Raw genomic sequence first — 72089 nt, 5'->3', positions numbered from 1 at the left:
ATCTAATTTTTGTGGTATGCACGTCTGAAAATAAATAAACAAAAGCTGTCTCAAGAGTACCTCTCTGATACAAGTCAGACTAGAACCTGATACAGCTGTGAAACAAAGAGACTGTGAATGGCTTGATTTTGGTACCACAGGTCTAGCTAAAATTCCCAGCTCTTTTTGGCCATACTACCCAAAGGAGTATGAAGGATTGAGGGTTGTTAGGTTTAGGCTGACTTTGGATGTGGTAAGTGACCTGGGCTGTTTCTTGGTGTTTTGTATCAGATAGCTATTAGACATCAATAGTTCCATCAACCTTCACACACGCTTCAAAGGAGCCAAGGAACCACTATGAGACTTTGAAGTGTGAGAAGACAGAATGCAAGGACCTAGTGGAGAATTGTATGGGGGAAGGGAAAATAGAGAACTGGGAATGGTAACACTACACTAAGGAAACAACACAGCATCAGCAAAAGTTAGCCGCCTGCAGGTTCCTGGGAGACCCATATGTATGGAACCCCTTTGAGCTCCTGTGTCTGGGCACATGCACCAGCCACATCCTGCCTCCAGAAAGGGTAAAACAGGAGTGCACATGGGCTGCTGACTCCTCTAACAGCCCCAGCAGCACCCCAGCACAGGTCACTGTAAGAGGCCACAGTCCGGGACTGTAACTGCCCTGAAACAAAATGTTGAGGATCAGACCCCAGTGACCTTACTGAATGAACAGCTACTGATCCTGAGGGCTCTGCCCTGCAGCTGTCCCTTAAAGGCCATGACCAGGTGAGATCAATGTTTAAAGAACTCTTTTAAATAGAACCTAGTGATATGGGAAGCTGAGTGCTTCTCAGGAGCATCCTGTCCCACAGAGTGATCCTATACTGAGAAACAAAGAATTTGTGTCCTAGGTTCATGAAAATACACAGTAACAGACAGTTGTGCCTTTGAGTGCAACCTGAACTGTGCTAGTAATAGTATAGGCAATGATGACTCTTGGGTTAATAGCAGCCATGGTGTGGCCACAAATCTAGTGGGCAGCTCAGAAATAAGTCTAGTGGTGAGGGCACATAGGGCACCTTATGCAGCTTCTTCCAGGTGAACACAGTGTAAGGTTGGTGAGTAAAGATGGCTGAAGTTTGGATCTGTCCCTGCAGCAGCAAAAGATCAGAGAGCAGAATGATACAAGACCCACAAAGCAGCTCCCTTTTGGAAATCTCTGGGCATTGCTTTATCTACTCTGTTCTTTGCCTTCTGTCTTCTCCCACACATTTAGAGGCCTTAAGAGTACAAACATAGGCATTTCCCAACTGAGGTAGGATTGCTCATAATGTAACAAAATGTAATGACAGGGCCTGGAATTTCACAGGTGTCTATCTCCTGCATGGTTTTCTTTCTATTCTCCTGCTATTTCTCCAATTATTTTTGAGAAATTGGCATGTAAAGCAATTCTTGAACTTTTCTGTTAAACAGCCCTGTGCTCTCATGTTTTGTAGTCCTCAGATATCCAACAAGGATGGCAAGCCTGTTCCTGTTTCCTGCCCTGTCCCTCTGAAGATACACTCAAATTCAGGAAACTGAAAAATTTGGGAATTTGAGGCCTGCACCTGCTCAGAGATTTATCTGACCAGGAGTTTTAGCCTGCTCAGGCTAAAGTCCTGCAGCATCACTGAATGTGCTTGAGTTTCTCACAATTTCCTACATGTCAATTGTTCAGTACAAACATGGTACTAGACACAGCATGCAACCCTGGGCAGGTACCTGCTTCTAAATCACATGCACAGGGCTCTAGTCTCACTATGTATGCAAAACCACTTTGCTCATACTTTGGTCATCACCATGTCCAAGGCATTTGGCATCAGACCTTTGGTGACCAGGCTATAGGGCCTTTTTGAGACCAGAGGTGGAAGCACAGCCTCTGTCAATCCAAGCAGTGTGTCCCCACAAAGCAACTGAGCTAAAGGAAAGCAGACTTTCTTTGTGACTTGGTGGCTGGTAGAAACCATTAGAAAATTATGCACAAGAACCATGAGGAAGAAAATTGTATTTCCTGCATCCTCTGTGCTATCATGGCTGGAACCAAGGCAGTGGGAAAAGGAAACAGAGATGTGGTTTGCAGAGTGAGATGACAAATGTTGGGTTAGAGGGTCAGAATGGTATCTACTGGGAGAAGTAGTTTTTTGAGATGGTCCCAAAGCAGTGAACAGAAACCTAGACTGACTGGGTGTGGAGACTAAGAGCAATGACTGAGTATGGAAAATTGGACTGGGACCTGAGACTACAGAGCCAGCTACCTGAGAGACAATGGCTGTATCTGTACTTACTTGCTTTGCAACATATCTTAGGGCTCTCATTTCCTGGTCATCTGAATTGTTAGACATGTTTGGACTTGCTGCAGCTCCAATCCATCTCACATGCCCATGTTTCCATCCCATCATGGAGCTGGGGATATGACTAAGCACACATCCAGACCTGGGAGCTGCGAAGCACTCTTGGGTTCAATGGTATAAACACAGACAGCAAGGAGCTTGAGAAAGAGGAATAAAATGACTACATGACCATTTTTTGCTAATGGATATGAACAGTTTAAGCATGAGGGAACACCAGGCAGAATATAAAAAGACAGTGAGATGAAGATTTGGAGCTAAAACCTTGTAAACGGGAAGCAGGCTGGGGTGGAGGAGACATGACATAGTGGCATGCAAAAACCATGGGCTGGGCACTAAGGCAGACCACCTGAGAAAGCCAAGAGGCTAGAGTACTGTGACCAGGTTGGGTTGTGCCAAGTCTTGGCATGGACTCAGACAGCAGGCAAGAGGCTGGATGCAACTGGTGCCTACTTCTGACGTTATACACTGCCCATTTAATCTGGTTGTTTAATTGTTGCTGGACTTGTGACACATAGTCAAACAGTGCAATATACCCTGTCCAGTAAAAAGATATTTGGCATGTGTGAAGACCTGCTTGGTTGTGATGCTTACATGTAGAACTTTATTGATAAATTAATGTATGCCTTTGCTTCCATCTTAATCATGATTGTTTGGGTCAGGGAGCCTGTTTTATATCTAGTTGTAACCTGAATACCAAATACAAATTCTATCACTTCTTTCTTATGTATCAAAAACACAGGTCAAACCTCTACAAGACTTCTCTGTTTGTCTAAAGCCAGTCTCTTGCACCTTTCTTAGTTTGCTTTCTTGTGGCTCACATTATTCTTTAAAACACTTACCTTTATTATTTGGGATCATTCTCCTGACCACTTAAACCAAAATCCTATTAGGCCTAAGAGCTTCTTTTAACACTGATAATAGAAATGGGAAACAGACTTTCCCAGAACCATTATGCTGAAAGCTTCAACTCCTTTTTGTGGGATCTCATTCTTACATCCAGCAGTCCCGCTGCATATTTTCTCTCAGACAGGCTTTTCAATAAAATTGTAATGTAAATAGCCTACCACTAGACTTTATTTCACTGGGATTTTTCCCAGGTGCTCCAGAGAGTCTATCTGCTTCACAAGCCTCTCTCAGGCCAGCATCCATTTTGAAATTCTTGTATTTGTAACTGAAAGAAAAATAATAAAATTGTTTCCTGTCAAGATGTTTGCCAGGCCCTTTTTAGAAATGGCAATAAGTAGTTTATGATCAGTTTCAACTAGCAAAGATTCCAATAAAGCTTTTTTACACCTCGTGGCCTGAGACCAAGTCTTCCTTCTCTATTTGAGTGCTGTGACATTTCATTTCTATAAGTACCCATGACACATGATCCACTGTATTGCTACTTGGCTGGTCTCCAAACAGCCAGGCCAGTTTTGCTGTGGCTTGTTAGCTGCTGGTGGAACAATTTAATCCTGGCTTTTCCTTATTTGAGGGAATTGGGGCACCAATGTGGCAGGAGAGAGAAGAGGGAATGCAATAGGCCTGGTTAGACAAGGAAGAAAAAGCTGAGTCTCTCTCTTGCTGTCTTGGTACCTGGTAGTAGACTGGTCATTTGCCCTTGATTAGGGTGGACATCCCTCCATGCCACCAGCTAGACTGTGCCTATGGCTGTTGTGACCACAGCTCTGACAGGCAGGAAAAAGAAAGGAGGAAAAAGCAGGCCATGAATGATCAGGATAATCTGGTGCTAGGACTGGGAAATAAGGAGGGGGAGCAGGGAGGGATGAGGGAAAGAGGGTGATTCAGAGGAAGGGACATGAGGTGATGGGCTTTTAGGTTTCTGCAGAGGTGAAGAGACTAGATAAAGTCATGAGGACTAGATAAAGACATCTTGGTCAAAGGCCCAGGAGATCTGTAGTTCTCGGTCACTTCAGCTCTGAAGGTTGGCTGGCTCTGAGACAGCTTTGTTTTGTCTGGGTTGGTTTTGGTTTTGTTATTTTATTTCAGAGATTGGAGTCCTCTCTGCAAGTTTAATCATGGTGTTGGAAGAGGTTTGAACTAGTCTTGTCACAGAGATGTATGTAGACAATTTAATAATATCTTGATTTTGGATGGCTACTTCACTTCTATGCACTGTAACAGTCATTAGGTTCTTGGTTAACTGACACAAATCCAGTTTGCCCTTTGTACAGTCTTCCCTTCGAAGAAGTGCCTGTGCCTTTCAAGTTGCTTAGGCAAGGGTGCTAGGGATGGCATGCTGGTGGCCACCTCAACAGCAGGCTAATGTAAAATGTATTGTGCACCTCTGAGTCTTTGGGAAAGTAGTCCTCGGGAAAGTAGTCCTCCCTTAAGCCTTTTATGCAAAAGTTGACTACCATCATCATTATAAGCAAAAGAACCACTACTTTTAGGCTGCTCATAAAGATACCTCTAGAAGTAAGGTGCTATTAACAAGATGGGCATCTTGACCCACTGTCCATGACTAGGTATCAAAAGTGCATTTTTACAAGGGTTAATATTTACCTTTTCTCTCAGATTTGCCACAGTCATGCCATTATCTTCAATCAAGGTAGCTCTTACTCCTTGTATTTCTTCAGCTAGGATATTGTAGAAGTTACTTCAGTAACTTTGGAATGTGCAGATTAACATTTTTATGGAGGATCTGACTTGAGTACTGTTAAAATGCTTTTTCTATGTTCTCTTAAAACAATAGGCATCTCGGTCTAAGGCAAATATTAGTAAAATGATTCTGATCATTTACAAGTACAGCTGCAGGCAATCATATTCACACAGATGTCTGCTAATATGCAATGCAAGTAGCCTAGGATGCCAAAGGTCTGTGTGGTAATTGCTCATTTAAAAGGCTGTTAAAAGCGCTTCTTGGGGGTGGGCAGACAGGCAGTGGAATAGCAGAAAGGACTGGAAGGGAAGGCAGGAAGCCACAGGCAGACCTGTCTTTTGGTGAAGAGTTTCAAAGGAGGAAAAAGAAAAGGCTGAAAATGAGAAGGAACCAAGGCAGGAGAAGAAGTAACCGCTTTGGCAGCCTCATCAAGAAAGAAGGGAAGGGGCTGACTGCCCATGAGATAACAAGGTGTTGAACTGCTCTGGCTCGAGCAGAGTCAACTAGCCGATACAGAAGGAAGGACAAAGGTTGGGAAAACATATGGATCTTGCTAGGAAGAGATCCCTTTATCATAGTGTCTTTCTCTACCATTTTGACTAGTGAGCCTGCCACTGCTTTGGGGTACTCTTATTTCAAGGTTTGCCAGTAAATGGACAACAGTGCTGCTTGATAGGGGTCCTAAAGGACTGCAATCCCCAGCATTCTCTGAGGGATGCATCCTGTCAAAGTCAGTCTGGTTGGGTGCTAAACATTGGATGGTATCACTAAGGCCACATTCAGATACCAGAAATATGCTCTCATTCCTAAAGGAGCCAGGTTGATTTTTTCCTCAGCTCTCACCTGTCCAATGGATTCCCAAGGTCACAAGTAATAAAATATTAACATCTAATCTGTCATACCACCAATGAAAACCATAATCTGGCCCATGACCTCACATGAGCACCAGGTTAACTAAAGAAAGGAATCAAATCTTCCTCTAATAAATACTCTAGACTGTGACAGGTAAAATTCAGGTCATACATCTCCTTTGAAGTTTTAATGGCCACTCCAATTTTATGATAAAGCCACTCACCGTGTGTTTGTAGTAATTTTGCAAAGCCCAAAGCGGCTCTAGTCATCTTCGGTGCACAGCTCCCAAGGACAAAGCTCTCATAAAACTGCAAGCTTCAAAGGGATTAGACCTCTTCTTGTCTCTCCTGCTCTCTTTTTTTTTTTTATTAAAAAAAAAAAAAAAGGTAACATTTCTAAGTATTTCTTCTCATTTTCTACATGGCTTCCTAAGAAGCCTCCAAGATGAGACCCTGAGCTCCCCCAACTAGACTTTTTTCCTCCAGCTCTATCCCTCACTAAGATAAATAAAATAAATAAAATAAAGTTTAAAAACATTTTTTCCTTTTCTTAATAGCAAGTCAATTTTCTGGGACATTTCTGCTCTTTGTCTTTATTCCATTGTCAATGTGGAGTAATTTGAAGTAAATCAATAAGGCCTGTGTATTTGCACATTTCTCAGGCTCTAAGAAGGACCACATGCAGCAGAACAGCTCCCCTGAATGCCAGTTTGTTTGTTTGTTCTCCTCCTTTTAAAGTCAGGGGGAAGCCAAGCCAAATCTGGCAAAGCTTGAACTCCAAAGCTAATGTCCATCTTGGTAGATGAAACGGTTCTGAGGAACATTCCCAGGCACTGGAAGGCAACTGTCTGTGCTGTTTAATTGTTAGCATAGTGCCTGGCACAGCAGGGCTGGGGCCAACTTTCCCAAACAATCCCCAAGTGCAGGCCAGCAGTTGGCATGGGCTGGGGCCACGTTAAATGGGTGGTTTGTGTACTGGGCAGAGAGGGGAGGCCAGTAGTATGCATGTGGTGTTTTCCGTCTCCAATGGCCTCAGAACCAGGGAATGGTCCTGACCATGCTCAATTTACTAGTACAGAAACAGCCATGCTGCTCAAACTTAGTGCTTGTACAACTACAACATTGTGAGGAGAATGCTAGTTGTTTAAATTCCCAGCATAAATATATGCATTTGTTATACAAAAAAAGAAAAAGAAGTGTATTTGATGAGTTGACTTGGCTGCAAGATTTGTATCTGTTTATTGCTGAGCGTGGTTTTTTCAGATGTTTATGCTTAAATGCCAAGGATGAGACACTTGTGGTGGGGGGAAACACATTTGTCCACTTTGCTAATTCTTCAATGACACTAAGAAGCAGAAGGCTGAGAGGGAGCAGATGGGAAATTTCTGCCCTTACACTGAGCACTAGAGAATGATTCAAATCAGGTGTCTGTGCAGGCATAGGCCAAACCACTCTAAACCACAGTTGTTCAAATAGCACACAGTTCAAGTTTATTCAGCTCTATCAGTAAATGTGCCAGCTCCAGATGTTTATCCAGACATGGTAAGGTGCAGCAATCCAAGAACCTTGTGGCAGTAGTGGTTACTGGTGGCATTTGCATTAAAAGAATACTTGATTGGAAACAAGCTGAAGACTGAATGACCACCTGGTCATCCTCTTTTCAGCCATCAGTCCTCAGCTAACACCCTGTTCCCTATTGTGGGGACAAATTGAGTAACACTGAGAAGAAACAGCTGGAGGTGCCTCTAAGTGACCATCACAAAACAGAAATGCCAGCCACAAGCAAATGAAGGACTATCTACCAGTCACTTTATACAAGATAAATAAGGTAAATGTACAGAATAATCCACAAAGATGATAAAAGAGGAACATGTGAGTCCCCTGAGCCTAATTTTTCTGCAGATGGTACATGTCAGAAATAGCTGGTATTCAGAACTGTCTTTTCAGGGCATGCTTCTTTAAGGTTACTGAAAAGTTCCTTTATTCAAGAAATTAGCTTAAATGTCCTAAGGCACAGTATGTACTCTGAAAATACTCACATTTCATTTGATTGCTGTTGTTAATGTTTCAGAAATGAAGTAAGTTTTCCCCTGGGGACATTTAGCCTGGCTTACCCATTTGTCTGAGCTTCTTCAAAGAAGGAATGATTCTTAGTTCTAGCCTGATAACAGCACAGGAGCAAAACCAAATGCAGTATTAGGAAAACAGCAATTTATTAATTCTGGGGGTGGAGGGGAAGCCACAGGTAAATTTAGTAATAGCATACAAATATTTGTGTAATAAAGCTGCTGCTATTTCATTATTTATCTGAGAAGAGAAAAAACACCAAGCCAAACAAATTTCAGTTTCAAGAGTACCTGAATGCATTACTCTTGCTTTTTCTTAAAAGCTGGAGAGGGACTATTCATAACGGCATGTGGTGATAGGACAAGGGACAATGGTTTTGAACTAGAGCAGGGTAGATTTAGATTGGACATTAGGAAGAAGTTGTTTGCTATGAGGGTGGTGAGACACTGGAACGGGTTGCCCACAGAAGTTGTGGATGCCTCATCCCTGGAAGTCTTTAAGACCAGGCTGGATAAGCTTTTGAGCAGCCTGGTCTAGTAAGAGGTGTCCTTGCTCATGGCACGGGGGTGGAACTAGATGATCTTTAAAGTCCCTTCCAAGTGAAGCCGTTCAATGAATTTAAGGGATTCATCAGAGATGGGCTGAAGGGAAAGGTTTGGACCGTGTCAGGTACTTACTGATAAAGGGCAACAGAGGATGTGGTGTAAATTTTGCAAGAATTATGCCAATTTCTATAGTAGAAATCTTAAAAATCTTGAGAGATGACTTTATTTGAACAAAATGGACCAGAATGGACTTGGCCCCAGGAGACAATGCAGATTAAAAGACCAGAATCCAGAAATCTGTTGTGAAAACTCCCTGAGAGCAATACACTCAGATTTGAGGTCTTCTGTCGTGTTATACATGAATACAGTGCTTTTTCAAATTAAACCCTATTTCATTGTATCATTTCAATCAGCTATGGAAGTTCCCTGCCCGGCCTGAAGTGTACAAGGTGCCCAGAGTCACGTAAAAGGTGGTGGCAATGCTCAGCTAGAGCCAGCTCTGCACAGTGATTACCAAGAGAGAAGACTGCTTCTACAGACCCAGACCTCAAGTATGGCTCTGGTGCCAATGCAGCCCACAGCAACAGATTTCTCAAGCATTCTCCAGTCATGTGAGTTATTGAATCTTCACATTGCCTCTTCTCACTGAAGCAAAAGATTTTGTCTGACCCTCCTTAAAGGGATTTATCAGCTAAGGTAGGGCGTAATGTAAGCACATAATCCCCCAAACCTTTGTGCTGCTAATGTTTAACCCTACAGGTTAGACTCTGCATGCTGATAAATTTGTAAGTTTAAAATTCCTTGTGGTGCTAGAATTGTGCTTGCGCAGATATGCAGCAGAGCCTTAGGTTTCACGCTGTTAGGGATGCAGGTCAGGATCCAGAAATGAGTTATTGCCCTGCCTAAATCTTCTGGGGATCTCAGTGTCAAAGGTACTCTTCAGGCTTACTTTCTGCATGTATACAGGATGAACCTTTTCACAAACTACTCCCACTTTTCTTTTGTAAAGCTGCCAGTTTGATAGATTTACCTATGAAGCAGGACAATCTTCTGGTGGCCAGGAGATGCAGTACCCACTCCTCCCAGGCCACAGACAGATGAAAGTCATGTCCCAGACTTCCCCGGAGACCCACCAGGCCCTGGGCTATTTAGAGGCACAGAGATGTCTCACTGTGTTCACTTTTGTCCTCCTCAAGGCCATACCAGTGAGCATCCAAGAGTGTCAGATTCATGGGATTGAAGAAAGGAGAGCCATGAGTCCACAACCTTGCAACATGGGTACTGACCTGGAGGACTGGGACTCTGGTCCCTCTGAGGGTGGCTATGTCCTTTTTTCGGTCTGGCGATCCACCCCAATGGGTTGGAAATAATGACAAACCACAATAACAATAGCCAGCTAAACAAAACAAGCATAAACTGAAACAACAACTGAGGCTGGGAAGAGAAATTGCCTTTGGGGATATTATTTAGAAGAGACTTCAGACTTTGACTTCCCAGACAGAAGAGATGGCAAATCATCCAGTGTGACTCCTTGATTCTTGGGAAAGAGGCAAACCACATTTTCCTAAAGCTTCCTGTAGCCAAAGCCATTGAACTGACTCTTCTACAGTAAAAGAGTGAGGCAGGAAAACAAAGAGGTCAGCACAAAAAGCAAGGCTGGAAACCCTACGACTCCATGCTAAACAGTTAAATGTTTCTTGAGTTGCTGCCTTGAACTGTGAAAATCCCTCTTGGCATCACATGCCTTTGCTTGGTTCCATGGGAGGGAGCAGGCTCTAATCATCTTCCTGAGGCCCATGCAGAAAAAAACCCCACACTAGGTGCAAAAGTCATTATGCATGCAGTAATAGTGTGTCCTATATATTGACACAAGCACTGTACATAAAGGTAAGAAAGAGGACATTTACCCTGGTTATGTGAGGAGGAGGTTCTTCACCATGAGAGTGGCGAAACCCTGGAATGGGTTGTCCAGGGAGGTGGTCGAGGCCCCGTCCCTGGAGGTGTTTAAGACCAGGCTGGACGAGGCTGTGGCCAGCCTGATCTAGTGTGGGATGTCCCTGCCCATGGCAGGGGGGTTGGAACTAGATGATCCTTGTGGTCCCTTCCAACCCTGAATGATACTATGATACTATGATACAACACAGGGAGACTGGCAGAAAGTAAACAAGCCATACTGTTATTCTTCATGCCATAAATTAAAACCTAAGTCAGGTAAGATGTGTGCGCCCATCAGGAGCAGCACAGCAGAGGGTCATCTGCAGGTAGAAGGACAGCATTGGCCCAAGCCCATCACTGGCATCTGGCTGGTGGAATGGGGAGGAACAATAGCAGTAGCTGGAGCTGTGGGAGCAATGGGAAATACAAATTAACCTTGCAACCAATGGGCAGCAGAAATGGTTGTATGCAGAAAGCAGGAAGGAAAAGCGGATCCATGGGAGGAGGAGGTCTGCTTTGATGAAGTACATCTGACACGTCATTTCAGGATGCTGCTTGCTGTCACCTGCACAAGTTCTCCAGGAGAAATAACTCACATTTTAAACTTGCCCAGATGAAGAGAGAGTTTTATCTTTTTCACTGTAAATTCACTTTGTTTCTGCAACATGCCCTTCATTCACCCCAGAGCTCTCTTTGTCTAATTTAGAAGACTTCAAAATAAAGAAATAATCTGCTCCTTGGAAACAGAAATCATTTTTTTGTCATTTATTTCTCAGTACAGCACACACAGCAGGGAAAAAAGACCTTTATATTTCCCTGATTGTTTGGAAATCCGGTGTGGAAACACAGGAGCACCCATTTTCTTCTCCCTCATCCACTCCTGAGCTACCCTGTGGAGCTCACTGCTGTGAGATGATGTCAAAAACAAGTATTTGCCAGGATTCAGAACGGAGCTGAATACGCAAATGAACATGTGCACACACGTGTGCCAATATATATTTGCATACATATTTATATATAAACAGTAGCTATTTTTAAAAAGTACAATAACAACATCAAAGGAATCTCAGGAACCACAGCACTCTTCTTCATTTGCCACAGATGGGCCTTTGTTCACCATAGACTGGATGATGCCTCATCTGCCATAGGCTGCTTCAGTGGCCTGTGTCAGCTCAAATCCCAAATCCCAAACAAGCAGCATTATTGAGGGTGCTAGAAACACAGTAGATGACAGCAACAACCTAATGGTTAGTACTGGAGGAGAAGAGGAATTAAGTAAACACAACAAAAGTGTGTCAGTCACTTTATTAAAAGCATACCCATCAGGCTATTTCTGCTACTTACAGTGGCCAGTAAATTCACTCTGTCCTAATATGCTTGAAGTGCCAGGATGCATTATTCAGCACATGAGTAGCTCACCACATTCTTTCAGCTAATAGTCAGTCATTGAGCTGGACTCTCTTTCATGCAGGTCAACAGCCACACCACCACTGTAGCTGTAGAGCACGACAGTCTCATGGCACAGTACCAATCAGATTAAAACAAGGATCTGTGCAAGGATTCCATGTACTGAAGGCCAGAAGGTTCCCATGTGGGCATAGAGGCACTTCTATGGAGTATCAGGCCCTACATTCACATGGAAAACCACAGGAAGGAACTCAGTATTCAGTCAAGAGGAGGACTGGGTATTCATGTGGCCACTAGAAAAGCCAGTTGGCCCACTGGAGTTTCCCTCTTCGCGTGGAATGATAATTTGGGTGCTGAAGGATAATTGGACATTTGAATTTGAAGATGGCCTCAGTACCTTGAGGGATTCTGCTCCAACTGCTTTAAATGAACTGAACAGGGGCCATGGTGACACAACATTTTCTTGCAGATCTTTTGCTCAGTCATGCTGTTGAACTCCTGTATTAATACCAGGCATTGCAGATGTAGCCCTTGCCAATGAATAAAGCTCCTCTACCTTTGTTTTTGTAATGTATTCTTGGTGCATGGGTTTGCTGTGCCTGTCTCTGTTTGCATTAGGTTAAAGGCTGCTGAAATAGATGGGCCTAATTATGGCCTTTCATTCAAGATTAATATGAAGCCATTAAGCTGGTTTATGCAACCAGGTAGCTGAGCAATAGAAACATCTAAAACAAGTATGAGGCAATGTTGGAGGCTGAAACCATACAATCAGCAGGCTTCTGTTGTGAAAAGGCATGAGAAATGCTGAAGTGAGTGCTGCTTTAATCTACAGACTTGAGACAAAACACAGGATGAGAGGTTTACTGTGGAAGACTAGAAAGAGTTACTAAAACCCACCACTGGCCCAAAACCTTTATCAGCAGGCTGAGCTCAACAGGGAGGCTTGTTGGCTCTGAATGCCCCTTGCTGGCTGTTATTTCCTTTAACCTGTGCTCAGCAAAATAAGCTCTGATAGCTCTTTTTCAACAGGACAGCACACAAATTATTGTCAAGTTCATTGCCAGCTTCCCCTCCAAGCAGAAATTCTCCAAAGAAACTTGGATGTTTTTCTAATAGCTGTATCAGAATAATGCCACAGCAATGCTTCTGGGAGCTCCCTCCCTGTTCTCCAAAACATTGCTTTTATGTTTGTGGTTGTGCAGAGTTAGGTGAGAGGCAAACATATTTTTTGGTGATTACCCAGGTCTTCACAAACAGCAATTTGTTAATATTATCCCATGTGTTTTTTAAAAGGAGGGGTTAACTGACATGTGGGAGAGACTGAGGAAAACCAATTGAAAAAACAGGAGTCAAAGGTAGCTTGTAAGGAAAGAACATTCCAGAAAGGATTTAGAAGCCAGAGTTTATGAGACAACAGAATTCTGAATAAATTGCTAGCTGATTTAATTGCTTATAATTCAGTAGTAAATTAGATTTAAACTCTTTTATGGGTTTCCAGATAAATTTCTTTCACAGAGCTCAGCATGCTAGATAATCTGCAGAAGTCCCTTCCAAGCCCTATCATTCTGTGATTCTGTGAAAGGGCAAGAAGACAAGTGTTAACCCCCAGATCTGAATTTACACATCCACTCAAATGTGTTCAAAGGAACAACACTTCCATCTCCCAGGAGAAAAAAATACTGAAAATGAGCCACTGTGTGTGGAGCACTGCATAGCACTGCCATGGGACTTTCCTGTCTGGGGCACAAAAGGATTTTTGGGGGATGAAATGTTTTTCTGGGCGACACTGTAGATGAGTATGACTAGGTTTTACCCATCTCAGAAGTGGGAAAGAATTTGTATACTTCTACACATCCAACAGCTCCCTTCAATTTACAATCATACTGCTGCGGAAGGACAACCACAACCACTTTCAGGCTGCTTGGAAGTTTGGGTGTCAGAAAAGAACCATCTCCTATCCTTTCACCTTTATTACATAGAATTACATAGAATAAACCAGGTTGGAAGAGACCTTCAAGATCATCGCGTCTAACCCATCAACCAATCCAACCCACCTAAACAACTAACCCATGGCACCAAGCACCCCATCAAGTCTCCTCCTGAACACCTCCACTGATGGCGACTCCACCACCTCCCCAGGCAGCCCATTCCAATGGGCAATCACTCTCTCTGTATAGAACTTCTTCCTAACATCCAACCTAAACCTCCCCTGGTGCAGCTTGAGACTGTGTCCTCTTGTTCTGGTACTGGCTGCCTGGGAAAAGAGACCAACCTCCGCCTGTCTACAACCTCCCTTCAGGTAGTTGTAGAGAGTAAGGTCACCTCTGAGTCTCCTCTTCTCCAGGCTAAGATTATTTTCCTCACAGAAGGATGCAGGACTGCCAGGTACTTTCCAAAGAGACAATCCCTGCTCTGAAGCAGAGACATTCTTAGCTTAATATCGCTATGATTTGCAGCCCCCACAACACAGAAGACCCATTGTCAGGAGCTACAGAGAGCACACGCGCACGCACACACGCACATTAGGCACTTTGTTTTATTTTTGCAAAAGAAAAAAAAAAAAGAGAGAGTCTTTATATATAAACCATTTCATTCTTTCTCAAAACATTCTACAACTATACAGCTGTTTGCTCCATCATTTGCATAGGAAATACCACAATACAAAAATAAGGTGAGGGGAAGGCAAAAAGAAGCAAAACAGCAACCATTTTATGCGTGTGTCTTCACGTATAAACATTTGAAGCCTTACAAAATTATTTACATCGTTTGTCAACTATTTACATTAAGAGCAACGTTTCTAACTATAACAAACAAAACTATAATTTATCAAGTATATGTAAAATTGTCTTAAAAAAAAAAAAACAAAAACAAAAGGAGTCTATCATATACCACAAATAAATAAAGACAAACAACAGTTTTAACAAAGCTAGGTTTTCCTGCAAGACCCTTTTTTGGTATTTTGATTGTCTATTCTAGCCTTTGGTTGACAGCTTAATGTTACGGCTTGTGAAGTCCAGACACTTATTAGGCTTGTTTGGTTTTCTCCTGTTGTCTGGCCAAATCCTACACGGTCTAACCTCATCTTTGGCCCTTCGTCTACTATTTCAAGGCTGAACACGGTGGATCAAAGTCAATGTTAGCATGAAAGGGCACCACTTCATCGACTACAGTGGAGTTTCAGCTACTTTTGTCAGCAGTAAATTTTCCCCTGCGTGTGTCAATCTGAACAGTGGATTAACTAGACTGCACTGTAATTCTAAACAAAATTACTCTATCCTTTACCTTCCAGTTAATTACATGCCACATCCCCACATGAAACTAGATCATACTGGAGCAGAACCAGCTAAACATGTCTGTATATAAACCCTGCATCCTAAATCCTTCTTTTTAAAGGGATACCAAGTTTAGCTTATAGTAAAAGGTTTAATATTCTGTGTTCACTCTAACTATCCCTCTTACTGAGGCTTCCAACGTTGACTTTACATTTTTTGCCCTTTTAAGCAATTTGAAAACGAAATCCTGCTTTGAATATTCAGTGCACACCGCTTGAGCTAACAGGTATAAAATATCTGAATGCTTAGTTCATTTCTCTTAGGAAAAACGAAGCTAAGTTGGTACCATTTTGAGAGGTATTTAAATAACTTTTTCCTGTAAATGTGCCGTGTTATCAAATGTAAAACAACTGCTTTTTTTCAGACAATTCTTAGAAAACTTCTGTATTAAACCTAAAAAGCTGATTTGCATATTTACAAAATCTTTGTCATAGCAAACATGCAACATACAGAACAAAATGTTTTGTTCTATGGCTGTTCATGAGTTTTTCTATGTACTTTATCTCCACAGAATGACTTAACATTAAAAAAAAAAACAAACCAAACCCACGAGTACTAAGTATGTCCAGTAAAAACCTGACAGGTTACAATTCATGGCTATTCCACTGAGTTCATTCATCTGCAGCCTCTCATTAATTAATTTACTAAACAATGTCACGATAATGACAGTGCTTTGGTCAAAACACCGCAAGAGAAAAAAATAATGTATAAAGCTGCAACATGTCAAGACGTAACACTCGTAAAGAGATGAAACCTGCTGACTAAAGCCATATACATCATGAGAGCAAACAAATGACTGAACACTCTGGTATCGTTATACAGTGTCTTCCCTTTTTCTGCATAAATATACAAAATATACATTTCCAGTTTCCTTTGAGATTTCCTTTAAACGGATAACCCATACTCAAAAATTAAACTCATTTTAGTTGTATGTCGAGAGTCAATAGGAAATTGCATAGATACAAAACAGCCTCCAAGACCAGTCCAGCTTTTAGTTCTGGTGCCTCTTCATGTGGAGAGCCAGGTGATCGGAACGGGAGAAGCTGCGGTTGCAGACAGCGCACTGGAAGGGCTTTGCCCCTGTGTGCTTCCTGTAGTGGCGCGTTAGTTCGTCCGAGCGAGCAAACCTCCAGTCACAACCTTCCCACGTGCACTTGTACGGCTTCTCACCTGAAAAACAGCACAGACAAATGAAACGGTCAGCTGCCACTCTTTGGGAGAAATCTGAGGCAAGATCACATTGAATGGCAATGCTTTTCAGTTTGAAGGAGAAATGAATGACAAAACAGGAGCCAACATTTCCTAATTAATCACTGCTCTGTTCAACAGGCCCCAATCTAACAGCCCCTTTGGGTTTTTTCAATGAATTTTACTCTGGAATCTATGATTTAGTATCTCAATAAAATGTAAGGAACTTTCAAATGTACAAATTGGAGGAAGCTACAATACAGAAATACAGAGGTAGAAAAACCACATGAGATTGAAATATGCTCCCTTACACTCATCTCAGCATGAAAGGGAGTAGGAGAAAAGGCCACCTCACAGGGCAGTCTGGCCTAGTTTGTCACTTAGCTTGCACCTTTTTAAAACGGGAAAATTAAAGTTATACAGAGCTTTTTTTGAGAGGTCTGAAACAGGAAGGAAGGTTTCCATAAAGGTTCTTTGTAGTGTGCAGATCTGTTTGAGAGCTTCTGATGTATGAAGAAAGCAGCATTATGTGTTACAAACACAACGGGGATAGCATTTTCTAATATCAGGAGCAACCAAAACTTGCAGTATCCTTGTTTGTACCAACTACATACAGGAGAAAGCACCTAGAATATCAAAGCACTTATTTCCAGAAGTAAATTTCTACAATCAGGTGCTCAAATAGCCATATTTAAGAAGTGGCAAGTGCTTGCTGCCTATTGACATTGGGGGACACAGTGTCTCTGAAAACTTGCTGTGCTACAGCAGATCTGAATACAACTTTGAAGTACCCAGCTGGTCTTAAACACACCAGACCAGGCAGATAAAATAATTCCATTCATCCACTGTGGAACTGCAAGCAGAGTATTTTAAGCATGCCTGTAATTTGTAGGTGTTTGTTGAAATGCGAGAAATAATGAAGCCATGAAGTGAAGATGACTTCTGTGTGAAACCAGAACATTACACATGTACATACACCTGTTCAGGAACTGGAATGGACATGATGTCACCACACAACCAAGCTTCATATAAATAAAGAGGCTAAGATTGCCTATTCATAGGCTATTGCTTGATATTGGTTGACAAAAATACCTTTCAGTTGGGAGTGGATTGCTATCTGTATCCTCTATATTAATTTGACCCATTTGGCAGGAAAAGAAAGAAAACTGAAATTATCAAAGCATTCAGCAGTAGCTTCATAGTGAGAAGAATCAGATCAAAGCTGTGCTCTCCAGCAAGTCCTCTCCAACACATTTTACAGATCTTCTCTGTCTCCATTGGTCTCAGAACTTTATCCACATAGACTCATTCCTACAGGACTGTGGAGTGACTCCTGCTTTTCCGTTTTACCATCACATGAGCACACAGAAGTAAGACAGAAGCTGGTATCCTGCAACCAAACTGTTCTGCAGCAGTCATGCAGAGAATGCCATTTCAGAAAATCCAAAACATTACTTCAGAGATGCTAATTTATCAGTCAGATAAAATTAAGAAACTGATTTTGTCTGGGAGTTTCTACTGTTAGATCAACAAACTAGTAACTGCCTGTCTATTGCTATGAGCAGAATCAGTTCTTTGCTCACAATGGGTACATGACTTCACATTGGCAGCACAGCCATGACCAGAACTGGATCTCTACAAGAAAAATCAACCACCCCACCAAACAACCACCTCTTTGCATAAACAGTGACTGGGAGTCATTTAAATTGCAGTGGAAACATACAATCTCTTAAGGAAAACAAACATAGCTTGGCATCATCTCTCAGAGAGCACAAAATTATTTGGTGGATGGCAAATCAGAACACAAATCATTACAAATTTCTGTCTTAGCTGAAATTACTCTGTCTGAAGACCATAAATCACACAGGACTCTTTTTGCTCCATGCAATGTATACTGTAGATTAAAATACAGATTTAATTTAAACCCAGTAGGTTAAAGTTTTTCTTGCATCAGAGAAGCCAGTTGGGACAACACATTTCATCTTCATGGTAGAACTACGGTAAAGGTCTCAATTTAGCAAGGGACCTTTTGCACTATCCACATCATCCTTAATGTATTCAGACTGGGTTATTTATGAAGGCTGTACAAGGCTGTGTTGCTTATCCATAGCTATGGCATCAGGGAGATCTTCTATGATCACTGTGTTAAAACACATGAGCATACACAGAGCCTGCACCAAAGCATTAATAACACATCCAAAGCACTTACAGCTAGTGGATTTCTCTCTTTCCACCCCCCCACCCCCCTTTCTTTCTCTTTCTCCCACATTGGCTTCAAACTCTTCTTCAAAAGCCTTCACTTAAAACTGCCATATTATACTAGATGCTAAACTCCGTTTTGTCATCCCCTCACTGTAACTTCCCAGAGAGAGCATATACAGAGTCAGGCCTCTATGCTTGCTTAGCCACTTTTCAGAATTATATGAGAAACGGTAAAGCGGGGGAAAAAAATAGCACTAGTGAAACAAAAGCCTAAGAATACTCAGACTGGAGCAGAATGGAGACCAGGAGATTAAAACCCCAGTTTCCAAGCTTGGAATCAAAGAGGCATTATGCACAACCTCACCACATGTTGGACTACACTGTACCAAAGAAGCAGTCTCAAAAGTTGCCCCGTGTAGGTGATACCTGACACTGCCTGAGCCCAAACAAAACTGCTGTCCCTGTTAAAAACTTTTTTAAGTTGCAAGTAGCATCAGCAGGTGACAGGAATATTCATATGAAGTCAGGGCAGGCCTGAATTCTGTTCCCTTGCTGGGTGCCACAGCTTCCAGGTCAGTGCTAAGTCCAATGACCAGATCTCCATTAAATTCCATAGTGTCCCAAAGACACTATGTAGAAGCACCCCACTGTCACACTCACTTCACCATCTGCCATGGCCACAAATCCTCCTGGGCAACAGTGCTGCTCAGGGGAAAAGCCAGGCAGTGCCATGCAGAGCAGTACTGCTCCTCCTTGTCAGCCGACTTCCGCAGACCTGAGCTAAACCAAGCAGCGCTCGGAGGATTCACAGAGGGGAATGAGCTGGTGCCTTACACAGATTGTATTAACAGTGTTACTTTAATGTGCTGGAAATTAAAGCCAGAATGCTGCTTTTAACCCCTGCACTGGCCAACAGCGAGAACTGGAAAATGTATTTTTAGTGCTAGTGCAGAGGCCTGGATTATTTTGAATAAATCCTAGGGGTAAAATACTGAATATCTATGTTTGTGATGCTAGTTTCCGTTGGAAAGTTCTATTTAAGAACTGAATCAATTTCAAATGTTTTCCTTTTGGGCAAGGAGGAAGGGGGGCAAGAAAAGAAGGTGGAGATTCTTTTCGCTGCTTTAAAGAAAGCAGATAGACAACTAGCTGGTAGTATTTTCCCTCTCTCAACCTATGTACATGCTTTTTGTCATTTAGCAGAAGTAAGAATTTGGTTTAAGATCCTGGGGCAAGGGAAAAAGAGCCTCAATGTTACATATTTTCTGAAGTGATCCTATCCCTTTCCTACACAGACTTAAAAGCACTGAGAAATCTGGGGCTGAAGATTTATTTTTTCAAAAAAGCAGGTATACACGACAAGGGACACTGAACCCTTTATCCACTGTTTTCATTGGCTACACAGTAATGTAAGATTTGTTTACTTTAATGATTGTGAGAAATACAGTAGCTGTAAAGTTTCAGAAATACTTGGTTGTCCTCCAGCAATTTAGGGCTTCTATAGGGTGTTAAACCAAGAATGCCACTGGTCATCAAATATGAAGGCGGCACGGCTCGGTTACTGGAACGCAATCGCAGTATCAAACAGATATTTCACTGTAAAAGTAAGAAAACAGCTAACTCCTCCACTTCAGGGGAGCTTCCACGGGATTTGTTAGAATGTCAACACTGTTCAACTAAAACACCATGGAGGAAGCTGGTACCGATTTCCAGCCAAATAGCACACTCCAACCCTTTCTTCCCAAGCCAGAAATACTATACACAGCACTTCTGGGAAACAGAACTGCTTTCCTTTAAATTATACTTCAACAGGATAGGGATTTCGTAAGTTTAATTGGATTTCTGCATAACCTCCTTCCAGTATCACCGATTTAAAATATTTTGCTAGGCTTATACATCACAAAATATATTTTTAAGTTCTTGAGCTGTTAAGATGTATCCATTCTCCATTTGTGGGGCATGAGAAACAGGCTTGTACTTGAGCACAGGACTTTTAAGCCCTAATGTTTAGTTTGGAAGCTCTTTTACAGAAAGTACCCAGGAAGAGATAAGGGAGTTTGGCCTGAAAGGAGACTTAGTTTGCTTGCAGTGTGTCTTATCTGTTAAAATAAAATAAAATTACAGTGCTGGGAAATTGCAAGAATGTCAAAAAGGTATCTGGATATCCACATGTAATGTGCTAACCTAACCAGCCACTTGAACAGATAAATAGTCCTAAGGTAGATCTCCAGGTTCAGGATCCTTGTGATACCACAACAGAATGGCCTGGACCAGTGAGGCACACTGTGTTGACTCTTCTCCTTTTAATGTCTTTTCTTGGGATTTAGTCATGTCAAAATGCACCCATTTTTTCCCTAACATTAATCATAGTCACCGGCAGCAACCCTCGTGACCATATTCATTTGGGTAAGGTACAGTGTGAGGGGGCCAGGGTCGTTTTGAAGACACTCTATATTGAAAACACAGCCTCTGTTCAAGAAAATAAAAAAACCAAGTCCCTGAAAACCTCCATTAGTGATGAATATCCCCATTAACAAGAAAATAAGCTTCCTTAGCTCACCAAGGGTTGTGTGGCTTTATTTCTGCAATTCACTTCCAGGATGGCTTTCTTTAAATATAAAGCTGCAAACAGCAAGCACTGGATTTTCAAAACTAAAGTTAGGTAACTCTATTGGTATGCAGAAATCCAAATACAGGTATTACACCAGCCAACGCCTGCAGCTTCTCTGATTTCCTATCAGAGATTTCTGTCCGAGCGGCAAGTTTGGAGTTTCCTTGAGGAAGAAAAAGCAGCACGCATAACAAAGACTCCCGAAAGACAACATCTAATTACAGTTCATAAAGGCATAAAAAAAGCATAAAGACACCCTCACTCCCCTTCTTTCCATCATTTTAACATTACTTTTGTTTATGATGGGAGTCACTTCCAGTAGAATTGTTTGTCCTTAGAAAAATAATTCAGCCAGGAGAGGTAAAAAGGTGGTAGGCAAACCAGAACTTTCTGCACCGAGACTGCACGTTATGTACACAATGTACATTATGTCCAGTTTTGAAACAGGTAATTATAAAGAACTGTGAGTCTCCAAGTTTTCTGGTGCACCAATTTTAAAACTTTTTACATCTTACTATGGGTTCTCTTAGTTTCATGACATACTATAGTCTCAAATACTTTGAAGAAGCAAGAAAAAATGAAATGTGAAATGTTTTTTCCTCAGTTTTAGTTTGCTTCAAATAGCTTTCCTCTAGCTCCCAGCATCACAGTTTTAAACTCTCTCCAGGCTGACTGGAACTGAAAGTAGTTGCTTGGGTGTATGTCTGCACTCATTCAGAAGTTTTTAGTTCCCAACGTTTACCTAAAATTAGACCTTCCTTCTCCATTGACTAAGTGCTGTAGTCATCATTAAAAGCAGCTTGTTGGTTGGGTTTTTGCCCTTTTTTAATATAGGTTTGTGGTTTTCTTAGAGAAAGAGCAGAAACCTGAAATGTCAAAAACTTCCTCAGGTGTTTAAAAGCTCTTTAGTGCACTGAAATTCCTGGTTTTCCCAAACGGAGATGGATCAGAGAGCTGACAGCACACACAGTATGTCCAGTTTATTTTGTGAGTGACAAAATAAAATTAGTCCATGACATCTAGTCCAGCAGCAATATCGAAGCATAACATAAGCTGCACATTATAAAATGGGATTTAGTCTATGGTCTATACTCTCTGCCCAGTGTAGTAACAGAGTGTGACCATTAAATACTACTTCAGAATGAAACAGCATTTTAAGGAATCCTCTAACAGAGAGCTGTTGCATGTCCTGTCTCATCACTGATCAGTCAAATGGTATTTGATCTCTCTAATAAAAGTGTGAAGAGGAAAAACCAGAACTGACTGGTAAGCAAGGAGGATGGTCAGAAGAGTTGAGCAGCACTGGCTTTCTGACTAGAGAGGTGCAAAAGGCATTAGCTTCTCGGAGCTCTCACCAGTGCGTGAAGCACTCTTGTTTTGCCAAGTGTTGTCTTACGCAGTTCAAGGATTACAGGGGAATCTTGACTGGCCTGTGCAATGGTTTATTTTCTTTTTGGTATAACATTCTGTCTTAACAGAGGTGGTCTCTCTTCAAGGAGATATGCAAACAAAGAGAAAAGGAATTTTTTTAAGTAGGTTTATAAAAAGTCCATGCCATCTGGGGTGCAAGGCTGTGTCTACATGTCCTGTGCTGAAGAACACATTTCCTCATCTATGCCTGTGGTGCAAGAACAGCTCTTTAGCTCCCACATCAATAACACTGGCTCTTGTACAGTGAGATAAGAGCTGCTCTTAAAATGGAATTTATTAAACACGTACTGTAGACTTCCAGATTCCATCTACCGTATGCACACACACACAAAGAAAAAAAAAGAAGAATGCAGTACATTAAAGCTATTTTAACTCAAAGCGAAGCACTGTACACTTGCCAAAATCAAAGGTTTTAATATGTCCTTAATCAGAGTTGTTAGAGATCACCGAATATAAATAATGCAGCCTGACAGGACAGGAATGTTGCTACCAAGATACTCAGACTAAACTAGGACATTGCTTAAATGTTTCTAATCTTTCACCAATGGGAGGTGCAGGTCATCTAACAAACAACAAACAACACACTATCCTGGAACCAAGAGTCAATCGTTCCAGTCAATCTCAGAAATTAATTACATAAAGGAATGTCTAATCAAATAATGGAAAGTTTTAATCGCTGGCAACTGCTGTGAATCTTGGGCCTATATTAGCCTATGTAGGGCAGTCTCAAAATGAACTATATTTAAAGCCAGTCTCTCAGGTCAACAGTTTCCTTATCGGGAATCAAATATCCTGGAACTGAAGTTTAATCCTCTCAGGGAGCAATTGACAGAAACAACAGTTTTTTAAGCTTTCATGCTTAGAGGGACTTTCTAGGCTTTTAATCAAAAAGAAAATACTAGGCTTTTCTTGTCAGTATCTAAAATCTTAACAGGAGTACCCCTCACCTGACACCTTGGAATTTGAGTCCTGTTTCATAAAAACTGTGTTCAGAACACTGATATGAATGACCAGTAATATTTAATTAAAATGTAAGTTTATGTTGCAGAGATTTCACCCGCTTTTAAGCAACACATTCATATGTATCTCCTTTAGGTTATGACTACAGATAAAGAATTAGGTTATGACTACAGATCAATTAATCCCAAGGCCTGTGATCACTCACAAAGTGTTTGGGGAAAAAAAAAACAACCCACATTATTTTCCCTCAAATTGTGGTTTGCACAGGAAAATAATGTACTTCCATTTCTCACACAGGCAACTAATGGATTTAGCAGAATTCATAAATAAAAGATACCAATATATTCTCCAGCAGAGTCTAGCAACACTGCACTTTAATGCACTTTGTCAACAGTTTTATTTAACTCTCCTCCATTTTTGCTTATTGTCTCTATCGATGCCATTTACTGACACCTCCATAAAGTATAATCTCTCTGACTCATCTAACAGGTTAAAGAAGCAGAATCTGAACAGAATTACTTAATAGCTATTTTCATGATGCAAAGATTTTTCTAGGGTGAGGTTTTGCTACATACACAGAAGGCTGCAACCATGAGCAAGGCAGAGCCTTTTAGGGTATCCATTCCCCACTTGGACAGCATGAGTTAAATCCCTCACCCAAGTCTCACGGTGATTTAAGCCAATAAACAATTTTGCAAAATAGTATTTTCAAGCAGGAGACCAAGTACCACATCTATTCCTTTCTGAACAATGGGTGTCCTCAATTTCCTGGCAATTGTATTTGGTACCAGCTTTGACAAGCATCTATACACAGCTATGGTAAACTCATCAAGTGCCAAGTCCTATGGACTGCTGAAATCTATTGCACACAACTGGTTCTAATGCTGATGACCACCAGCGCCTAATTCTGGATCTACTGAGGCAAAGATTGAAAATAAAATAAAACATTTTAACACCTTGAGGAACAGCACAAGTCAGCAGCTGCCCCATGCCTACATAAACATTTGAAATAACTAGGGACGGTGGAAGTATTTTGAGTGCATCTCATTTAGATAAATGCCATTTCTCTTGAGTTATCTCGGCTTCCACTTCCCATCACCAAATACAAGCTAGATCTATAGATAGAGATGAAATAGTTCTGCACTTAATGCTAGAAACTATTAATGGCAAGCCCACCATGTGACCAGAGAACATGCCTGTACAAAGACTCTGTATACTGAAAACCAACATGCAGCTGGAAAATGTCCTCAATGTGTGTGCGCCTCGATATGTTTAAAACCCCACCCCACCCTGGAGCCAGAAGCTCTTCTGCAGCATGCGAGGTAGGGTACAGGTAGGGTATTTCAAATGCCTGCATATCAAAGGCTCAACTTCCACAGTCCAAATCTTCAATGCACAAAGAAATCTAACAGGAGAAGGTATAGGGCTGCTGTTTCTAAAGGATTACTTGATAAATGTGTATATACTAGATGCCAGAAAAGGAAGCAGATGAGGTTTATCCACAACACACACGTAACCGCTTTTCACTAACATTTGGCATGTTTTTCAAATGAGATACATAGGTGTAAGACCAGAGTCTTAAGGTGGTTTTACTGCTGGACAGCCCGTAATAAACACATAACCCCATCCTCCATTATGTATCGCAGTTGCACAACGCCGGTTATGAAACAAAACTTGTTCCAAGACTAACAGGTAAATTATTTTAAAAGAAGATCTCAGCTTCAAAAGGTAAAACAGTCCAATGTGTTTTGAGAGATATTCTAACAGGTATTTTAGCATGCCATTTTACCTGTTTTGGGACCAACTAGTACTGAGAGAACACACCATACTGAAGTGTTTTAAGGTATTACCAAACATCTGCTCCAGAACTGCATGGATATGGATTCAAAAGGCCCTGTATCTTCGCAGCATTTGAATCTTTGTTCATGTTCAATTTAGGAGTTACCAGTTAAACAACAACTAACATTTACTTCATAATTTGCAAACACTAACATGTTACCTAGAGAAAGGAAAACAAGGCCTGCTTCAGTGACTGGTAGAAATACTTAAACTTGCTTAGCTCTTCGCATGAAGACCAGATTCCTCATCAACAGCAAGAGAGCAGTGTAATTGCATTAAACCCGAATAACCGTATCAGCTTATAACGCCTGACTTGATGTAAGGTAAACACCTTGGGAACACCTAAGAAGAAAAATGCAAGGGGTGTTCCCCTTGCCCGTTTCCTACAGTTTTACTGAAATGCAGTTTATAAAATCTAGCAGTGTGTTCATCTCTGAATTGGGAAAAAAAAAAAATACTACAGCCTACATTCCACCTATCAAAAAAACCACCATTTCCCTTAGGTTTGTTCTCAAAGAACATTTACTAAACCCAGTAAAAGCCTTTCAGAAAAGAAAGGCTGCTAAATAAATACTGTGAAAAGGCTGAGATTTTCCAATACAAAAGGAGAACCATAAGGTCTGTCTTGACTTCTAATGGCAGACAAACTTTGCTGCAGGCTCTTTTATTTTAAGATGACAGATTTCTGAGAAGGGCGGGTACTGCTTGGGATGAGAGAGAGACTGCAGCCAATTTTAAAAGGTATTGTTAAGAAACTAAGAATAAGGAGAAAACAACTTCAGTGGTCCATGATTACTAAAGAACAGGTTTAGCCAGATAAACAGGTCTGCTATCCCTAAAGGGATTTGAAAGAATATCACACACAACTTTATTAAAATGGATTACGTGACACTTGCTTTAGACTTTGAAGGTAAAGCTTCACTAAAGTCCTTTAAAAAAAAATAAATTTAAAAATCAAAGCTTAATAGTGGTGTATGAATTCATAGTTCTGGGGGATGGGACGCACAGAGGCACAAGCCCAAATTTTGCCCTCAGCATCAAGATCTTTTCTTTGGAGATCAATAGCGAGAGTCCCCTGGACTCCTGGGGAAGCTGTGCAATTTCACAGGTTTCCTTGAGTTTGTGCCCATTTACTTTAGCATTTAATCCATTTACGGCACCGAGTTAAGTCAGAAATCTCACTCCTAATACACATTTCAACCGTATGTTTAAGGTAGAGATCAGAATCGGTGCTGGAAATCTTCAAGTGTTAAGTGAACAATCAAGAGAGTTGAACTAATGTAAACTCTGAAATAATGCAGGTAACAGGATAGGGACTCACATTCTTGCATGTAATGCACACTTTAGACAGTTTATCCCTTCATTCACCTCCCCAGAAGACCCTTTGTATTACAGACCTGCTTAAGTTCACTAGATTTTTATCTAAAACAACATTCTTGCTTCCATGAATACATCAGCTCCTCTGACCTTTGCACATTTATCCACATTTCTAAGGTCAAATATCTATAGGTAAAAAAGTGAAGGCAGCAGTAAATATCAATGGCCCTAAGCAATACATATTTACAATGTGGTATTTATTTCTATGCACAGAAGTATTAACTTTATAAACCCTGGCCATTACTACTCAAGGTACAAAAAAAATACAAACTGATTTTAAAAAGGGAAGGTGTTCTTTTCAACAAATGGTATGTAAGGTTCATTTTTTACACTAAAGATTTCTTTTATCTCTCTTCCTAGTTACTGTATAATAGCGAGCAAGATATTTAAAACCGATATTCAAAACCGATATTCAGTTGCCGGCTAAAGTGCGTAAGTGGAAATTGCACACTCTTAAATTTACAGATTATTTATTAAAGAGCAATGGGATTATACTCTGTGACATTCAGATTTACAGCCTCATTAAAATATTCCTTTCTTACTAAGCTTACTGCTAATGAGTGATTATGTATATCAAAAATGCTCATGTTTAGTCTGTTACTAATGCAAAGCAATGATCTTTGTACGGTTGCTTTTCATTTTTTCACTGTGACTCCAGAACAGATAACTCATTTATCAAAACAAAATTTCCATAACAACATTTAGCCTGGAGATACTCAAGTTTCTTTACAATAATCCAATGATCCATTCAAAATAGCTGCTGAATAGAAGGCCTTGTTTCCATAGAGATAGTGAAACATTTTGGTATATCATAGCTCACGCTAAGTGTTGTTTTTACTCTTGGTTTAAACTTAGGTGAAACTCCAGTAATTGAACAGCACAGTTGTAGCACCAACAGCTTGCTTCAATAAGTGAGTTGCTTGAACTGTGACTCATGTTTTGCTCTGACTAGAGTTCTGCACATAAAGGAGCTGGGGTTCATACTCGGTTTTGAAAACAAGAGTCACAGCCCTTTCATTTGATTTCTTTACAAAATCAGTCATGTGATTTTCACCAATTTATCATGAGTAGTTCGGTGCTAAGATTCCAGCACAGAACTGTCCTAAGTGGTTTCAGGCACGCTGTTGGTGGAGCTACATTTTTTTCTCTGTCTTCCTCTTTCCTCCTTCTCCCTGCTTCAGCAGGTGAATGCTTAGGAAGAGCACCTAGGACGGTGCCACCTCCCAGGCACTGCCCTCTGCATGCATTGCCTCTGCACCCATGCACAAACAACACTGTCCCCACGTCCGCTCCACACGGACTTCTGAATGGGGATTTTCTTTGTAGCTGCAGGCAGAATTTGATCAAGATACAAAAAACTGTGATGCACTGTTCCCACTGTTTTAATGTCTTTCACTGACAAAAAATGTAAATTATGTCTTTAAAACACCAAAAAAAAACATAAACCCACTTGTCTTAAACACACCGACACACACCTAATTCTGAGGATGAGGAAAACGGCTGTATCTTGGGAGTTTTCCTGATGTTTCTAAAAAATTCTAAGATGAAATCATTCTAGCAGGTCAAAGAGAAAGCCCAAACCAGAAAATTCTATTTAGATAAATCTTGGAAATTATAATGCTTACTATGCTTAATTCATTATTCAAGGGGGGAAAAAATCCCTCATTTTTAACACTTTATAGCATTTTAGATTGAAAGGAAAGTTTTCATGTTTTACCCTTAGCTCTTTTGAGGTCTCTATTATAATAAAGTCTTAACAAAACTGCATTAAAAGGCAATTTTCCTTTCATTGACCAAATCTTAAATTTTTCCTATCTGCCATACTGAACCCATACCACTCTACAGAAAACAGAGAGAAGATGGCAGATCAAGCATACTTGCTTTCTCAGAAAACATGTAAGCCATCAGTGAACAAGAGACAGTGAGAGGGTGAGAGTACATACCTGTGTGAGTTCTCAGGTGTGCTTTTAAGTGAGAAGACTTTGTATAAACTTTTGTGCAGCCTACAATGAAACAAAACAGAAAAGGCGAAATGTATTTCAGCAGGGAGAACAGGGAAGACTCCACATTACTTTACATTTCCTCACTCAGTGCTGGGATACTATGCGGAAACAAGTTTACTACCTTCTGGTACCGTCACCTTTTAGGAGTAAAATTTGAAATAGAATGCTCCTAGGAGCATAGAAAGCATAGAAAAGGGAAAAACTCCTATCTGCCTCGAAGACTTACCACCTTCTACTGTGGTATAGGCTCACAGTTACTAAAATGCTACATGCAGCAACACCTGCTAAATGAGGTGTAACTCAGAGGAAGGCTTAACTTTTAAATTTCCTAGAGGATTTGCTGAAACCAGAATCTGTGTCAATGTTACCCAGCAAACAGAATAATTCTTCCACTATGATACAGCAACCAAATGGGTGATATACCACTGAGAGTTCTGTGGTAACAGGCGGAAACCAACACAAGCAGCAATTTCTCTCTGCGTTTGGACGGGTGTAAGCGTCTTGTATCTGGGATCACGTCCTACATGGAGGCACAGTTTATAGTAAGGTCCCTCTTCCCCTTCTGCATGTAAGAAGGAGAGGTTGGAAGGGAATCCATCTGGACGATTCTCAGAGTTAGCTTTAATGGATTTATGAAGGCAGATGACTCCCCTGTTCATAACAGGGAAGATATGACTGTGGCCTCGGCTACCAGGAGTTGAAATGACGCTTTCAGCACCAGCAGATTCAATTTGAGCTGCACTACATTGGACAAATCGAGCCTCCGCTTCATCACAGGCACTGGGAAAATTAGAGCAGGAGCTGCACAGTCACTCTGGCTTACTCACTTAGACAAGGCCACAGGTTTTTGGTTGGTTTTTTCCCTATGGAGGACAGGGTTTGGAAGATGGTAAATTGAGCTCAGGTGTTTAAGAGAGTTGCCAATGACATGAAGAAAAGGGTATGTAATACTTAAGGAAGGTGAATGTGTGCTACACAAAATAGAACAGTGAAGAAGGGAAATCCTGTTCCAACAAAGAGTTACTTGGCTCTCCCTAGATTTAGACTACAGCTAAAGAAAACCACTTATGCCTCCATCCATGATTATTCACACTTTAAAAATTTTATTGCAAGAGCTGGGATTATCTGGCACAGATCGCTTACCAGGATAGTCACAGTAGTGGATACGTCTTTTCTCCAAATCTGGGTTACTTCTCCTGTTGTATCTGACTGGTTGCATGTTCTGGGGGGTTATGGGCAGAGTGGCCGGTAAATTTGGATTGTGAATTGCCATCTTGGAAGCTATAGTTGCAGCGTATGACGGAGGAGGGGTTAAATTCTGTAGCATCTCTGCTTGTCTGTCTGGACTTCCAGGCTCAGAACTTGGAGGGGAAGGAGGGAAGTAAGTTGCCTGCTGTGGCAGAAATTGGTTCGGCATGGTGTAGGTGCAGGAGGGGATGCCCTGGAACTGTTTCATTGCAGTCTGTGGAACAGCCGAAGAGAGCGTGTTAAGGCCCGCCATGGCTGATGGCATGGATACATTGTTAAGGGGGTCCATTACAGCTGCCTGAGTAGTAGTGTTGGGCATATCTAAATCCGGTGAGCTCAAGAGCTGATATAACTGGCCTTGCTGGGACGTGACGGAAAGATGAACATCTGGTGTAGGAAGCTCCTGCTTGATGAAAATGTTGTTCACATCAGCAGTTTGGTGGGAGCTGAAGATGCTGGTAAATTCAGGGAGGGCCTGAGTTGGGGCAGGGGCAGTAGTTTCACTCTGGTGACTGAAGATGGTGACCGGCTCTGTTTTGATGTGGGTTACACAGGGTCGCTGGGATTTGTACAGGCCAGTTCTCAGGTGGCTAATATCAGGGAGGAAGACGTTCATGTTGATGCTGTAAGGCAACCCTTCGCTGTCAGTGAAAAACTGGTCTACAACCGAGGCACTGTCTCTTCTGTACTTCTTGTGTTCAGGGATGACGGGAACGGGTGGGAGCTGAGGTGTCAGGTATTTCTCCATTTCACATCTTGTCTACAAAAACAAAACACACCATAATCCACATGATTTGTTACCAACTAAGAAAGATGACGGCATGCACGTCGCATGAGGCTTGGCAAATAAAAGGCAATACTGTTCAACCAGCCACAAGCTACCTACTGAGGAAGTTATAAACATTCACGCTAATGAAAACCTGTCTTTTATAATCAGTGTGCTAATCAACATCATCAAGGACAAGGAGATAAAGTCACGGCACAAGCTGTTCACACAGAGCAGGCATTAAGATCTATCTGATGTTTCAGCATACGACAAACTTTTCGTCTTTTATGCCTACAAGACAGTGCAAGGCGTAGAAATGACAGGCTCTGCGCCTAATCTGCTGATCTCCTGCTCTGGAATTCACTGCTCGAGCAGGGTCACTGCCTATCTGTTTCACCCGCTTCTCTTTGAAATGCTAACTCCAGAAGCCACATCCTCAGCTGGCTATTTGAATGTTAATACTTCAAATAATGTTTATATATAAAAAATATATTTCTAGGATTTTTAATGCTTAAAAAAAAAGAAGTATCTGATTGGAAATACAATACCAAAGTGCAGTTATAAATAATACCGAATAAAAGGAAGACAGGTTGACTGCATCAGACTACCCTTGGTGTAAAGTGTCCCCGAGACTACGCTCAGAAAAATAATCTATGCAGTGTATCATTGGCTAATAGTGTGATAAACATGTCCCTATCCATGCCTCGATCCTAGGAGAGCTCTTCAATTACTGGAAAAGCATTCTCTTAGAGTAGTGGTGCGAGGGAATCCGTGGGTGGCTGGAGCCCGATACGTTACTGGTACAGTCATCGGCAAAACATTTATCACGCACTCTCCAGTGGGCAAATGCTACATTCCCCTTTGCCCTGTCAAGAGAACGCTCATACCAGACCCGTTTAGCACCCCGCAAGGGAAAGCAGCTGACAAACAGCAACTCTGCCGGAAAGTGGATTTTAGTATCTTTCTTCAAAGACCCCCGGTAAACACCACAAACACAGCCGCCTTCCCGTCCCTTTGATGTGGATCTGCCCCGACATGCCAAGCTACTTTTTCTGGCTCTTGTTTACGAGCCGAGGGCAGCTCGCTTTGAAGACGACAGTGAATTATTCCTTAGAGAAGACGCCACCGAAACGCAGCAGCACCGGACAGACCGCCGCGCTGCACCGGAGGCTCCCCGGGACTCCCGGTCCCATCGACCCCTGGGGGACTGGGAGCGCGGGTGGCCCCTCCGCTCAGAGGGAGGGCCAGTGCCTCGCCAAGACGCCCGCCGCGGCCCAGCGTGCGCGGGAAGCCGCCTCGCCAAAGAGCACCGTCCGCGCGTTGAAGTCCGGCTGCGGTCGGCGCTTTCCCGGTTTTAGCTCCTCCAGCTGTTTCCCTGAGAATCCGCTCCCAAACAGCCTCCTGGGACAGGCAGAAAGCCCCGGGAAGTCCCCCTTGCCCAGTGCGTCGTGTCTCCCCCCCACCCCGAACATGACTCCCTGCGTGGGCGAGGAGGACAGGCGGCCGCTCTAATTCTGCCGCCGGGCAAGTGCACAGGCAGCAGCTGTAGCTTTCAACACACCCACAGGGGCAGCCCTGCGCGCCCCCCCTGCCGCTCCGGGACGGCCCGTCAGCCGCCGCGGGAGCCCGCGCTCCGCCTCAGCCCCGGCAGCCTCAGCCGCGCCCCGGGCCGCCTCACCGCGCTCCGCCAGCGGGAAGGCGGGAGCTCTCCCCGCTCACAGCCCTCCGCACAGGCGGGATGGACGGCGAGGGCCGCTCCCCCTCACACGTACACATCCCGCCGCCGCCTCAGCCCCGCACCTCGGGATCCGCTGCCCCGGCCACGCAGCCCGGCCCCACCCATTCCCGCCCGCCCGCTCCTCAGCTGCCGCTCTCTGCCCGGGCGGTCCCGCCACCGGACAGGGGCGATGCCCGGCGGGCTGAGAGGAGGGTGGCAGCCGCCTACCTGTACCATCTCCTCTGCCGGCAGGGTCGCGCCGCCGCCTCCGCCTCCGCCGGCCGGGTGCTGCTGCTGCTGCTGAGGCGGCGGCGGCTGCTGCTGCTGCTTCAGATCGTCCCCGGGGAAGATCGCTGCCTCCCTGGCCCCCAGTACGGGTTTGAGTTGCGCGAACACCGGCTCCTCGGGCTGCGGCACGGGACCCAGGCGGGCGCTCATGGTCAGCACCCTGGTAGCCATGAGGCAGGCTGGCGGCGGCGGGTGCGGCGGGTGCGGCGCGGACGGGTTGCCCGCCCCGGCGTAGGGGGACTGGCCCGCGGGCGGCTCCGGCCGGGCGGTGGCTACTCGGACGCTCACTCCCCAGGAACCCCAGCCCCTGACCGCATCCACTCTGGTGTCGTCAGTGCCTCCGCCTGTACCTGGCCACGAGTATCTACCCGGTGACACACGCCCGCCTCTATTTCACCCTACTCCACCCCCAGCCCCCCCTATACCCCACCCAGCCCGGCGAAGGGGGCTGGCTCTGCGGGACTGCCCTGCCTACGGGGAGCCCGGACGGCTCCTCCCCGCGGCGCGCATGCCGTGCCCTGCCTTGCTCCGCCGCGGCGTGCCCGGCCGCTGGGAGCGCGTCGGACGTGGTGTGGGGTGGTGGGGTCCGGGCCCCGGTCCTCGTGCTGGAGGGGCTGTGGCGACCGGGCGAGCGACGGACGGACTGCCCGCTGCCCGCTGCCGGCCCAGCGTCCCGAGTAAAGGTCCAGTAGCTGCAGGCGTGCCGCCCTGTGCCGGCAGGGCTCCGTGCCGGCTGGGCTGTGGTGTGCAGGCAGTGCTCCGTGCAGGCAGGGCTGTGGTGTGCACGCACGGGCGCGCGGTGTGGTGCTCGCAGTAAAGTGGAAGCGGATTTTCAACAAGTGCGGCGGCCTGCCGAAGCCCCTCTCATGCTTTAGTATTATTTATAGACTTTTAAAGAAGCGCTGATAATGTAGGCATTTTAAAATAACCGTCTCTCCTACCTTTCATCTTCAAAAGGGTTTTAAAGGCAGTCATTCAAATTTATTATTTTTTGTCCTGAAGGCAATTCGTACTCAAAACCTGCTGGTAATAAATTTCGGAGCTGCAATGTACATCACCATACGCTGTGAAAATGCTGTTACAGAAATAGTTCAGGGTAGAAGGAAGAAGAGGAGAGGAAAAGAGGGAGAGCGACAATTGTCTCTTCTTCCCCCTTTTCGGATGAGGCAAGTTTCTATTTACTTGCTTCGAGATGTGGTTTCAACACAGCATATTTCCCTGTAGACATGGGATGGTGAGCTAAGCTCCTGCATGTTTCACTGAAGGAGGAGAAGAAGGAGGGACGCTGTCCTTTTGTGCAACACCAAAGTGCTCGTGTTGTATGGGAAAAGTACAGTGTATAGTGGAGCCTTGGAAAAAACTCTCAACTTTCCACCATTCCCCTGGCCCTGCCAGCCCTGTGCTCCGGATTTGTGGAAGTGTTGACAACTTTCCCCTCCCCACATTTATCTTCCATCATATGCAGACGACGCCTTTTTATTCAATGTAGTAAAGCATTTTTCTGGTCAACCTGGAACTCCTGTCCTTCACCTTTCGGTACGCAGCGAGGACAATGTCTCAGAGCCTGCACGCAGAAAGCTAATTACAGAACCAGGAAAGAGTTCAGCGTAACGTTTCTTTACACAAACTCTCTGTTTAGCAATATATAGCTGCTTGATGCTTGCTATTACTAATGCAGATCCAGCTACTCTCATCAGCGTAGCATTTAAAGTCAGGCAGGCTAATTTCCATTCAGCACTAACATGTATTCACATTTATACAGTATGCAAATACAGTGTCCTTTTCCAAAGCCTCGTCACTACCATTTCTTTCCCCGTTCTAGTTCTAGAAACAGGTGTTTTAGCCAACAGATTTTAAAATCATGTTTTGGTTTTGCATGAACGTCCTTCACATAACCATATATTAGGGTTATGGTTCTGACTACTTTTGGAATGCCCTCCACGTACCCTATTTCAACCCTGTTGGGCTTTGAACTATATTTTAGACCCTCTGAAACAACAGATTTAGTGTAAACTGCTCTGCAACGGCATTAAAAATGCAAAAGTAGTTGTGCTGCACTATGCTGTCTGAAAATTAATTTGGCTGCAAGTCTTTGAGATCAGGCACAATATAGGGCTAGGCAGCATAGACTAGTAAGACATTTCAGACATTTATGTAAATTGTATAGCTGTAGTAACTGAAATGTTTCTAAGACTTGCATGCTTTAATTGCATGTTTTACCTCCATCTGATTAAATGAATGATAAACAGATAATTTCAAAATTGGTTTTTTGTTTTGCCTTGTTTTATGTATGTACATTTATAAATATGCACATTTGCTCTGGCAGATGCTTTGGCAGGTTAATTGCAACGGTATTGTTGAGTAAAGTCCTGTGTGTACTAAAACATTTTTCAGAAGCAGCTCTGGATGTGTTTTAATCTTTTTCAAAGGGATATAATTAGGTCTAAACTGCAGGTAAATAAATCCACTCTCATCGCCATGTTTCTGTGCTAATGATGGGCCAGGTCCTACGGTCTTTTTTCAAGCAACAGTCAGTGGAAGATTAATAATGACTATATAATTTTTAAAGGGTGAATTTTTTTTTTCCTTTTAATTTTAGCATTTCTACTGTGACTAACAATTAAACAGGCAAGTCAGATCAGCTCTTGCTCTTGCTCAGGTTCGCTTCTTATCTGACTTACGAAGCGCTGCATTAGTTAGTTTACAGATAACCTACAAGCATGCTCAGATCCAGGAAGAAAAAAATAATTAAGAATTCCCATTGTTGACTAGATTTTCTTTTTCTCTGGGGAAAGAACAATGAAGTTTGAACAAAACTTTTTATTTCTGAAGCCCGTAATAAACTGCCAATTGATATCTACTAAATGAAATTGAAATGAGAGTTTGTTCAGAATTAATCATCAGAAAAAAAAGATATGAGTTTACAGGTGTAATCATTTTTAAACATTTTTGTTTCTCCACTGATTTTGCAGACCAAGTTGGCACCTTAACAGACAAATTTACTGCAGAAAATTGAAAGTAAATTCTTTTAAACCCAGTACAGTTCTGTTTGTGTAAATAAGGCTTTCAGCAGATGTGTTCAGGAGTTTCGGTAAGTGATCAGTCCTCTGCAGCACAGTTCCCTAAGCATCTTATGAAAAGGACAACTCAGGGTCTTTAGTTACTGCCCCACAGAGCAATACAGGAGAAATTAAAAAGTGAGTGGTAAGCAGCTAAAGCTGGATATGTGTAAGACACCTTTCAGTGCGTTTGGTCACTGATAAGGAAAGCACAACACTCTGTGCTTGAAAGAGCTTTACCAGGTTCAATAAAAAAGGGTTAAACTTTGTGAAACTATGTAAATGCTGCAGGTTCTGAGCGGGCAAGGATCCAGGCTTTCTGAATGAATGTAGACTCAATTACTTTGAACTCCCTTGTTCTGTGCATTCCTCTTCGCTTAGTAGTGCTACAACCATTAGGGGAGACAGGAGAAAACAAGAACAAATGTCAAGTCCCAGGCGGTTCAAGCTTGGCAATGGTGGAGCACAGCATTGCCTTGTGGGAGAGGGGTTGGGAGCAAAGGAGTTCAGGATGGGTGGGTGGAGAGATGGGATGGAGACAGGCTCCCTGCTTTCCTAACCTATCATCTCTGCTAGACATGCCTCTTAGGAAGGTACTTAGGTACTTAGATTGCACTGTCCTGGTAGGGAGGATGACCAGAGTTGATGAGGACCTTGCACATGCATTGTTTGGAGGAGTAGGGAAAGAGTGGAAAGATGTGGACAAGTTGTTTCAAAATAATGAGGTAAGGGAAACCAGACCTCAGCTGAACTGAGCCAAAGTTGAAGCCATAGGATGATGCATGGTAATAATCTCAGGAATTTTCAGGACATTCTGAGGCCTGTTCTGAGTTAGCAAATACCCACTTCATTTTCTCATGTAAACTTACTAGTGAAGTGGACATAAACTTCCTTCCTGCAAAATCAGTAGCCATCTGTACTTTTGTCAACTCACAGGACTCCATCTCCCCAAGGGAAGAAATTATTCTCCTCCTTATATTTTGACTTTCAAGAGCCTGCATGATCTCGTTCTACCTTCCCACTGAAAACAGAATCGTGCTAGCCATGAGGTACCCTTTTAATTCATGACAGGCTTTGTGAATGCCACTCATGCTATATAATATAGCACCACCACAGCAAGGAATGTAGCAGGGTGACTTTCTGTTAAAGTGAACTTGGAAAAATCATGAAATGATAGCCTGTTGCTGTTGCCATAGACTTAGCTGTTGCTGTTTCATGGTCAGCTTTCAGAGATGTTCCCTTTGCTTATGCAAAAGCAAGCCTGGTTCCCATTTTTCATTTAACTTTACCAAAAATACCATGATGGACCCTAAGGACAAAACTATATTCTTCTTGAAATAACAAATATCACTCCTTAATTAGTTCAGCCTGGCATTTTGAGTAAAAATACACTTCATCTTGACTTATTTCCCCTCTTAACATTTCACTAGTCATTCAGTTCCACCTTTCTGCCCTGGTGTGCAAAGTCTTACTATCAGGAGAATATCTCTAGTATCTCTTGGATGAGGCTGTGTTGTGAAGCATGTACAGAAGATGAGTTATTATTTTGCCATCTCCCCACTGTGCCCTAGGACAGCTGTGTAAAACCTTCCTGTTCCCAGTGGAGTCTCTCAGGATTTCTATGCCATGTTGCCTGGAGTGAAGAGTATACCGTCCTGAACCAGCCTGGCATTTCTTGTTTCTGGAATTGAACTGGCATATCATGGCAGGCTGAAGCCTCCTCAACAGAGTGATTCCAGCACCAGAGAACTGGATTTGACAGCCTTTTAGAATATAAAGTTATAAAAACTGCAAATCAATTGATTCCTGTATTCTGCAGGCCAAGGGAGAGTCACCGCTGCCACGTTTGGTAAGGACTTTATAAAATGAGTGGTGTACACAAGCTTCCCTATTGCACAGCTGAAAATGAGGCGAAGCTTTTCAAGTTATGTTTGAAGTTTGCTAACATTGCTAAAAGCACTCAGATGCAGTTGTACTTGTGCTTTGTTTTTATCCTTTAGCTAAACATACTTTTCTTTCACTGTAAGTTGAGTAAATTAAAATAGCAGTGAAGGTTTGTGACAACTAAATGGAGGTATGTAAACTTACCAACTTACCCACAACTAACTTGCCCGTTTATTATTTTTTTGCAGCAACAGGTAAAGATCCTACCATGTCTGCACTTTCTGTGTTTTGACCTGACTGAGTCAGTCTGCAGTCTATAGAGCATAATTACAGAGGAATTATATAAATTGGTCTATGCAGAGATCTGTTCAAGTATTTTCCCTCAAGTTTAACTTAAGCATGTGTGTATGCACTTGCATGCATCAGTCTGATTTGCTATTTATCAAGGCCAGTGCTGACTTGGCGGAACAGATGCTTCAAGATGGAAACTTCAACTGCTCATTACTTGAATTCTTGGATTAAGAATCATCAACCTGTCTGGAGGAAACAAGACATCTTACTCAGTAGCTGAACCCAGTCTTCACACAGATTTGAAGGAGTCTGAATAACTTAGGTAACAGTCTAACATTTCTCGGTTTCAGGTACATTTCAAACATTTTCAGCCCATGTGAGAAGAGGAAGTACAGAAAATCTTTTATTGTTTCCAGTCCTTTTTTTTTTACCTCTATAGGTCTAACATCTATCTGAACTAGAGGCTGTTCATTAACAGCCTTTTTGAGAACAACAGGTCACTGACTCAGCTTTAGGAGATGAGTGTTTCCTGTATTTTCATCCGTTGTCATACAGCTGCTCAGCTCTGACTTGTACAGTAGGGCCAGAAACTACAACATCATGCTCCTTAAGCATGTCATTTAATTATTTATGTACTATTAGTGCAGATGGAAATCTGTGCATGGGAGTAATTACACAAGATTAATTAAAATGTGTACTTAGAAAATAAGATTCATGGGTTTTGGAAAGGTGGTTTGCCTGTCACTTGGAAGTTTGGTGGGAGATATCACCACTCTTTCCTTCTGCCTCCCCCATGCAACACAGAGACTGCCTACTTTATAAAAACAAATGCTGTTGGCAGCATTTGCTAGCAATGGGTGGTCCTATGCTGAACTGCTTGAATATATGAGGCAAAACCACATTCTTTACTACTGAAGAAAGTATTTTTTGCTCCAGAGTGTTTATGCTGAAAATTTGTTAACAAATGCTAACTGTAAAAGTGACATACTTGCATGTTTGGTCTGAAATCTCCTGATTAGAGAAATAGTGTAGAGTGGTTTAAGGTTTGTAAAATACTGGCCCACCAGTTGGGAGATGGAGCCTTTGCAGGCTTGGTCATGGCAGACAGAATGGTCTGGCTGGACAAGCTAGGAGAGCATCAAAGCAATGACATGCTACTTGTTTAACAATCCCTGGGAGCATAATGAGGTAGGACAGCAAATACTCATTTGGAACTAAATCCTGATGTTGAGAGCAAAAATAATTAAGGGATGTGGTCAGAAAAAATTCCTTCACCTCTTATGCTGCGTTCTTTCAAGCAAGGGAAGAAAAGATCAGCGTCTTAATCAACTGTCTGTAAGGTGCAGAAGGAAGATCCTGGGGACTTAAGAGCATAATATCTGCAGGACACAATGTGCTGCTTATTGCAATACTAGGAGCACTTCAAAACCAGACAGGCCACTTTGCCCACCCAGAGAAGCTGAAGACCCTGTGTGGCTATATTCTGTGGTACTTGAACTATTCAGAGTAAGGGTAGGAATCTACATTTCAGTGTGTCATGTCACTATACTCTTAGTGTTGAGGCAGTAGAGCTCAGGCTATTGGCACTAATGTCTTCACAGTTTCAAAAATTAAGCAGTAGTCTTTCTACTCCAACAATCTTGCATCTAGCATAGGGGAATTCTGCACTAGACAAGTTTATAATAATCAGATCTGATAACTGTTCAAAGAAAGGGAAGGTTTTGGTGGGCATCCCAAAATGATTATTTAATCATACTGCCTGTAATCAGCAGAAAGAACTGAAATAAAAAGATTCAATGATTTAAATGGGCTAATTTGACAAAGCTGAAATAAATAGTAGGCTTAAGAAGCAAGCAGTGAATAATGAGGCAGAGGCTGAGTGAGGTGAGTACAACCCCCAGAAGCTCGTCAAAACAAAACACGCTTTCCTCCAAAGAACAGCCTCTTTCCTTCTGCCTCTTTGGAGGGCATTCTGTAAAGCAGTTATAATTATAGATACCCAACAGCTGGGAAAAGTAACAGCAAATATAACTTTGATGGCAGTGATTGTGGAAAAATAATATGGAGGAAGAAAGATGCCTAAGAAGTCAATGACCTGCATTGAAAAGAACAGCTAAAAAAAGTCCATGAAATGTATTAAGAACTCTAACAATTAGCTCTTTTTAGATAAAATATGTGGAAGTGTTGATAAGCAAGGAGAAAAAAACACGCCAAGTGTTCCCGTGCTGTATTTGGGAAAAGAGTGGAAAAAGTATTTGTGTCATATAATGACAAAATATTTTCCATTTCAACAGTAATTCAAGAGCATATTAAACCAGCTACTATTAATGGTGTTAGATGAGTATGTCTGGATAACTTCACACCAAGAATTTTAAAAGACCTGCTCAGTGAGCTTTCAGGATTAATGCTCAGTAATTGTTAGAATATTAGACATGTTCCAGAAGGCTGTTAAGAACGCCAGAGTTAAAAACTGTGCTTAAAAGAAAATGCAAATTAAATTATACAGGTAATTATAAATTTGTATTGTGACATTAATTTGAGCACCTTAACGTGAATAGTCAATGGGCAGATTTGTTAAAAGAGGAAGATAACAAAGTAATTGCCACTCAGTATATGCTTGTGAAAAAAGCAAGACTTTTGGTCACAACAACTTTTGGCCATTGCACTCTACAACTACCTGAAGGGTGGTTGTAGCCAGGAAGGGGTTGGTCTCTTCTCTCAGGCAACCAGCACCAGAACAAGGGGACACAGTCTCAAGCTGCGCCAGGGGAAGTTTAGGCTCGAGGTGAGGAGAAAGTTCTTCACTGAGAGAGTCATTTGCCATTGGAATGGGCTGCCGAAGGAGGTGGTGGAGTCGCCATCCCTGGAGGTGTTCAAGAGGGGATTGGATGTGGCACTTGGTGCCATGGTCTATTCATGAGGTCTGTGGTGACAGGTTGGACTCAATGATCTTTGAGGTCTCTTCCAACCTTAGTGATACTGTGATACTGTGATACTGTAAAAGATCACAGAGTATACAAAATGCATTTTTGTAAAGTACATCACTTGATTCAACTCAACATTAGAAATTAAATTCCTGATTCAGCTCTGTCAGAGGGGTTGGATTAGATGATCTTTTGAGGCCCCTTCCAGCCCCTAACATTATGTGATTGTCCATTTTAAATTAAATTCCTAATTGATAAGTTTTAACATTTTTTCAAATGTTTTTCAAATGTTTTTCAAACAATTTTTCAAATCTTGCTGGGTTGGTGTATGAGGCTGTCATGAGGTTTTGTTTTTTTTAACAACAAGCTATTTACCTTTTTTTAAAGAAAACAATTGATCAATTTATTGAGGAGATAAAGTATGGGGGAAGAAATAAATATGAAGGCAGGAAATCTGTCTGCTGAAGCAGCAAATTCCTAGATCTCTTGCTACATTGGATATTCCTAAACTACAGATCTTCCAGTCTAAATATATATGAGGACACAAAAAGGTTCTTGGCTTAAAAAATGGCTAATTAGCTCAAGATAATTCCTCACAGAAGGATGTAAATCTTAGGTGCCAAACCAAGTGAACCTCATGTAGAACTCTCACACTGCAACTAGGATTGGGGAGGGCGTTTTACTGAAATGCTCTACGCTTTTCGGCATCCACAGTTCAAGTGGGGTTGAAACCTACTTTCTCACACCTGGCTGAGCCTGCACTGCCTTGAAGTGTCTCCTGAAGCAGTTGGTGCATAGACAGTGGAGAGAGCTAGGCCTCCAAGTGCAGTCAGACACTGTTTCCCTTTGAAGGCCTTAATTCTGTCTTGCCCATGAGTGAACTGAGGTGTTTGTCAGTCATTGTTTCTGATGGCCTTTTTTTCTTTAATTCTTTTTTCCTCATTAGAAATGACAAGCTTGTATAACAAATTAAAACTGATTACCAACAGGCTTGCTTTTCTTAATTACCTCTTGAGGAGCCCTACTAGTGCACGAACACAAGCTCACATACTGACAGCTGTTTTGAAGGACCTTTTCAGTACATGCTTAAAACATTTGTGCAATATAGATGCCTAAAAACTCTTGTGAATGGATTCTTTGAGCTACCAGATAAAGATCTACCGTGGTTGAATGTCGAATAGCTGGAGTTAAATCTGGACAATTTCAATCTTGATCGGTCTCACAAACTGAGATTGCTTGAGGGTCATCAATGATGGATCATTTTTGTTAGTATTTGAGAATCACTCTGAGCAGCTTGCAGAGCACTAATGCCATGTGTACCACAGCTCAGGAGTTCTCAATTTAAGTGAACTGTGTTTTTATTGCTACGTTTTTGCTGTTGCACACCCCAATTCCATGACCTTTCCAAAGAACCTCCCAAAGGAGCACAAAGAATTAGGTACTATCTCCTATCTTTCTAAACTGTATGCCTCTGGGGATGGAAAAGAAAATTCCTATAGGAAAGAACCAGCCCTTCTGCTACTGGAAATGACTGCTGTGGCAGCAAAAGGAATTTCAGTCAGTTGGAGGATATTGAAATTAGAAGAGGATTCTCTCTTAATGATAAGGGTAGTAACTCAGATGACTGTTATCTTTTTCAACATATCCTGGAAGCTTAATTATTACTTTTTTATTTTTCAATATCATTTTTTTAAAGAGGAAGCTTGGGAATGAGCAAGCAATTTAAAAAAAGTCAACAGCAAATACTGATTTTCTATGCATCTGCCTCAAGACTAAGTGAGGTTTGACCTCCCCTGACGCCACATTAAACATCTTTCAGTAAGTCATGAAATAACTGGATGTCACTTGTCAGGAGGAATAACAACAAAGTAGAGATTACAAAAGCCAACCTCAGGCTGCACTTAGAAGGGTGAGTCAGGAGTTTGAAAGGTGCTTCCCGTAAAAGTTTCTGAAGGTGTACTTGATTTTTCATCCCAGTTACACCATAGAAGAGGAATGTAATTGTGTGAAGAGAATGTTTAAAATTCCAGAAGACAAAGAATGTATTTGGACTCAAACAGAGAAGATAGAAACTCCTCAGAACATCTGCTTCATTTAGTGGCCATCACAAGTTGAATGATAAGATGAATAAGCCAAATGCTACCAACCTCATAGACTCCTGTCCTCCACTATGAAAAAGCTGATCAGCCTTGATAAAACATATCTGCATGTGCATCCTATCTCCTATTCACTTTGGGGCTTACAGAATTGGTAATATTCATCTTGCTGGGTGGAGAACTATCATTGTCTCATTGTGCACTGTAATGAAATGACAAAGCTGCATCCCCCTTCAGTTTGCCTCATGATGAACTCCTCCCATCAAGGAAGCAAATGCCTCCACACAATTTGTCTAGTTTCATTTACTTAGGCAAGGTGTAGTCAGAAAATGACTGATTTGCCAACAGTTGAACAATGGAACACAGCAACATCCCTCTTCTCAAAGAAATAACATAAGTAAGATGTCCATTAAAAAAAACAAACCAAAGCAAAACTCAAATCAAATGCTACAGAAGGTTAATGTCCAATGACACAGGACAGCCTTACAGATCTCTCCTTAGTGTAGCCAATTGTATTATTCCCATGACCTGCAGATGCGTTCAAAGTCCTTTAGAATGCTTTTAGTTTCAGTTCTCAGACGTATGTCAAGCAGTAGATTATGTTAAATGATACAAAACTTAGTTAAACAATGAATACAGTGTAGGTTTTCTAACCCCTCATTATTTTCTCTCTTTCAGAAAGTACGTAGAGCTCAATCAACAGAAGGAAATGATTTTTCAGTGAGAAACCCACGAAACACTTTATTAGCATATTGGGACTCGGAGCTTGAAGCGTTACATTATTTTCTACACAACATGCCAGGAAAAAATATGCAACATAATATTCAGTACAATATTCCATCCAGCTTTATTCAACACTTATTATGAGGCTATTCATGTATTCAGGTAATTAAATCTACTACTTTCCAAAAAACAGAGATTTAAATGGTAATCATCTCTTAACAACCAGCTTAGCTAGTTTTCACTTGTATTATACTAACAATTTTTTTTAATTCATTTTTTCATTATTCCTTTTCAAAAACTATTTAAAAAAATATTAAAGAATAAAATAAGTAAAAAGAAATATTTCCTCTCGGATCAAGAGACTAATAGAATAGAATTAACCAGGTTGGAAAAGACCTTTGAGATCATCAAGTCCAACCTATCACCCAACACCATCTAATCAACTAAACCCCGGCACCAAGTGCCTCATCCACTCTCTTCCTAAACACCTCCAGTGATGGTGACTCCACCACCTCCCTGGGCAGCACATTCCAATGGCCAATCACTCTTTCTATGAAGAACTTCTTCCTAACATCCAGCCTAAACCTGGCACAGCTTGAGACTGTGTCCTCTTGTTCTGTTGGTGGTTGCCTGGGAGAAGAGACGAGCCCCCACCTGTCTACAACCTTCCTTCAGGTAGTTGTAGAGAGCAGTAAGGTCTCCTCTGAGACTCCTCTTCTTCAGGCTAAGCAACGCCAGCTCCCTCAGCCTCTACTCATAGGGCTTGTGCTCCAAACCCTTCACCCGCTTTGCTGCCCCTCTCTGGACACATTCCAGCAACTCAACATCTTTCCTAAACAGAGGCGCCCAGAACTGGACACAGGACTCAAGAAACCTTTCTTCATTTTATTTTTTTTTATATCTATCTATATATCTATATCTATATCTATATCTATATCTATATCTATATCTATATCTATATCTATATCTATATCTATATCTATCTATCTATACATATATATATATATAAGAGCAGCTGTAGATAAAAATATTTGTATATTGCAATGTTCACATTTGCTTCCTAAGTAGTCTTGATAGGTGACTTAATGAAGTCTTGGTCTATGTCTGCTGTGTTATGGTATGGAAAACTGCAGGTCATGAGTTGTAGCCCATTTCAAAGGCATTTACCTGACCGGTTCACAACATGCTTAGTTAAGCTACAGAGCCTGCTTACGCACGGACTCACAACTCATGTGGCAAGTTGGATGAAGCAAGACTTTTAACAACACGTTTTAATCCCTGTGCTGCTTGAAAGATATAAATAAGATAAAGGAGAGGAAAAGTTGATTCAATCTTTTAACAAAACAAAGCTTCTTTCTCCCTAGATTGCATATCAGTAACTTCATAGAGTAACAAAATACAAAGCTTTTTTTAGTGATTAGAAAATCTTCTTCTGTGCAATTCAAGAGTAAGGTCTAATGATTCACAAATCTGGCACACAGTATTGGGTACAAATTGCCATAAGATACTACATCACTGCATGCAACCTGTGGGGAAAAACAGTACTCTATTTTATTGCATTGGAGAAACAAACTTTGGCAGAACCAAGGTAAAATAAAATCTTGTTCTACATATTTTGAAGTGGTTTACCGTGGCAGCACTACAATTTTTTCATATTTTAAGTTTTGTGTTCAGATATTACTTCACTGAAAAGGGAAAGAAGCTAAAGTGGAAGGGACAAAGAGGATGCTTACTCTTTTTTTTTTTTTGCTTCATGTTAGCATTTCCTGACCATGCAAATAGAGCAGGTTGGAAAGGCACAAACTGTCTTTTATCAATACCACATCAGCAGCCATCCCTGTTATTTTAAATCTTACATTAAAACAATTATTTGAACATAGTGAAATTCCCCTATGAGATAGTTACTAATCACAGTAGTTAGACCAGCTTGGTTCACTGTTCTATCAGCAGAAGCATTTTGCAATGAATCATTGCATCACTTCAAATCCAGGTGACATTACTTATAGTTTGAAGCGGTAGCAACAGTCTTTCCTTGTATCTAATTTAAGAAGAACAAAAATCCCTCTGTATGTTCTTTATCCCCAGGATAACGTGATACTGCTAAACTAGTCTCATGTCAGTGATTCTTTCAAAAAAAACACACTGAGAGACACTGTAATGCAATGCCTGCTTCTCTCTGCTCTGAACGCAGGCGTGAAAACAGTGCTCACAAGCAGTGCTCACAAACAATGCTCACAGGAAGCTAAGCAATAGCCAAATAGCCAAAGAAGTTGCCTGTTCACACTGAATTATTAGGCTCAAGGTGAGGAGAAAGTTCTTCACTAAGAGAGTCATTCATCATTGGAATGGGCTGCCCAGGGAGGTGGTGGAGTCACCGTCCCTGGAGGTGTTCAAGAGGGGACTGGACATGGCACTTGGAGCCATGGTCTAGTCATGAGGTCTGTGGTGACAGGTTGGACTCAATGATCTTTGAGGTCTCTTCCAACCTTGGTGATACTGTGATAGTGTGATACTGTGATATGGAAGTCCCCTCTACAAATACTTTGTTGAACATTAATGCATTATATTTTAAAATATCCATCCTCCATCAAATGCTATGGCCCCCTAATTAGTGTCATTGGACTAAATCTACTCTTCCTGGCAACATAAAACTGAAAAGCAAGTGCTAACCTTTGCAAAATTGTGTTGTAGTCATAGCATCGATATTCTCCAAGATTTGTTCAAGATTCCCCATTGTTTCCTGAAGTTACATGCTTAAGAATGGGATAAATAAAAAGTAGAAACCCACTATTTTTAAAGTAAACATGATAAAATGAAGAAGGAAGAGGCATATATTAAATTCATTATGCTGTCAGTACTTAGGAGCTTTATATAGTCTGTAGAAGGTGCTTCAACCAGAATCTCTAAATTTTGTCTTAGATGTTTCTTTCCAAAGCTGAAGGACTGAAAGTCACTCCTTTCCTTAGAAATGCTCCACTTATTACCTTGCCCAAAGTTAACTACTGTGAACACTCAATGGGGATGATCAGATTCAGTCCTATAGAATAGAATAGAATAGAATAGAATAGAATAGAATAGAATAGAATAGAATAGAATAGAATAGAATAGAATAGAATAGAATAGAATAGAATAGGAGTAGAATAAACCAGGCTGGAAGAGATCTTCAAGATCATCGCGTCCAACCCATCAACCAATCCAACCCACCTAAACAACTACACCTATCTACCAGTAAACTATGTACCACTTCACAGAATCACAGATTCACAGAATTAACCAGGTTGGAAAAGACCTTCAAGATCAAGTCCAACCTATCACCCAACACCATCTAAATCATGGCACTAAGTGCCTCATCCAGTCTTTCTTTAAGAACACTTCCAGGGATGGTGACTCCACCACCTCCTTGGGCAGCCCATTCCAATGGGCAATCACTCTTTCTGTGAAGAGTTTCTTCCTAACATCCAGCCTAAACTTCCCCTGGCACAGCTGGAGACTCTGTCCTCTCATTCTGTCAGTGATTGCCTGGGAGAAGAGACCGACCTCCATCTGGATACAACCTCCTTTCAGGTAGTTGTAGGGAGCAGTAAGGCCTCGCCTGAGCCTTCTCCAGGCTGAACAACCCCAGCTCCTTCAGCCTCTCCTCGTAGGGCTTATGTCCCAGACCCCTCACCAGTCTTGTTGCCCTTGCAGGAAACAGTAACATTTAGCACAGAAGCTGCATAACCACTGTAGAGCGCTGTGAAACCAATAGTCTTGCTGGTCCTGTTCAGACTGGGCTCCAGTTTCTGGTCCTATATATAACACATCCAGGATCACACTTCTTATTACCAAACCAGATAAGTGGTATTGAATAGAATAGAATAGAATAGAATAGAATAGAATAGAATAGAATAGAATAGAATAGAATAGAATAGAATAGAATAGAATAGGAGTTAACCAGGATGGAAGAGACCTTTGAGAACATCGAGTCCCACCTATCATCCAACACTATCTAATCAACTAAGCCAGCTAAACCATGGCACCAAGCACCCCATCAAGTCTCTTCCTAAACACCTCCAGTGATGGTGACTCCACCACCTCCCTGGGCAGCCCATTCCAATGGGCAATCACTCTTTCGGTGAAGAACTTCTTCCTAACATCCAGCCTAAAGAGTGAAGTGCTTTGGGTACTGTCATCTCTCTATGTAGAAGTAGGACCTAGCATTGCCATGACTGGGACAGGTTCAGCTGATCATGGAGAATGCTGTTGTATCTGTACTTTTGGTACCTCTGTGGCTGAGTGGCACCAAAGCAGAGTTTTAAGAAACTTACATCTTCATGTTTTCAGAAATTAGAATAAAACAGAAAATCTCTTACATGAAAGAATAATGAGCAGAGCTGAGAAGATGGATAGGCCATTCCTATTTCCATAAACATGCAGTGAATCGGAAAGTTCGCGTATTAAAGGTACTGGGTATTCTAATTAAAACAAGGGCTCTTATTCAAATTAGTAAATGCTGGCCCATGGAGAGTTTGCACTTCTTGTCATGAATCTGAGAATAGATCAGATGAGCCCCCAAAGATGATCATAGAATCACAGAATGGTCCAGGACACAAGGGACCTCCAGAGGTCATCCAGTCCGACCTCCCCACAGTCAGCAAGGACATCCTCAACTGACCAGGCTGCCCAGGGCCTCGTCGAGCCTCACCTTGAATATCTCCAGGGAAGTGGCCTCAATGACCTCCCTGGGCAACCTGTTCCAGTTTTGCACCACCCTCATAGTGAAGAACTTCTTCCTGATACCCAATCTAAATCTGCCCTTCTCTAGTTTGATGCCATTGACCCTCGTCCTGTCACTGCAGGCCTTTGTAAACAGCCTCTCTCCATCCTTCCTGTAGGCCCCCTTCAGGTACTGGAAGGTCGCTATTAGCTCTCCCCAGAGCCTTCTCTTCTCCAGGCTGAAAACCCCCAGCTCCTTCAGCCTGTCCTCGTAGCAGAGGTGGTCTAATCCCCTGATCATTTTCCTGGCCCTCCTCTGGACCCTCTCCATCAGGTCCATGTCCTCCCTATGTTGCTGTTCATGCAGGACAGTAACCATTATATTTTTAAATGACATTAATTTCAAGACAAGGCAAGATTAATTTAATTTTTGACCAAAAGCACCTTGAACATGGATGTTCAGATAGAAAGTATTTTGCTTGGTATTAAATATAATTCAACTCAAATAATGTAACACATTGATGTTAAAAATGAGCATGTATTTATATGTATTATTTCAGTATACAACTACAAAAGAATAATAGTGAATGATCAAAGATTCTTGATGTTATTGCATCCAGAAATGTGAGAATTTACATAATTTGCTTCTTTGTAACTTCAGGGTTCAATGTACTGAAAATACTCTGTATTTGTTTTTAAGTCATTCAGCTATCTCAGCATTACTATTATGGTGTAAAACTATTTGACAAAGGTTTCAGCCTGAACAGATTTGAAATGGCATATCTGAATGAAAACCCACTATATTTCATAGGACTGGGCATTTGGTGTTCATTGACAACAGATCTAATCAGCACCCTTAGGTTTCCCTAAGGGAGATTTCAGACAGCCTCCATTGTGTAGGAGGGCACCCTAGCTGTGCATTGAGATTAGCCTGCAGATTTTACAGGGTTGAGAAAGAAAGGTAAGCTCCCTCCTGCTGTTGCTAAATACTGTTATTGTTCTCCATTCCCTGCTGAATGGAACAAATGCAATTCTGCAGAGTTAATTACTGCAATAATGGAAGAAATGACACAAAATAACAAGGAATGTGGTAATTCAGTAAGGCTCAAGTCACTGATGTATTAGTCCCTTTACTGCTAGTTGTTACTTTCAGGCACGTACTCCTTTGCTTAAAAATACTGAGTGGATTTGGGGGACTTAGTATTTAGGTAATAAATTAATAAACTAAAGATTAATGTGCAAGAAGTGGTGCCTAATGACCTCTTAGGAGTTGTCTGGACAGTACCTGAGAACTGAACAGAGATCTCTTAGGAAGTATCTGTGAAGAAGGACTAAGCCATCCTTGCAGCATGTTTCCTTTTCAATAGCCAAGAAAGAAGACTCACTATAATTCTATTTACATCCTAAAGTAATTTAACCCAAAAGAATGAAAAGGTGACCATTGAATGGGCTGCACCAAAATACTGTATTTTTTTCCTTTCCTACACTTTGTACAGCATCACAGAGATGAGTGATACTAATTTTTGTGTGAACATCTTACACACAGCTTCGGATGACAGCTTGTGAATCTCTGTTTACACAGCTCCACTGGCACTGGGAGCTGTGTGCTTGGAAACCATAGGCCTGTGAAACGTAGAGTGACAAGTCTCCTGTATGTGTGGCACAAGAAAGCTTGGGCACAGAAAGGACCCTCTCAGGAGGTCTTGGAAAGAGCTAGGTGAGAATATTTCTTACTCTTTTAGAAAGGACCACTGCACTTAAGCAACAATCCTGTTTAAAATCTACATATACATTCAAGATGACAACTCTCTTGTCAAAATCAAGCACTACATTGCCAGGCTGTATCTAATAATAATGCACAAAGAAACAAATTCTTCTAGAGAACTGAGTAAGAAGGCAAAAAGAAAGTACTGCATGCTGCAGTATGTATCTCTAAAATCATGATAAAGAGGAGCGCTGGGAATTGCTAACAGTTTCGGCTGCAACGATGAATAATCCAAGTAATCCTCCTTCTATTTAACCAAAAGGAAAAATGAAAAGTCTTTCATTGAAACACAGTCATAAATTCCATCCATAAGACTTTTCCTGCAATTAAGTTACATTTACTGATCCACTACTCCTTAAAAGAAGCATTAACACAAAGACTTCAATTATTCATGGTCAAACAAAGTTGATTCTATTGCTTCAATCAATGCAGCATTCTCTTTTACAGTGGTTATTTCTGTAGTATCTTCAAAAGGGCACACAGTCTATGAAAACATGTAAGTTTCTGAGTAAAAGCTATTTCACAATCAATCCCAACTTTCTGCACTTAATACCACTGCCATTTCCTGCTTTCATGGGGATAAAATTTGCTCATGTTTTTGGGTCCCTTTTATCCTTTAAAGGGTAAGCTGATTAAAATCCATGATTTTTTGAACCCAGTTTCATAAGGAGTTTCTCTCTCAAAAAAAAAAGGAAAACAAAAAAGAAAAGAAAAAGAAAGGTATTTACTGCTATGGAAAACTTATCAGTGAGAAAAAAAATGCAGAGAACTCTGCAAAATGGACTCTCTGGAACAAAGCTGATGGTTCTTCTGCTGTCAGCAGAGGGCTTAAAGAGCTGCAGAGGGTCTAGTTTCTGTCAAGAGCTGTACCTACTTCTACTGCTCAAAGCTTACGCAATACACGCCACTCTTCCATCATTCCCAAGTATTGCCCATTTCCGCTAGCAGTGCCGTCCCCTAAGAGTTAGCACCTTCTAGTGCTGCTGATTGCCGCCCAGCTTCAGCCTGAAATACTCCAAGTGTAACTGCCTTAGTTAAGCTAGGGAAGTACGCATTTTAAAGGTCAAGAGTTCCCAATCAATCCTAGGAATTTAAGAAGGGTGTAATATTGCCCAAAGACACTAAGCAAAACTTGATCTTCAAGGGATACTTGTTTCATTTTCAAAGGTCAGGAATGAATATAGATTTTCAGTATCCTTTGGTATAAGAAAATACCAGAGATACACTTCTTTGACTCAGTAAAAAGTTTGGCAAGTGTTCTCTTAAATGTAATGTTAACAGGGAGATAAATTCTTTCCTCAGTAGACCTTCTAATAAGAACAACCCTGAAAGCTGACAGGCTGTTACAGACTCAAACTGTTGTGTATAAAGCTGTTTTCACATGTGAAACAGACTGAGGACTGAGGCACATGTACATGGTAATATGAACACTTCTTCAAAAGATAGTAATTTGCTTCTAGAAAGTCATGCTCTTCAAGTCATACCTTCCAAAGGCAAGGAAGTTGATGAATGCAAAAGAATTCTACCTGACCTGTCAGAAGTTTAGTAATGTTCCTTTTTATTGCTGTAACTAGTTATCATATAAAAGCATAACTGAAATAGAAAATAACAGCTCAAGTGTAAGAGGTAGCAAACTATATCCCAGAGAAGCTGGAAACTAAACTAAGAGAACTAATATTTGAATTTACAGTTGTTCTTCTTTCACATGGTTTCATGACAGTTTTGTAAGGAAGTCTTGAAGGGCAGGAAGACTACAAATCCCAAGGACATATTGTGTCTTTGTACAGAATATATTTAGAAACTACAATTTCAGTGAAGTATGACCACAGGGTTCAGCAACAAGTCTTAAAAATGTAGGTCCTTGTTAACAAAAGGGCAATTCAATGTTTTCAAATTTCTCCTCAAATAAGGAATTTCCTTGATGTGTTAGAGCAAGGGACAAAAAGGTGAGAAAGCAATTATACTGCTAAAAAAAACCCCCAAGGGACTAAAACATCCTAACCTGCTCTAAAGCAACGGTCCTTCCTTCTTTCCTGTTCAACCCATACGCTTACGAAACTTGTCACTTAAGTAACACCAACTTAACGTACCAAGAAATGTAATAGTGGGCAGAGATTTTTCTATTTCCTCCCTTTGGTTTGAAAAGAGGAACTGAAGATGATTCTACGGGTTGGACGCTTCAGTCACAAGTTGCTTACATGCATGACTACCCTTAAAAATTTCTCTGCATCATTTTTGACTCGTGTACCATTGACACAAGGTTTACTACAATAGGAAAATGCAAAGACCATGAAGATGAATTTTGGAATAATTCATTTGACAGATGTTTGTGAGAAAGAACATCAGTAAAAATGCTGCACAGGTAATGCAACTCAACCTTTTTATTACTTAAAGTGCAAAATGGTTCATTAATTTTTGCTGTAAGGCATTTCACAATTGAATAGTTATATTTAAGTGACATTCTAGCTTTCACATGAAAAGCTTAGAAGGTCTCCTCCTAGATAATTAATTATACCCTTGGTCTATTTAGGAGACACAGGAAAAATACAAAGTCTTCAAGAGAAAAAAAATAATTGCATACTGAAGAGATTTGCATAGGGACTAAATGGAGTACAAGAACTTATCAAGTGCCTAAGGTGTTATAAGTATAGGCTAACAAATTGCTTTTATTTTTGCATCGTTCAAGATGGACCTTGTTAGCAATTTTCTAAAAACACCCCACAAGTTGCCAGAGTATGTTTCCTTGTCATCTGAAGAACTGTTTAAATGTCAGGAAAATTTCACCACAGATCAGCCCAACTTTTTGATTTCTCTAGCAGGTCGGTCTGCCTGGAGGCCACAGAAATGCGCGACACACAATTCATTCTGGAAGCATCAGAATGTGCTTGTGTATTGCATTTCCATGGAAGAATTAAACACTTTGTGTCTTTTGGATGGTAAGAAGTAAACAAATGTTCCTACATAAACTTATTTAGAAATATTACCGTAAGAGTAATTAAGGTTGGATGGCAATTATGAAAATCAATCATCTAGTCCGTCTCAAAGTCAGGTCCATTATACCAGCTTGCTCGGGATACTGTCCATCTGAGTTATGAAACTCTCTGAGGATGAAGATTCCGACACGTGTCTGGGCAACCAGTTCCAGTATATGACTCCACTCACAGTGAAAACATTTTTCATAATAGCTGAGTTTTCTAGTGCTCTATGTTGTATCCATTGCCTCTTACTCTATTGCTGTGCACCTCTGATAGGAGTCTGGCTCTGTTGCCTCTCTAGTGTCCCGTTTGGTAGCTGGGGATTGCAGCAAGTTTCCCCACCAAGCCCCCTAATCTTAAGGCTAAACAAGTCCAAGTTCTCTTGGCCTCCCCTTCTATGTAAAGGCACTCCAGCTTCTGATCATCTTGAGAATCTCTGCCAGACTCACTTCAGTTTGTCAATGTCTATCTTGAACAAGCCCAAAAATTGAATGCAACACTCCAGATGTGGTCTCCCGTAAGCCACACAGAAAGGAAGGATTACTTCTCTCCATCTGCTGGCTATCCTGTTGTTAATACCACCCAGGATGCAGCTGGCTAGCACATTGCTGACTCATGTTCAGTTTTTTGTCCACTAGGACCTTGATGTCTGTTTCTGCTAAGCTGCTTTCCAGCCAGTAATAGCATATGGGTTGCTCTATCCTAGATGTAAGACTGCAGTTGCTTTTGTTGAACTTCACAAGGTTCTTGCTGACCCAGTTTCCAGCCTGTTGAGGCCCTTCCAAGACCCTGCCCTCCAGTGTATAGTCTACTTCCCCAAATTTCTTATTGCCTATGAACTTGCCAAGAGGTGCTACTATTTGTGAGCTGCCAGCTGGTCTTTGCATTGCTGATCACATTTCCATGAGCTTGGTGTGTCAGCCAATTTTCCACCCACCTCACAGTCCACATGTCACCAGTTCTTCTATAAGGATACAATAGGAGAACAAATTGGGAATACTTAAGAATCCAGCTAGTATCTTGCCTAAAACAGTCCTTCTAGATAATAAAATTTATTAAGTATTAGGCAATAACAGAGAAAAATCCTAGTATAGGAAGTTAAACTAGGGACTGTGAGTGAATCATATAAAATATCTACTACAATTAGTATCTGCATATGGGAGCTGTTTTACATGACAGAAAAGTTAACGATTCTATTCACATAAAAACAGAAGTTAGATAAAACCCTAGACTTCAGGAAACCAAGGTTTATTCAGGAATGTCTGTACAGATAGGTTTGTGAGCCCAAGGCTTGTGTATTTTTTCCGTAGTGAACACTAGTTAGCCTAATGAAAGTTATTATCTCTGTCTGTACACCTGGCCTTCCTCACTCACAGAATGATAATTTTAATCCTGTGATGTGCAATCGCTAGCATTTTTACCTCAACCTGTCAGAATTAGAAAAAAATGAATAAAGAAGATTAAGTTTACCTGGAAGTACTGTTGTGCTTCAAACCGCTGTTTGGAAAACGAAGACAAGTGTAACTAGGAATCATAAGCTTGATACAGCTCAGTATTATATAGTAAATAACTGTTGTTCGTGTCTAGCTAGGAGCAATTAATCAGTTGAAGAGACAGTCAAGGAAAAAAGGAGGTAAGAAAAAGGAACTTCCTCTAATGAAATCTGAGCAGTATTTTCAGTATACACTCAAATAATATCCTTTATATTTGTTATGTAGAGAAATGTACTATATGCAGTCAAAAGTGCTTTAAAATATTAGAGGCCTTTTCTACAGTCTAAATAGATGGGGGAGTGGGATAGGTAGACTGTGTTCTTGGGAAGACGTGGCTTATTTTCATACAATTAAATATGCCAAATTATCCATTTCATTATTACATGCTACAGTACTCACACCTAATGGTTCTATTTTTATTATCACACTGATGTAACTACACTAAAGCAAGTATCTCTACACAATTAAATGTCAGCACTGATAATTAAGGTGCTACTTTATTGCTTTTTCAGAACACTTTAACACCCATTTGCCAGAAGAGATGACATCAAACGACAAACTGCACAAATGAAGGTTGGTGAGGAATTAATTTTGTTTCCACCTGACGTGAATTCCCTTCACAGAGAGTAGGACATAGTCTGATGCTAACTTGTGTATATTTAAAAAAAGTCTATGAGCCAGAATAGTTGCAAGGAATGTGGCATGAAACACAGGGGCCAAGAAAAACAATATAAAAAAGCTGAAACGTGCATTAATTGGAACAGTCTGAATAACACATCCTTTAACTGCCCAGACTATGAAAGTGCACAATATGCTAGTGTTTATTTATCTTACAGTTTTCAAATGTATGTTACTAAAACCATTGCATGCATCATTTCCACACATTTTATTCACAGGACAGATCTAAAAGTTATTTTGTGACACCTAAGACCATTTGACAGGCAGAAAAGGAGAGTTAAAAGCTAAACAGTTGTTTGCTTTGGTGGCAGAAAGAGCGTCGTTGTGGTGAAAATAACTTTCTTCAAATAAAAGCTTCCCAAAGGATTAGTTTGAATAATTTTGGGGGAAATGCTATGGTGATGCTCTCTGCTGCAGTTTCTTGTACCATACAGGTGCCTCTTTATTTGTCTGTAAAAGAAAGAACATTGGAATGGTAAGATAGTGAAAGTCAGAAGAAAAATATGCAGTCTCCACTGAAGTCTCTTTCCTTCCCGTGCAGTTCCCAGTGATTGTGCTCTTTGCACAAAACACAAATAAATTAAAAACAAGACTATGCATTAAAAGTTATTGCTAGCACCTCTCTGTATTTAAACTGCCCTGTTTCTGGGTTTTAAAAAGAAGATTATACAATAATAATTAAATCCTTTAAAAATATCAATCACAATAAAAGCATGCATCAAATGTGCCATAAATAGGTTTCATTTGAAATAATATCGGACTTTCCCAGTGGACAAGGGGATGGAACCTAGAAAAGAGATCTTAGGTATGGCTTAACTGACCAACACTTCATGCAGAAATATGATCTTTAAAGGATTATAATTAATAATGCAAGAATTCAGCAGTTTTTTGATGATGTAGAAAGTATTATAATCACAGAGAATTATCTGTGAGCAACTTTGCCTTGTCCTCATGATCCTACAGGCTACTGCTATACAGTCAGGATTGATTAACATTCTTGTGGCAAATTTGCTTGTTGTTTGTATACAGATATAAAACTAACTGAAGGTTGAACAAGTTAAAGACTGTTCTGCTTTCAGGGTTGGGTATAATCTCTTGTGTTAGTGAGTACTGTCTCCTTGGTCTGTTGTCCCTAAACTTGTCCCTTTCTAGTTCCATTTTCTGTCTGCTTTCTATATGTTCTTTCCTGCAAGACTTAGTAACCATTCAATTAAAAAATCAACTTTATTCAGCTGTCCTTTTAGTGGGAGATCTCATCACATTTTAATATCCAACTTTCTTTCATTTTGAAGATTTCAGCTAAAAAAATATAATTAAAAATCTGCTCTATTTGTGCAATCTTTTGAAATTCTAGAAATTGACCTAAATTAGCAGGATTTTCATAGCATAGCAGGATTTTCACAGTACTACTAACTTCTTTTCCCATCTAGGAAGAAACCTTGCTGTCTGCTCATATTCGGTTCCCTGCTCAAAAGGCTGACAAGCCTAGAATTTTTTAAAGATAAACTGGTCACAATTTTGAAGTATAAAAGCACTGAATAGCTCCTTCAAAGATGGGGTTTGGGAAGGATGATTTAATACTACTGAAAGGGTCGTGGAGGAGACAACACTGGGTATGCCTATGTTTCATCTTACATGATTCTATCCAAGCAAATTTTGAACTCCTAAAATCCCCAAATGCCCTCAATAACACATCCAAGAGATGCAATAATTCCCTACATTTTGTATTATAAACCCAGTACCTGATGTGCTGCAACACAAACCTCATATTCTTTAAGACACTCAATTTTAAAATCTCTACCAGGTAAAAAAAACAAAGGGAAAAGAACTATATAGATGTATGTCTGAGTCAAAACAGGACATGTGCTATGCAGTGTGGATACAGCCTACCCTAAAGAAAAGTAGTTTTAAGTGTAAATAAATGTCATGATTTGTTTTTTGATTCAGCATTGCAACTTGGCTCTCTTAAATACATCGGTTTAGACACAGTCATAATCAGAAACTCCTAAAGGGTTTTCTTGAAGCTTTCCAGTACTAGAGGTAGCAAGGCTGAAGTAAGACGCTTGAAGTATTAAAATCCAAGCATTTAGTTTCTAATGATGTAAATCACATTTTTGCTGTATCATGTATCCATACTAACAGAGGTGATATCAATACTGGGCAGGTACTTTCAAAAAACATGTTTAGATAGATACACACATTAATATATATAAGTATACATAATATAGGTATACATAAATACACCTGTTTCCTCACTTCTGCTCCTCTTATGTACCTATGCACAGTCACCTCATACACGATCGAGGAGATTTAAAATTGCATACATAGACTGTGGATCCCTTCAGCTATCAAAATTTTGCTAACTGCTCTTAATATTGTAATATTCTAGTGGCACTTAAAAGAAATAATCTAGCTCATTGCAAATTTAAGATGTAGAAATACCAAATAGCTAAATAACATGATAAACCATAATTTATCTCCACAGCTTTGACCATTCCCATAAAGAGTTGCAAGTGTTCAGCTGAATTAAAGATGCATCTTGCAGGATGAAGCCACAGTTTTCATTTTAAGAAGTGAAGAGGCTTATCAATAAAGCTTATGGCACTTACTCTTATCACAGTACTTACAAATAGCGTTGGCTTAGGTGTAAATATATTCCCATCTTCATGTTCTGGCAGCAGCTTTAGCGAAGGGCTTGATTTGTTTTTTGCCGTTGCACTTTTTACATCAGTATGAGACTGAGGTAAATTTTGTTCATAGTGTTTACCATGTAGACTAATTAGAATCTGTTTCATTGTGGCTAGTTCCTATAAAACCACAAAAGAACAACCCTAAGTTATTCGGTAAAATTACACCTGAAACGACTAAGTATTTATTTGTTAATGATAAATTTATATTCACCAACCTAAATGTGGAAATGGATCGGTAAATCTAACAAGCATGAACATATATTTGGCATAACTAATAACACCACTAATTGGACACTAGTAGAAGTAAGAAAACAAAAAAAAGACATGCAGGATTTACACTACTCAGAATATCTGTTGCTTAAAGGGTGTAAAAAAGAACCTTTACTGTATAATAAGGAATCCACTATCTCTTTTAAGTTAAGCTTCCATTTAACCTAAGATAAGTCTTGAATTTTTTTTGTCAGGCCAGTGTGAGTGTATAAAGCTAATTTGAGTGAGTGTGTCCAATTGTGCTTTCAAATGCACAGAAGTATTACAAATATATTGCTAAAAATGGATATGTGTCTTTATATCCAGCTCAGAAACGAAAAATCAATGACAGTCCATAAGACGACCTACAGCAAACCCAGGATTGGAGTGGAAAATACATTCTTTGAAAAACAGAAGTTCCAACATGGAAAAAGAGAAACAAATGCATAGAGAAATGCAGACTTTCTGGTTTGCTTTGCAAACAATCTGGATTAATTTAAAAAGCAACCTTATCTTACTGCTTAGCTGAACAACACAGATTATTCAAAATGTGCAGGAGAGTGAGACAGGAAAAAACCATAGTATTTTCTGATGGTAACTGGACATCTTCTTCTGTCATCTTTCATCACAATGCCTAAGATTCTCTCCCCCCACATGTAATGGGTGTAATTGCTATTACAGAAAGTTACAGAATCCAAGGCATTATTTATTGTTATTATTCCTGGTGCTATTATTATTTAGAGCATTTGTTACTGCAAAACTAGAACAGCAGGGGCAGTGGAAAAGACTTCCAAAAGTAAATTTTAAGACGATTTAACATTTTTTTTTTAACTAGCCCTGGTTTTGTTTGCTTGCTCTGTACAAATGCTGTTGCCTTCAATAAGCTCTACTATTAATGTGTTAGCATTCTATATAATTAATGTTATATCACAGCTCTCAATCAGAACAGGGTAATTTATATTTGTAGCTGAATGATAAACATTTTGTTATATCTTACCTATTTCTTAGTACCTGCCCAAAAACTATAGACGCACATTCTATTTTCATTGCATTAGTAGTAATCAGTTAAAAAAAACCCTCAGCCTTTTATAACATTCCTGCCATATACCTTCTGTCTGTCCACTGCTGTAAAGAAGATACAAAGTCAAAAGAATCGTGAAGTTGCCTTTAAATTGTCCCATGCTAACTCAGTTACATGCATGCACGTTAAACTCCACAGGCTGGCTTTATCGAGTGTACAAATTGTTCTTGTATCTCAGTCATTTAATATTAACTATTTGCATAATTCAGCCATGTGTGGTGGCATGTTGAAACAGCATGACTGCAGAGCAGCTGTTTAAAAGGACTGCACAGTTGATGCCAACATGTTTTTCAAAGCTGTAAACTCTGCAAAGATGTTGCCAAAGCGACACATAGACAGCATTTCTTGATGAAAATAACTCAAGCAAATATACAGCAAATAAATACACCATCACAGGAGACTGAATTGTACTTAGCAATGTTTTGACGTTAACAAATGCTGTTCCTATACTTGAACTGCAGTATTCTGTGGCCCAACCAGTTGCACATTTGAATAAGACAAAACCCCAAAACTGTCAAGCGGATTTATTTCACAAATAGTTGAAACCTCTACGTGTAGGATCAAATTCTCTCGTGTCAAGATCCACTCAGCAAGATCTAAGGTCTTCTCTACTTCACAGTATTAGCCCTGTGCTTGACAGCCCTGTCTGTTTCCAGACTAGGAATAAGCTGGGGAGAGTCAGCTCTCACACAAGCTTTCCCTGTGACAGGAGAGGTCTCTAATGTGAAGCTATGGGAAGGAATGACAGGGAGTGGGGATGACAAATTAGCCTACAATGCAGAAATTCTTTTGGCATCACAGAGAAATTTATCATGAGAGGTTAGCTAAAGTTTCCTTAACATTTATTCTAAAATCCTTCCACATTTAGTGAGAAAGACCTTAACAACCTTGGCAAAATAGCACAGGAAACACTGAATCCAAAAGAATCACTGGTATGTGTACTGCTAAACAAGAAAAGAAAATTGGCCCAACACATTTGCAAGAGATTTGCTGTTTTCAAATACTGAAAACAAACTTCTGTCAACTGCAATAATTTTACCACCTCATTAGATTTCTCTACTCTTGAACACAACCTTAATACTTAGCTTTACTTTTAAGTTCTAAACAGAGAGTTATTAGCACTACCTGCTACTGTTACTATGCTACCATGATTAAGTAATATTAAAAATACTGGCAAGTTGGTCTAGAAAGGTAGCAAAGAAAAAGAAGCACTGGAGATTGTGCCCAGCAGTAATATGTGAATTTGTTCCAGTGTGAGCAGGACCTTGAGATTAAAGGGGAAGCAGGTATAGAGATAAAGAAGGATGGGAAAATATTTTGTGTAGAAGGACATAGTTTCAGGATGAGCTATGTAAAGAAAGATGTGAAGAGAAATGAATTATTTAAAATTTTATACATTTCTGCTGTGTCAAGTCCATAGTCCTATGTGCAGACAGAGGTATACAAATTGCTTACTTATGGTATTCAGTTAGTCAGTGCACTGTAGAAACAGTATTGCTAAAGCTCTGCATGTCCCAGTTTCTCTGTGGAGGTATTTGGTCTTGCCAGCCTGGCTCCTGGATGTACAAGAAAGCCATGCTATGGAAGCTGTGTGTCACAGTGTGGAGGTTTCCAGGTCTGAGGGCTCTGGCCTTGGACAGCTGGACAGCAATCCTTCTTGGGAGGACTATGAGTACTAACACCTTTGAGTGGATTCACAAAGCTCCCCTGCCTGCTGGATTTACAGCTTTGCTCTCACTGTCTCAAACTTCAAGAACACAAACACCCACTCCCTGCTTACACAGTATTCTGTGGGGATGTGGCAGTGCAGATGCATGGAAAATAATGCATTTATCAAGAAAAGCTGGGTTAAGATGAAACAAGGAAAAAGCTGAGTATGTACCTGGCACAAAATCACTGTTTATGTACAATGAGTGTCATCCATACAAACAAGTATCAGGGCTATACTCTGTTATTAAGTATTTGAAACTCTGCCCACAGAAACCTGATGAATTTTTGTTAAGGATGCTAACCTGCTCTACCTACCAGCACAAATGTCAAAAAACAAAGCAATGACCTGTGCAACACATTAAGTGAGATTTAAACTCTGGCGTATAAGACCTAACTTTATGTTTCTAAAAGTAAGCATCTACACATGAGCTAGGAATCTAATTTTCCATTACAGACAGCATAGCTTGGAAAGTGATTCATTCAGAAGTGGACACCTATTGGTGTGTGGCTGAATCATGTTGTAACAACACTAGCCATATTGACTAGGCTGCTATTGACTGTACAACAAAGTATGACACTTGTCTCGCCACAGTCACCTCCATTTAGATACCTAAATTTAATTGTCATAAGCTGAATACATTTCTCACTTCACTCTTCTTATCTCTCCTTCTATGTCATCTAACACTTTCATCCTGAATAGCCAATACACAAGCATAGTTTTTCTTGAACACATATTGAAGCATTGAATTGCTGTGTTAAAAAGAACTTCATTTTTACAACAGGTTTTCACACCACCGATAGCTACTCATGTAAGTTTTCTTGAACATACCTTAGAACAATCTAACATCCTGTATACCACCTATGTAGATTAATTTACATTTAATGAAGATTACTATGAAAGAATAATTGAAACTTTTTGTATACACAACCATAAAGTAGTTGGAATTAAAAATAAGTGATTAGAATGAATAGACTGAGAAGAATGGGAACAATGTAGCAGAAGGTGAGGTAAGGTAACGTGTATTGCACCATAAATAGAAGAACTTACTTGCTTATTTCAATTCATTTTTGGTACTATAGTGTCTAACAACCTGAGTTAAAAATAGCCAAAGCAATATTGTGTGCCAATACACAAACAGAGAAGGACATACTTAGGTACTGACAAAGGACAGGCACCAATCTTTTCCATGATGTTCATCAATTAAAATGTTTTCTGCTTTGGGATTTTTTTTCCCTATTTCTACCCTGCTCTTAGGCTAAATACTATCAGTGTTGTTGTTGTGGAACATTTAATAGTCTGCAAAAACTGTGTATCATATTATAATCATCAAGCTTTAAAGCAGTGTTAACGGAACCAAACCAAAGAAGTGTCTATCATTTTTTAAAAGGTAAAATACAAAAGGCAATATAGTTGGATGCTATCTGCTTGTGTTACTCGTATTTCATAAGAATCTGAGGCTGATGACATCTGACCTTGTATGTTTTATTTAAAATTGTTTCTAATCTGTTTATTATGGATAATTGAAATTAGAATAAACCTTTATTAGAATAAACCAAACCAGGTTGGAAGAGACCTTCAAGATTATCGTGTCCAACCCATCAACCAATCCAACCCACCCAAACAGCTAACCCATGGCACCAAGCACCCCATCAAGTCTCCTCCTGAACACCTTCAATGATGGTGACTCCACCACCTCCCCGGGCAGCCCATTCCAATGGGCAATCACTCTCTCTGTATAGAACTTCTTCCTAACATCCAACCTGAACCTCCCCTGGTGCAGCCTGAGACTGTGTCCTCTTGTTCTGGTACTGGCTGCCTGGGAGAAGAGACCATCATCCGCCTGTCTACAACCTCCCTTCAGGTAGTTGTAGAGAGTGATAAGGTCACCCCTGAGTCTCCTCTTCTCCAGGCTGAGCAACCCCAGCTCCCTCAGTCTTTCCTCATAGGGCTTGTGTTCCAAACCCCTCACCAACTTTGTTGCCCTTCTCTGGACTCGTTCCAGCAAGTCAACATCCTTCCTAAAATGGGGGGCCCAGAACTGGACACAGTACTCGAGGTGTGGCCTAACCAGTGCAGTATTATTCCTACAAAAACAGGAGACTGAAGATCAGTTGGGGAATATGAATGGTAAAATTTTATTCCTTTAACAAGCAATGTAACTAGAAGATAAAGGTGAGCAAATGTAAAAAATAAGGCATGCAGTGATATAAAACACAAACATATTTTGAGTTACAGATACTATAAAGGGATCTCTCTTAGCATTGTTTCTTGTATTAGAAAACCATCTAATTCAATACTACGGAAATTCAAAATTAGTATAATATTAAATATTATAACAGAGTAGAACAGAACAGAACAGAACAGAACAGAATAGAATAGAATAGAATAGAATAGAATAGAATAGAATAGAATAGAATAGACCAGGTTGGAAGAGACCTTCAAGATCATCGTGTCCAACCCATCAACCAATCCAACCCACCTAAACAACTCAACCATGGCACCAAGCACGCCATCAAGTCTCCTCCTGAACACCTCCAATGATGGTGACTCCACCACCTCCCCAGGCAGCCCATTCCAATGGGCAATCACTCTCTCTGTATAGAACTTCTTCCTAACATCCAACCTAAACCTCCCCTGGTGCAGCCTAAGACTGTGTCCTCTTGTTCTGGTACTGGCTGCCTGGGAGAAGAGACCAACATCCACTTGTCTACAACCTCCCTTACATAATGAAAACAAAAAAGAATTGTCTACTATGGAAAATGACAGAGGAATGCTGTTTTATCATGGAAATAATTGATGATGTATATGCAAAAATTGCCTACATGAACCCTAACAGGTACTGATCAGGACAGTAATTCCACTTCTTTTCAGTGGAGTGTCAACAAACATAAGGACTTTTTTAATCTCACTGTCATGTTACTATAGTCGAAGCACAAAAGGATCCTCTCTGAGCACTCAAAATCTTGCTTAGACACTTAACATTATATATATCTATAATTGCAATAAATATGTAAATTTATATATGTAGTTAATGTGATACATATTTATGTATCATGCTCTGGAAGCAGATGCAAAATAGCAGTCTCAAGAAAAAGCACCTGGCTTCAAGGAATCAATTACATAAATGTCAGTTATAGAATCATAGAATCAACAAGGTTGGAAAAGACCTCAAGGATCATCAAGTCCAACCTGTTATCACAGTATCACAGTATAACTTAGGTTGGAAAGGACCTCGAGGATCATCGAGTCCAACCTATCAACACAGACCCCATGACTAGACCATGGCACTAAGTGCCACGTCCAATCTCCTCTTGAACACCTCCAGGGATGGTGACTCAAACACCTCCCTGGGCAACCCGTTCCAATGACGAATGACTCGCTCGGTGAAGAACTTCCTCCTCACCTCCAGTCTAAGCCTCCCCTGGCGCAGCTTGAGACTGTGTCCCCTTGTTCTGGTGCTGGTTGCCTGGGAGAAGAGACCAACCCCTTCCCGGCCACAACCATCCCTCAGGTAGTTGTAGAGGGCAATGAGGTCACCCCTGAGCCTCCTCTTCTCCAGGCTAAACAATCCCAGCTCCCTCAGCCTCTCCTCATAGGGCTTGTGCTCAAGGCCTCTCACCAGCCTTGTTGCCCTTCTCTGGACACGTTCAAGTGTTTCGATGTCCTTCTTAAACTGAGGGGCCCAGAACTGGACACAGGACTCAAGGTGTGGCCTAACCAAAGCAGAGTACAGGGGCACAATGACCTCCCTGCTCCTGCTGGCCACACTATTCCTAATGCAGGCCAGGATGCCATTGGCCCTCTTGGCCACCTGGGCACACATGTTCTTATGTTCTTATAGCAATGATGTCTCACGCCTTCAAATAATCTGTATACAATGAATGATCTTAAAAAGAAACTTTAAAGAGATCAAACTGAACAGTTGGAAGAGCACAGGAGGAAGAGACATCTAATTCTCTGAAGATGATATATTCTGATGGCAAATTTAATGTTTTGTTCCTATCACTAAAATCATCACAGAAGAAGCCAACGGATGTCAGGTCCATCTGGCTCCTTCCTCATGCAGTAGAGCCCATGGTTACTGCATTCAAATATCCTCTGAAGCACAAGTGATGGTAACAACAGCATGTGCAGTTAATGGAAGCTTTACCACAGCAAATGGTCTCCTTTTAGCTTTACATTGCCTAATCACATAGCAATTTACGACTGCAAACTTCACCTTAGATTACAACTCCATTTTAAAACACAGAACTTCTGTTGTGGAAGCCTAACAAGAAATTTCTGTCCTAGAAAATGTATCAGATTCTGGCACAACCACTGAATTTTGATGACTAACAAGTGTTCCCATAGAAGAAACAGCATAAATTCCCAGTAGAATAATGGAAACAAAGATAAGGTGCTAAATACTATGATCTTTAATCAAGAAAACCAATTTCAATGACAAAACCAGAAAAATCATCTGAGGAAGGGGTAAAATGGGAGGTTTGTCTCTCTCAAAGATGCCAACCAGAACTTAAGCTCTCTTAGAATTTGTGAGTCAAGCACTAAGATGATGATTTCAGATGTGTTTTTCTGCCTCCAGTCTGTATGTCTTCTCTACTGTGAGAGTAAAGCATGCACATTCAGGAGCTACTTTGGAAAGCTTTTATTCATTTTAACTGCCATATGGTCCCCATGTGGCTAAGCTATAACTCAAAATAAAAATATGTATCCAGTCTGCAGAAACATGAAAGATTGCAGCACTGTCTTTATGTCCAAGAACAGCTGACTGTACAATCCCATGCCACCACACACCCTTGCACAGAGGGGACCAGACAAAAATTAGGAATAGTGTGGCCAGCAGGAGCAGGGAGGTCATTGTGCCCCTATACTCTGCATTGGTTAGGCCGCACCTTGAGTCCTGTGTCCAGTTCTGGGCCCCTCAGTTTAAGAAGGACATCGAAACACTTGAACGTGTCCAGAAAGGGCAACAAGGCTGGTGAGAGGCCTTGAGCACAGCCCTATGAGGAGAGGCTGAGGGAGCTGGGATTGTTTAGCCTGGAGAAGAGGAGGCTCAGGGGTGACTTCATGGCCCTCTGTTCGTCATTGGTGTGGGCTGCCCAGGGAGGTGGTGGAGTCACCGTCCCTGAAGGCGTTCAAGAGGAGATTGGACATGCACTTGGTGGCATGGTCTAGTCATGGGGTCTGTGTTGATAGGTTGGACTCAATGATCCTCGAGGTCTCTTCCAACCTTAGTTATACTGTGATACTGTGAAAAAACTTGGTTCCCCAGAGACCATGCACTACACCTTGATTCTGGAGACTGGAATCTTCTCAATGCGAGAGCCAAATCGTAGGTTTGAGTTTAGCAGTCTGGTGACTATGCTGGGTATATTAACTTCCAAACTAACAACAATAAAAACAACAGCTAAAATAGAACATGCAAGTGTACTGAGATAAAAAACATGCCCATGCTAAGTTAATGCAATCTGTCTTCACATGCACATATCCTCCCATCTAGGTGGCTACTGCAGTCTTCAACAAGTCAGCACAGGGAAAAGCAGAGTTCAGAAAATGAGGTTATGGATATGTTAAAAGTAATGATTTGAGAAACCTAAACCAGCAGTTAGGAATGCTGTATCCATTTGGTAGTGCTTAGTGAAGAGCACATTTCAGATTTTTTTATCAGTGTCTCCAGAATTAAAAGTTCATGTTCAATATATAAATGTTCTTAGGAGGATTCAGAGAAATAAAAAGTAAATTTATACTTCCTGTAACTGCTTTTTTTGAGAGAAAGTGATCTCAAACTGGAAAAGGGTAGGGCAGGGTTGTTGAGAAGGAATTGTCTTCACATTTGTCCATCTTAGGGTGTTCAGCAGGGTCAAGCTTGATGGGCATATAAGGTGGTGACAGAGAAAATATTAGGGATATTGTCCTCTATGACGCCTGTGCATTTTCTTACTTGGATCCCTATAGATTCCTACTGTGATTTTCTGTGAAAGTAGAGGTGTGTGAAAAATAAAATATCATTTAACAGCTGATGCTAAGATGGAGAGGGCTCTTTGTGAGAGCTCTGGTTGCAGTTCAGTTTTGGAACATCTGGCTGGACACTTGGATGGACTTTCTCAAATGGACTGCTAGATATCTTCAGTTATAGTATTTAAAACTAGGCAATTAACTTGTCTGTTCCTCTATACAGCTGTTGGTGAGAAATTCATAGGTTACAATTAATTTTACTGAGGATAGGGCAAATTGCACCATAACAGTGCCTGTTTTTCTATTCTGACTATAAACATCTAGATAATTTTCAGATGCAGACATCTACACTACAGATTTTTAATATTAGGAAAGATCCGTCTCTGCTTTGTCATTTGACTTGATAAATGACTGCTCAAACCATCTTTACACTGGTAGTACTCTTTAGGATCATTGGAGTTCACCAGTTAAAATGAAGTAAACATATGAAGCCTTCTGTACAGATAGCTGGGTTAGAACATCAGGTCACTGACATATTTCTGGAGAACAACGGAGCAGAGGACTGAAATAGAACCTGGTCCCACCTTTCAACATATGCAAAGAAAAAGTCTGGCCATAGTACTCTGACTTCAGAGTGCACTTCGGAAAAAGAGACAGACAGTCATACAGTACCTAGAAAGTCTCCTCTTTAGAAGTCCCAAAAGTTCACACAAATAATTACTTTAGAACTGTTCTTCAAGGGTTTTATTTCTGCCAAACTGATAAAGACACACTGCGGAAGGGCTATATTTTTCTCCCTTTTTTTGACTGAAAATGAAAAAAGACCAACACTATTATCCAAGAATTAATGACACTGGGCATTAATATTAATGATTACAAAGTGTAAAATACTAGAAATACACCACAGAAGCTCCATTTAGGTGTGACCACAAAATTAAGCAAATAGTATGTCATTCCATTCCACTATTTATGACTGCAGATGGATACGACGGAGTGGCACAAGCAGTGCAAATTCAGCTTCAACATTGGAAAATTCTGGGCTTGTGCCTATCAGGAGTAGAACCTGCATGTGTAATAGAGCTCCAAGAAGAGTTTAACAACCACCTATGCAATTAAGAAAACATCACAAGACAGGGTTTAATCCCTCATGCAAGGCAGAGTGTATTTGACATAGTTACATCCTCAATTGCAGCTGTACTGGAAATATGAGAAGTCAGCAAGAATTCTGGTATGAGATCTGCACATATGGTAATCTTAGACACATGGATACACATTGTAAAGCTAGAATCTGGAAGACAGTATGAAATGTTCTGATCAAACAAATGAACCTGATAACTGGGTGGTGGAAAGATGCCAGACCATATGCAGGATGTTGATGGCTTCTCTGCACTACACTTAATTCAGGAGTTCTCTATATCCTAGTGCATATAAAACTTTAAATGAACTGACAGATCTGTGACTACTGGCAGTTTTATAAGGTGAATGCATTATAACTGTGGCAACAATAAAATGGCCCAGTCCCTGCAGTGAACAGCTTCTGTCTTTTTAGATACACAAAAACCTCTGCCTATTTCAGATGGATCTTAAATTTGTTCTTAGCAGTTAAAGCTTCTTTAGAAAAAACAGGCAATATTTTTTCTCACAATTCGGAACTTGCATGCCAAATTGTGAAAGTTTTTTTTTCACTTTTTGTATTGAAGATCAGAAATATATTTGCAATTACAACTAGGACTAAACCCTCAAACATTTTTTTAATCTGAGCCATTCTGGCATTTCTTTATGCAAATTCAAGTTTATTAAATAGTATGCTTTCTGAGTAAGTTCTCCTTACAGGAAACAGATGCTAAAAATGCTAACATGTCAAAACAGCCTTATTTGCCTAAGTTATTATGTACAAGTCTCTGCATTTTCTGAGAGGGTAACATTTTAGGTTGATTCTCCCTGTCTTTGGTATTTAAAGAGTATTTAAATTCACTTTCCACTTGGTAATATCCAAATGCTATCATAAAGTGAGCAAAAGTAAAATTGTTACCCAGATGGATAAGGCGCAGAATGTGACGGAAGTATTCATAGCCGATACAGGAAAGATGAATGGATTAAATGTTTAGAAAACCTGAACAATTTCACATTATTCAACATCCAATGATTTCTTTTTAAAATGCTTATCACTTAGTTGTATCTCTAAAAAAAACATACTTTAAGATGCACATGGTCTAGTCATGGGGTCTGCGGTGTCAGGTTGGACTCGATGATCCTCGAGGTCCTTTCCAACCTAAGTGATACTGTGATACTGTGATACCAATTCCATTCCATAATCCATAAATAAGTTAAAATTCATCTATGAAATGTCACATTTTTGAGAGTGAAAATGTATTTACATTTCACTTACATTAATTGATATTACTAAACCCTGTGCTGTTCTAAAAATGCCACAAAACCACAAAACAAAACCTGAGCAAAAGTCACCATTTAGGGTACACCACTGAGAATGGAAAGATAATTGTTTGAAGAATATATATGAAAACATTCTGGACAATACCGCTCCAAGAAAATAACGAATGCACCCAGCTGTTAAGTCCTTCCTTTTCCCTAAATTCACTGCAATTCAGAATTCAAGTTTTATTAAAGCTGAACAGCAACAAAACAGATAATAAACACGAGAAATACTGCTTAGGAGCATACTTTCCTTTGTAAAAAATGAGCCAGAAACTTCTCTACACTCGTTTAGCAATGTAAATGTCACTTTGTTTCTCCAAGCTTTAAGCTGAGAATAGCTCCGGGGCTTACTTGTGATGCAGAAATGTCCCTGTAATCTACTTAGAAAACATGCAGAACATTAATAGAAACTAGAGTCTTGGAACATAAACGTAGCATAAGAAAAATGATAATTACTCTGTGGCTTAACATTTAAAAAGAGAGCTAAGCATTGTACATCAGCTTTTTTTCTTTTTTCTCCTTTCCATATAAAACAAGTTGCAGCACATAGATGAGCAGGAAGTCATTCACTTCAGAAACACAAATAATTTTGACATTATCGTGTACAATCTTTTACACAGACAACAGGGGAAAGAGGCAGCGCTGGAGACTGTTCGAAGGCACCTGTTACAAATCACTTCTTTTCAGTTGTGTCTTCCCAACCCCTGCAGATACCCCTTCCTTCCCCTCTCCCCTAACAAAGCACTTTTCTCCTTTCATCCACTAAGCTTCCACCCCTGCTTAAACACGTTCTGCCCTCCCCCTTATGACTCCAAAGCTTTTTATGAGCCTCTGAACTTCTCCCTGCCTCTCTTTTTTTAAGAGGGAAGCTGTTGCTACTCTCCAGGTTCCTAAATCAAACACATTGACTAGAAGTAACCTAGAACATAAAGCCAATCTTATTCAGCATTACTTAATTACAGCTAACGATAGTATCAGACATACTTTAAATTATGACTTATAAAGAAATACTGAAAACTCATAGTGAGTCCTAAACATCAGTGCTGAGAAGGAATGAAACTGTTAGCATAGAGAATTTAGCAGTACAGGGCATTCCCCAAAGAGAACAAGTAGGCAAGATAAACATGAGAACATAGGAGTAACTAGTCAAAGTAAGGTAAAGCACAGATAGGTCAGGAGACCTTGCTTCTCTTCAGAAGTCTTTTATTTCACTTTTGTAGGCAAAGTAACAGGGCAACTATAAAGAAGTAGCAGAGGTTTGTGCAGAATACTAACATAAGATGAATGCATGCAGCAGACAAACTACCAGATTCTCAGACACTGTGGAAGCATTAAAATTTTGCAACAATTGTCATGCACTTGCAAATGCTTCTGACAATTCACGTGGCCATGTTTCAAGTCTAACATTCATCAAGATTCATGCTTAAATTCTTGGGAGCCATAGCCTGATAATTTATAGAAGCCCTTTAAAAAACCTCTTAGAGCAATTAACAAACTATGCATATCCTAACAGGACTAATTATTGTCTGTTCCTCCTGTGTGCTCACATGAACTCTCTTCAATCTTATACACACTTGGAAGATGTATTTGGTAACCATTTACTACAAAACCCACAAACAGATCAGATTTTCCTCATTTTAAAGATAATCAAATAACTGTCTTATGTTAACTTCACCTTTCTTTCTCACTTGTTCTTTTTCCTCTACTTGTACTAGTTACCTACACAAAGATGCCTTATGTTTATCCTCTTTTCTTGCATCCCATCAGATGCTTTGTTTGCTTGGACAAAATAAGCTACACTTTCAAACTCATTCACACAAGAACTGCAATGTGCTGTGATTTTCTTTCTCTCTTTTTGTTTTCTTTCCCAGAAAATACAATATATATATGTAAATATGTGTGTGTGTGTGTATATATATATGTCCATTCTACAGTTCTAACATAAAATCATTAGATGTTAAGTTTTAAGAGACTCACAGGACTTTTCCAGGAGGTGTGGATTAAAGAACGAATGAAAATGTAAAATTCTGGGAATGATACAAAATGAAAATGTAATTTGCCTGTGAAACTACTTCCAAATTACAGTTAGTCCATACATAAGAATAAGATTTAGAGAAAAGAGTTAATCTGTCTCTAGTTAGGAAAAATTAACAGTAAGGAGATTTTCTTTTCAGGCTTTTGAACGGTAACATTTAAAGAAAGAAGAGTGACTATGATTAAGATGTTGAATTAGGACATGAGAACTCAACCTCTACCACAAACCCCGGGGAGTTTTGGGAAAAGCACTGGTTTTTTCGTGGTGGTTGTTGCTTCTGCAGAACAGTGGTAGTGATACTCTTATGCTTTAAGGTGTAAAGATAACACTTGTGAAGTGTTCATTTACTGTGATGAAGGCCAGAGAATATTCGGTTACTAAACAGCGTTATTTTGTCCTTTTGTTAGGAAACAGGGAAAACCTGGAAATGGGGAAAAATGCACGCTAGTAAAAGCGAAACATCAGGCTCACTCATAAATGGTGACTTATATATCAGATTTGGAAAGCTTCTGGCCTGTTAATGGGAAAATAAGTTCAGAATAACAGTCACTTAGGCAATTGGCATTTTAATATTGACCTGGTAAGCCTAATCTTAGCAAGCACATCTC

General features: G+C 40.7%; 2 protein-coding genes and 1 long non-coding RNA gene across 8 annotated transcripts in view; 1 reads left to right on the top strand and 2 right to left on the bottom strand.

Annotated features, from left to right (window-relative positions):
* Positions 1-14297: 14297 nt before the first annotated feature.
* On the bottom strand, positions 14298-33110 carry KLF5 (KLF transcription factor 5). Its single transcript, XM_068152952.1, has 4 exons — positions 32682-33110; positions 29866-30730; positions 28663-28722; positions 14298-16281 (listed from the first exon to the last, which is right to left on the bottom strand). Exons 1-4 carry the CDS (start codon positions 32910-32912, stop codon positions 16103-16105), a joined length of 1335 nt encoding a protein of 444 aa, XP_068009053.1. The 5' UTR covers positions 32913-33110; the 3' UTR covers positions 14298-16102.
* A 4309-nt stretch (positions 33111-37419) lies between these two features.
* LOC137445676 (uncharacterized) lies at positions 37420-44445 on the top strand. The gene is made up of 3 exons (XR_010988519.1): positions 37420-37649; positions 37933-38297; positions 43674-44445. It is a non-coding gene; the product is annotated as an uncharacterized lncRNA (long non-coding RNA).
* Positions 44446-55682: 11237 nt separating this feature from the next.
* Positions 55683-72089, bottom strand: part of PIBF1 (progesterone immunomodulatory binding factor 1) — a 152223-nt gene continuing 135816 nt past the window's right edge. For 5 of the 6 annotated variants that reach the window (XM_068150832.1, XM_068151075.1, XM_068150908.1 and 2 more), the window contains 2 exons: positions 57952-58131; positions 55683-55774 (listed from right to left, as the gene is read on the bottom strand). In XM_068150832.1, coding sequence (XP_068006933.1) covers positions 55718-55774; positions 57952-58131 — 237 coding nt within the window. In that variant the 3' untranslated portion in view covers positions 55683-55717. Of the gene's footprint in view, positions 55775-57951; positions 58132-72089 lie in introns of those variants that run through there. The other variant, XM_068151251.1, reaches the window with a different exon arrangement.

Source organism: Melanerpes formicivorus, unplaced genomic scaffold (genome assembly GCF_026170545.1).
Source record: "Melanerpes formicivorus ecotype bairdi unplaced genomic scaffold, bMelFor1.0.p_v2 SCAF_1, whole genome shotgun sequence".
In the NCBI taxonomy this organism is placed as follows: Eukaryota; Metazoa; Chordata; class Aves; order Piciformes; family Picidae; genus Melanerpes; species Melanerpes formicivorus.
This window is presented reverse-complemented; position numbering and strand designations above follow the sequence as displayed.

Excerpts from the sequence above, each read along its gene's own strand:
- KLF5 (XM_068152952.1), bottom strand. The coding sequence starts at position 32,912 with ATGGCTACCAGGGTGCTGACCATGAGCGCCCGCCTGGGTCCCGTGCCG. Across the intron at positions 28,723-29,865 it reads CCACTACTGTGACTATCCTG|GCTGCACAAAAGTTTATACA; the intron begins GTAAGCGATCTG and ends GTTTCATTGTAG. Across the intron at positions 16,282-28,662 it reads ACACCTGAGAACTCACACAG|GTGAGAAGCCGTACAAGTGC; the intron begins GTATGTACTCTC and ends GCTGTTTTTCAG.